General features: G+C 37.9%; 2 protein-coding genes, 1 non-coding gene and 1 pseudogene across 4 annotated transcripts; 3 read left to right on the top strand and 1 right to left on the bottom strand.

Moving 5' to 3' along the window:
• The first annotated feature begins 14,564 nt into the window (after nt 1-14,564).
• Nucleotides 14,565-20,009, top strand: LOC110902240 (putative disease resistance RPP13-like protein 1). Its single transcript, XM_035982477.1, has 4 exons — nt 14,565-17,830; nt 17,897-18,568; nt 18,999-19,077; nt 19,896-20,009. The coding sequence occupies exons 1-4, from the start codon at nt 14,565-14,567 to the stop codon at nt 20,007-20,009; spliced, it is 4,131 nt and encodes a 1,376-aa protein (XP_035838370.1).
• A 3,110-nt stretch (nt 20,010-23,119) lies between these two features.
• Nucleotides 23,120-23,965, bottom strand: LOC110903524 (annotated as a pseudogene).
• A 37,264-nt stretch (nt 23,966-61,229) lies between these two features.
• LOC118479243 (putative disease resistance RPP13-like protein 1) lies at nt 61,230-65,303 on the top strand. Its single transcript, XM_035982478.1, has one exon. It carries the CDS (start codon nt 61,230-61,232, stop codon nt 65,301-65,303), a length of 4,074 nt encoding a protein of 1,357 aa, XP_035838371.1.
• A 650-nt stretch (nt 65,304-65,953) lies between these two features.
• LOC110900175 lies at nt 65,954-67,414 on the top strand. 2 transcript variants are annotated; one of them, XR_004876623.1, is made up of 4 exons: nt 65,954-66,092; nt 66,594-66,832; nt 67,035-67,077; nt 67,183-67,414. It is a non-coding gene; the product is annotated as an uncharacterized LOC110900175 (transcript). The 2 variants fall into 2 exon arrangements; XR_004876622.1 differs by lacking the exon at nt 67,183-67,414 and having other exon boundaries at nt 67,035-67,147.
• The last annotated feature ends 4,675 nt before the right edge of the window (nt 67,415-72,089 follow it).

Genomic DNA, 72,089 nt, shown 5'->3' on the forward strand with positions numbered 1-72,089 from the left:
ATAAAGAAAAGATTGAAGCTCAGCGAAAAGACATCATCAAACTAAAGGATGATGTGAGTGTAAAAACAGCCCATTTCTTGGAGGCACAGGAGAAAGTATGCATCTTGACCAAAGAACTGGAAGATATCAGAGAAAGATACCAGATTAACGAACTTAACATTAAGAAATTTGATTCTTCCAGCAAACTGGTCAAGAACTTGTGTGATCAGCAACTTGCATACAAGGAAAATAAAGGGCGTGGTTTGGGTTTTAATCAAGTTCCTCCTCCTTACAATGACAATTACACATACTTACCCATGACTGAGGAGGAATTGATGAATGAGAACAAGATGGCTTACAGTCCTAAAACTGATAAGTCATCAATCAACAGCAGACCTGTTGATAAAGGAGCTACTCCTTCGGTAAATCTTGTTTCAAAGGATACTTTTGATCCTAATGCTTCGTCTTCCCCTGTAGATGAAGTTAAAGTTGAAGGTGTTGTTGGAGATGAACAAGCATCAAGTTCCCCAGAAGATTCGGTTAAACAGGAGTTTTCATATGACATTTTTGGCTCATTTTTTCACTCTATGATTAATTTCAGGTCTAATGATTTGGGCGAAAACGTTGATGCTTGCGTAATAGAGACTGAATCGGCAACCGAAACGGATGAGCCAGCTGAAGCATCAGATTCCAAATGCGAATCACCAGAAGCAGCTGATTCTGAGAAATTGGAATCAGTTAATTCTAGTGAATTCAGCTCAAGGGTGTCATGTGCAGAACCGTGTTGTGCTGATAATTTGTCTAATGATTCAGCTGAAGTTTATACTAAAGTTTCTGGTGTTTCATCTGATAAACCAGAATTCTCCGACTCTGTCAAAGCTGACGACATGAAGGAAGAAGTGAAGATTGACGTGACCAAGGCTCCAAATGCGCAAGCTGAACAGTCTAAACCTTCTGTAAGTGACGAAAAGGCTCAGATCAAGCAACAAGAGCTGAAGCAAGCAAGTAAAGGACGCGGAAAGAAGAAGCCTAAACATCAAAGACAAGCAGGCTCTCCACAGTCCTCAACGGGCAGCAATAGTCCTCAAAAGGCCCGTGATGTGAAAAATACCTTTGTTAAGCCAGTCAGTAATGGAAAATGTGATAAATATGCATTTGACTGTGCTAACAAAGCTTTCGGAAAGACTGGTGAGATTTCTGAACAAGACTTGCAGTCTAATCAAAGAAAGAAGAATCAAAAGAAATCTCCACCACAGAAGGCCCCGGCAAACGACAAGTATAGGCATCCAAATTCATCGTCGTCTGCAAGAAATGTGCAACAAAATCAAGCACAGAAAGGATCGATTCATCCTTCAGGGCCTGCAAGAACTACACGAGCTGATCAGAATGCCTTCTACGTAAAGAGACAAACATGCTTCAATTGCGGCATTGCTGGTCACATTGCTCGAAATTGCACACATCGTCCCTATGTACCCTACTATATGCAAAATCAGAGGGTTACATCAAAGGATAACTACCATTCTAAGCCGATGAAGGTATCTTCACCTAAGGCAATGAAGAATGTGAATCCCAAGGTTAAACCTTCTGATGGGGATTGGAACGCTGCCAAAAACAAACGCAAAGCTTTTCAGGAACAAAAATGTTTTTCTAAAACTAACAAGTCTGAAACAGCTAAAGTTGCTCAATCGAAGGCAACAAATGCGTTTGCTAAGCCGAAACAAATTTGGAAACCTAAATCCAAGGCAGTATTGTCTCCAATCCTTGAAATTAAAGGGGACTTATGTTTGAAGGAAGTGTCTTACTTTGATGCTTCAGGTAAACCCAGGACCACGATGGCCTGGGTACCCATGTCTTACTAACCTTCTTACTTTTCAGGAACAACCAAGGAGGAGCTGTTGACAATCTCTGGAATGTTGATAGCGGTTGTTCCAGAGATAAAACGGGTAACATTTCACTGTTGCAAAAAGTTCAATTTTTTTACAGATGATATGTTTTCTTTGGAGGAGGTAAAAGAAGTAAGAAATGATCAGCAAAAGGTACCGTTTAAATTCAGTACTTTGATTTGAATTTGATTAGTCTTCAATCTGATGACAGAACGGTTAAAAAAAATATTTTCTCTTTTTCTTAGTTTATAACTTTGTATATAAAGTGTCCTTCCTCTAGTAAATGGTAAATATGCGCAAAAATCCAAGATTTATGCACAAATTTAGGGGGAGAGAGAGACATATATAGTGTTTAGGGGGAGAAAATGAGAAAAATACAAAAACATTAGAAAAATGAAAAAGCCAAAAAGAAAAATTGCATGATATGGGAAGTGAAATAAATATTTGTGTTAAAGGGTTTGACTAACACATGTAAGGTGCCATAGCTGAAAAGACTAGGATCTACTGCGATATGTTGATAGGCTTGACGCTCAACATGATAAAAGATACTAAGTGATATAAACATAACGAACTATGTACCATGTGGGTAACATACCAACGGTGTATGATTTTATGGTCTTAAATCTTGCGTTGATAGATAGCCAACATCTGAGGTTTCGGGTCTTTATATTGTTGAATCATCCGGGGATATCTTGGTTGTATTTCTGCTCTGAACTAAAATTGTACATGACCACAGGAAAGAAAGTCACTTGGAATTAGCTCATTTCTATTTGAATGTTTGTATGTTGTCCCGATACACACAATTTTGATCTGATTCTGAAATCTTCTCTGAAAAAAGTCGTGTACCTCCTCTGCTGCATCCAGATATATGCTGACCTGGAGGTGCTAGGCAACGACAGCTTCTGCTGCATCCAGATACATGCTGACCTAGCTGTACGTTGTCGCGCTATAGATCTAATAAACCCGAAAGAGGCCCTCTAGTGCCCAAAAGAAACCCAAATAAACCTATATCAAATTGAGAAAAACTCATTTGATCTGTATATTATATCATCTCTGCAAAAGATCTATTATGTTCTCTTCTCAACCTATTCCCAGTTAAGATTTCAGAAATCTGGATTGGACTTGTGAAATATGTGGTAGGGAAGATACTTGCATGATAGAGTGTGCTGTCTATATTTTCGGGATTTGACTAGTATTTATTTGGGTGTTCATTGTTAAGAAATCAAAACATGATAAATCAGATTATATGCAGACTGCACAGTCAGGATATCTTAAAGGATGACATCAGTGTACTCACCTGCTACGATGAATCGTTGTGCTTACCTTGATCGTGGGGGTATGCCTTGGAATGGGACACACGGGTATAATAGTATAATATTACCTTAAGCATATCACGAAGTTGAAAATTGAAAGTTGAGTCGTTAAAGTTTAAGTGGACAAACATATTGGCAATCGCATAGACCAGTTTGACTAGGCTCGTACTGAAAAGTGTTCCTTAGTCTGCCTGAGAACGAATTTTGATCCATTTGCAATTGTAATTGTATATTGTGGTAGTTGTTTATATTTTGAGTTTTTTTTTTTTTTTTTTGTTCTTAAAATTAAAAATTAAAAAAAATAGAAAAATTTCAAAAATCCAAAAATAGTGTGTTTATTTGCTTCTCTTAAAAATTAAAAATGTAACCGTTCTTGAAGATTTGACTGATCATCAAAAGTTAAAAGAATTTAAATTGTGAAATTGGATGTACCTAGTGTTCATGTGGTACTCTCCCTGTTGCATAAGAAATGTTTGCTTATGAGTTTGTGAGCATGTGCAGAACTTGATTTCAATCAAGAACCGGGGTTGATGAAGACTGAGATGTTGTTAGTTGCTGAAGAAGCCTGAAGCAGCACAACAACAAGATGTACCTGAGTCAGAAGAACCGGATACGAAACGCCGTCTGACAGTGAAAGTACATTTGAAGAAGTACCATGAACTTGCTTGAAAGAGAAAGACTGAAGAAGAAAAGAGCTGTTGAGAATCCTCCTCTCACATTCTTTCTGACAGAGAACTTTCAAGCAAAGCTGATCAAGATCCTGATATGAAGCTAACCACAAAATCTGAAGAAAGAGACCCAGTGCTGAGAGTCCAGAAGTCAAGAACTTCCACAACATCTGCAGCATAGCGACGACCATAGATTTCGTTGAAGACATTGCTGAATTCAAGTATGAAGACAATTTGATGGCATCAGTCTAGGGGGAGATTGTTAGGCCCTAAAGTGTGAGACTGACGCATCAAATTAACACAACGGGTTATGGTTACGAACTGGGCTTTACCGGGTTAGTTAGTATTAGGTTTTGGACCTTTACAGGTCACTTGGGCCATGCTTTAGGCCATGTGGGCCAAGCAGGCCCAAGGGAAGCCCATGTAGGGACTTGGGCTTAAGTTAGTATATAAACAAGTTTACAACTTGTTTTAGGGTTGGAACCTCCTAGTTACAGAATTCCTAGAGAAACAGAGAGTGGGAGGCGATTGGTGGTGGTGTACTCATACCAGACGTTTTTGCTTGTTGAAGTAATCGAAACGTGTGTGAGTTAAAAGTTATTTCGGTGTTCTTGTTCGTTTTTGTTTTGATTCTTGAATCACCTATTGATTGGATTCCGCACAATCAATAGGTTGTTTGATATCATTGAAAGATCCGGTTTTCGGGACTTACAATATTGTATCTCAGATTTGGGATTTTACCAGCAGATATTTCATATTTCGTCATATAATCGAGGTTAGTTCCCAAAATTCGCCCGGTGATTATAAGAATAGATGATTCAATGAGTGTGTCACTACGACGGAATGTATGTGTGGTGATCAATCGAATCGAAACTCGAAACTCAAATCGAACTCAATCAAACTCAATCGAATTCGAATATGGAATGTAGATGCTTGTATGTAGATATAGTAGTTGGGACTAAAAGTAATTTGAATAGGAACTCAATCGTATTCGTATCGTCCTCAATCAAAATCAAAATATCAAAAATCGTCGCCCGAAACAACCAAAGCAGGCTGTTGATCGATCAGGCTACCAGCCGATCGAACAGCCCAACCGATCGGACAGACCGTCCGATCGAACAGGCTGTCCGATCGGGATGCCTGGCCGATCGGCCAGCTCTTTCCCCTTTTGGAAGCCTATAAATAGGCATGTCATTGTCATTCTTTTCACTTTTGGAAACCCTCTTACCGACCAGCTCGTGTTCTTCACCTTTTCTCAGAATTCTCTCAATCCCGGTAAGATTTCATCCTAAATCTTGTACGTTTTTTTATCTATGCACACTTCTACACCTTTCTATCTTTCAAATCTTGATTTCTAACCGAGAAATCATCAAGATCTAAGTATTCTACGTGCTGGTTATGCGTAAACTATTTCGAACATTACTCATCGGATCATGAGATACTATGCTTCAACGCATAACATTACTCGTTCGACGTAATGAAGTGCCACCCGATCGAACATGCCGTCCGATCAGGTGACATCCCACTGAGGACTCATTAACTGGTGTACCTAACCGATCGGTTAAGCCGGCCGATCGAACAGACCGTTCGATCGATCGACCTGAAAGGTAAGGACACTTTAGTGTTCTCAAATACTACAACGAAAACTTCAAAAGTACAAACCATCATACACAAACACATCCTACTCAGAGGAAGAAACAATCCACTCGAACAGTCCAACCGATCGAGCCTACCGGCCGATCGAACAGATTGTCCGAACGGACTTTCAACCGAACGAACAACCTGTTCGATAGAACCTACTGTTCGATCGACCAGGCTGTTTGACCCATTTACACTTGTTTCCATTTTACGCCTTACTCATTGGTATGCTATCAAACTATTTAGGCTAACCCTACTCTCAAGTGTTGTGTATGCTATCAAACCATTTTACGTGCTGGTTATGCGTAAACTATTTCGAACTCTATATGCTATATCAAACTTATATGCTCACCTTTACATTATATGTATTGACTTTATTTTAACGTATGTAACAGGTGTTTAAGATGCATTCTTGCTAGGGAAGCGAGGCTAGAATAAAGCGTCTAGAGCCCCCAACAAATAGTTGTCTGTAGCAGTCACGTTAGGGGTCTTTAGAAGCAAAAACAATATTTAAATTATCATGTTTAAATCTGAGTTGTCGGAACAGTGTATTTGACTAGTTGCTATCTGTAATAATTTGTTTATTACTTGGGATACGGTATGGGACGTATCATTTAAACTAAATAGTAATGATAGTTGTTGTGGATACTTCTGGACAATCTGTTTCGCTCAGTGCCATGCCCCGATGATTCTGCCATCGGTTGGGGTGTGACAGAATCGTTGACGGATTTGTAACATAGATATTGTCATATAAATCGAGACACCATTTGCAAGTTTATACAATTCGTTTATACTGTTATACAATAGATAATTTGTCGTTTGTACTTTTATATGATAGATAATTTGTAAATTCAAACTTCGTTTTGTATTGTGTGATATATAGTTATGCACATGTGCATATCTTGATATCATAGGTTTAATAGAATTGGATATTAAGGTTATTTTTGTGTGAAATGTAGTTATGCACAATGCACATGTGCATATTGTGCAATAACATGTGAATAAGGTAGTTAATGTTGATGCACATGCCATTGAATAAGGTATTTAGTTGTATTTTGGTGTGATGTATAGTTATGCACATGTGTATTTAACGTTAGATTATGTTAATAAGGTAGTGTTATGTGATATATATATATATATATATATTTATATAGAGGAAGGTTAACGTACATTACGGCTTAATGTACATCACGTACGACAGGTAATTACGCACGTTCATTTTAAAATCACGCACGTTCATTTTAAAATCACGCACGTTATAACTCAAAAATCCAAAATCACGCATGTTGAAACACAATAATCACACATATTGAAAACATTAATCACGCATGTTATATAACAAATCACGCATGTTGTTGTACGTGAAGTATGTTAAGCCGTAATGTACGATATACTTTTTCTATATATATGCACATGTGCATAGCTTTACAAAATATGTTAATATGCACATGTGCATAATTTGTCATAATAGGTTAGTAAGGTATTTAATGTTTATCCACATGTTCATTGTATATAATCAATGGAAAAAAATCGAAAAAAGTAACATTTGTATTAAAGTCAAGGGATGAAGGGTCATCAAGAATGTCTGGCGCAACAACCGGACGCAACACGGAAGACGAATATGCGAATGTTAAACAAAAAGGTTAGAAGCTGTTTATTTAGTTATAACAACTCTCGATAAAACCGACATCCTCATAATATTTCCGACACCCTAATATCTTTAAAAATATCAATATGTCTTTATATGCACCCCGTATGTGAAAACCAAGCCCAAAATACAATATAACATGTTAAATAAAATAAAAACAATAAATAATAAGTTGAGGCGGGCCGCATGGGACCTCACCTCAATTTAACGCGGGTCGTGTAAGGGTATAACCAGATTTCGCCAAAATCTTAAGTTCATGCGGGCCGCGTACAAGATTGCTTAAGTTAAAGCAGGCCGCGAGCGTCCCAAAATCTGGCACAGCCCGGTGTGGCCACGTGTCCGATGCGTGGCGAGTCTATGCGATGATCGGGCCAAGCTACGCATTGACCGCATGTTGACGCGGGCCGCGTAGAGCCTGGCCTTATTTGACGCGGGCCGCGAGGAAGTCCAATTTCACAACTATAAATAGATCGCATCGGTGTTCGTTTTCCGTCGCTCACATTCTCAATCTCAAATCACAATTTCTGTAGTGGCGTTATTGTACCCGGGCATTATACCCCTAAAATAGCGAGGTTCTGCTATGATGTAAGTATTATAACCCCTGGAGACGTATTAGATACGCTGCCCGATTGATCTAGGGTTCCGTAACGGCTGTCGTGGTTCTGCCCGACGTAGTCGTTGGAATGCCGTCTCGGGGAGGGTATTACTAATGTTAAAATGGGTTATTATACTAACACACATGCATTTGTGTAAATAATAGATATTCACCAGGAAACCCTAGAGAATAATCTAAGACAGCAATGTGAGTAATCTCCTTTTTACCAACTGTTTTTACAAAACCTTAAATGTTTTACAATGCAATTTAGCAGTGATTGAGTCTTTGTAATTCTACAATTACTGCCGGTATGTTGGGGTTTTGTATACAAAATGTGAGTAACGTTACCATTGGACGAAGAGTTAGCCAATGTGTAATATGACCCTCAGTCAGACTTGACACTACTGAATGAGTAATTGGGTAGATATAAACATTGTAATCGCCCTCAATACTGTTTAAAGTAAATTAATATTTCTTGATTAAACTGGGATTCACTCACCACTATTTCCCACTGACAAAACCTTTTTAAAACGCGTTTCAGGTAACAAAATGTGAAAGCCAAATAGAAGCCAGCTGGACAGCACTGAAGGCTTGGAAAAGTGGCTATAAAAGTTACCTAAATAAAAGAAAGCGTTTATTTCAATAAAGTGGGATTTATCCCTGTAAATCAGCTTGTAATAAAAACTTGGGTTTTACCCATTTGTTTAAGATTATAAAATATGGTGGTTTACTCTGATTTAATATTTCCTAACTACAGTCCTGATGAAAATTTCCGCTGCCAAATAAGTAATTAACGTGATACCACCGAAACTGGCTCACGGCCGCCCGTTCCCGGGAGAAAGGGATCGGGGGCTGTGACAGAAGGTGGTATCAGAGCTATGCCACTGATTCAGCCACAGAAGTGTTCTGCTGACATCAAAATTCAAAGTGTTAGGAAATAATTTATGGAAATACGTGTATAATTGTATTTCTTGCTATGTGTTATCTGACTATTTGTTAGTTTACAGTATGAGCGACCAAGGACCTTCTGACGCCTATCGTCAACTGTCTGGTTCGCCTAGGAGCGAAGGCACCTCCTCTTCTCAGCCTGCCCTCTCAGGGTATTCTGCTGACACAGAAGAAGGGATCTTTGTGTTTAAGGCTCAGTTTGAAGAGCCATTTCCTCAGAAAAAGAGGGGAAGGTTCAGTAGGGGAGCGCACGAGCGTAGGAAAAGAATGAAAAAGTTGCAGGAACAGCGAGTGTTAGCCGCAGCAAAAAGAGAAACTGATGCTTATAATCAGGATATGCTCAATAGGGGTATTGCTAATATCCATATTTTAGCAACCACTGCTGCTGACCCAAACCTGGAACAAATGCTAGCACCACAACCACAAAATCCTGACCAACCCATGGAAGTAGAAAACCAGATAGAAATGCCTGATTACAACCTGGAGGAGATACCTAGGGTACCTGCACCAGATCCTCTAGACCGAAACAATTACGACCCCTGGTGGGACGATGTTAGGGACTACGTGCAACAAAACCCAATACAGGAAAATGTGCCAATGCCCAACTTAGGAGCTTACCCAGGGTTAGATCCTCAAGATCCCTATAACATTAGTGATGCATATGTTAGGGAAATTTTAGAGAATCCATACCCGTACCAGGCCCCTATGCCTCCGTATCAGGAACTCGTACCTCAGTTTCCAAACCCAGTCCTAGAACCTGCACCCCCAATGAGTGCAGAAAATGTCCAAGAACTTAGGACTTTTGGGGAGGAAATTTTAGAAAGCAGTGATCGTATGCGACAGGTGGGAGAACGCCTCGTATGGAAATACGATGAGCGTAATATGGATTTTTGGATGAATCCATATTAGTGAAAGTGATAGCAGAAACGGTAGTAGTAATAATAATAATAAAATAAAATATATGTGTGTATGTGTTAAAAAAAAACTATGGAAGCCTACTATTAGTATTGTAGCTTTACATTTCAGTTAGTATTGTAATTTAAATTTCAGTGCTAGTGTGTAATGATGCATACTATATAAATAGAGTAAAAGTCGCAATGCTCGACGCTTTTGGTTAAAAGTACGTGACATGTGATTGGCTATATTCAAATATTAATTGTGATATTAATATTTGGTAAATTGTTTAAAATTCAGATGGCCGACGAGGAAAATCAGGATAATCTGAATAACGATAACCAGAGTAACATTAACGTGGTTAATGAGAATCCGGACAACAATAACAATGGAAACCAAATAGATAATAGTGCCGTTCAACATATAGTGGCACAAGGAATTATAGATGCAATGCCATTTATTATTCAAACGGTTCAAGAAGCGAATAATAAAAGTAAGCATAGCAGTAAACGACCAAGTGAACCGGAACACAGCGTGAACAATGGACCCGTACTTCAAGCGCCCATTCCCAAAAGAAGAAGAACCATGCCATATGGTTGTTCTTACAAAGAATTCTGGTCCTGTAAACCAATAGAATTCTCGGGCAATGAAGGACCCATTGCAGCCTTACGTTGGATCGAGAAAACTGAGGCTGTTCTAAACATAAGCAAATGTGCTGAAGAAGATAAGATAATGTTTGCTTCAAATCTGTTTAAAAACGCAGCCTTAGAATGGTGGAACACTGTCCTCCAGTCAAGAGGAAGTGATAAGATTTATAACATGGAATGGGAGGAATTTAAAAATATGATAGAAAGGAAATTCTGCCCTCCTAATGAAAAGGAACAGATAGCAAATAAGTTTCTAAATCTTAGAATGACCGGGGTGGACAGTAAGGGTTACACTACCACATTCTTTGAATATGCTAGGATAGTACCTACCCTTGCATCACCCGAACCGGTATTAATCTCCCGATATATCTGGGGATTAATTGGAGAAATTAGACATGTAGTCAACGCAGCTAGACCTCAAACTATAGAAGAAACTGTAGAACTAGCCAATACCTTGACAGATGAGTTAATCCGTACTAGGGAAGAAGATCAGAGGAGAAACTTAACCCAAAAGCTTACCCAAGAATTCCGTTCTGGGAATTCCAACCGTAGGAATGTAGGATCTACATCTGCACCTTATTGCAAGTATTGCAAAAGGAAGCATTCTGGAAAATGCTCCATTTATTGCAATTTTTGCAAAATATCAGGTCACAAAGAAGAAGACTGCATGAAGAAAGCCAATAGCAGGGTGTGCTTCAACTGTGGGGAACAAGGTCACATCAAGACCAACTGTCCGAAATTGACTCCAACTGCAAACAACAAGAATACTAAAAATGCTAGAGCATTCGTTCTAACTGCAGACGAAGCTAGGATGATTCCGGACGTCATTGCTGGTACGTTTTTAGTTAATGATATTTTTGCTAAAGTATTATTTGACTCTGGTGCCAACCAAAGTTTTATTAATACTTCATTTTGCAAACTCCTAAATCAATCATTAACTAAACTACCACAAGAATGTCTAGTAGAGACACCAAATGGAGAAACCATTAAGATTTCTGAAATCTTGCAGGGAGCAAGAATAGAAATTTTTAATCAAAAATTTATTGCAAACCTTTACCCAATGAATCTGGTAGGATTTGATGTCGTATTAGGAATGGATTGGTTAATAGTCAATAAAGCTAATATCTTATGTGATCAAAAGTCAATTCAGGTAAAATCACCAAGAGGTGAAAAGATCATAATTAAAGGAGATAAGTTATCTAGATCCACTAAATTCATCTCTGTGATGAAAACTGCAAGTTGTATAAGGAAAGGATCTATCGTGTATTTGATTTCTATAATCACTAACACTAAATGAAAAGAATTAAAAGATATTCCAGTAGTGTCCGAATTTTCAGATGTCTTTCCAGAAGAATTGCCAGGACTACCGCCAGACAGGGAAGTGGAATTCAGAATTCACCTGTTACCAGGGACAGCACCGATTGCCAAAGCACCTTACCGTTTAGCACCCGCTGAAATGCAAGAACTAAAGAAACAACTAGACGAATTGTTAGAGAAAGGATTCATACAGCCAAGCTCATCGCCATGGGGAGCGCCGATTTTATTTGTCAAGAAAAAGGACGGATCAATGCGTATGTGTATTGACTACCGTGAATTGAACAAAGTCACGATTAAGAGTCGGTACCCATTACCGAGGATCGATGATTTGTTTGATCAACTTCAAGGAGCTCGATTTTTCTCTAAAATCGATTTAAGATCAGGATATCATCAACTAAAGGTACAGGAAGAGGACATTCCTAAAACCGCATTCAGAACAAGGTATGGTCATTATGAATTTACTGTCATGCCATTTGGTTTAACCAATGCCCCAGTCGCATTTATGGACATGATGAACCGAATATGTAAGCCATATTTGGATAAATTCATAATTGTTTTCATAGATGATATTCTAATTTACTCTAAAAGTAAAGAAGAGCATGCAAAGCACTTGCATTTACTTTTAAGTTTATTGAGAAAAGAGAAGCTTTATGCTAAGTTTTCAAAGTGTGAGTTTTGGTTAGAACAAGTACAATTTCTCGGACATTTAGTTAACCATGAAGGAATTCATGTAGACCCAACAAAAATCGAGGCAATTACCAAATGGAAAACCCCAGAGTCACCAACTGAAGTTAGAAGTTTCTTAGGATTGGCCGGTTATTATAGAAGATTTATTCGAGATTTTTCTAGAATAGCCATTCCTTTAACTAAGTTAACCTGTAAATCTGTTAAGTTTGAATGGGGACCAAAACAAGAAGAAGCCTTTAGAATTCTTAAGCAAAGATTAACCCATACACCCATACTAGCATTACCAGAAGGAACTGGAGACTTTGTAGTCTATTGCGATGCTTCTAAATTAGGTTATGGATGCGTATTAATGCAACGTCAAAAGGTTATAGCTTATGCATCTAGACAGCTTAAGAGTCATGAAGAAAATTATTTGACCCATGATTTGGAATTAGGAGCCATAATTTTTGCCCTTAAGATTTGGAGACATTATCTATATGGTAGTAAGTTTACCATATTCACGGATCATAAGAGTTTAAGATATGTCTTCGGGCAAAAAGAGTTGAATATGAGACAGAGACGCTGGATGGAGTTACTTAGTGATTATGATTGTAATATCCAGTATCATGCAGGAAAAGCCAATGTGGTGGCTGATGCTTTAAGTCGAAAATATCATGAAAAGCCAAAAAGGGTACGTTCTCTTAAATTAAATCTACAAGTAGATTTAAACAATTAGATTAGAAAAGCACAAGAAACAGTAATCAAGGAGGATACTGAAAAATTAAAAGGAATGATTAAGGAATTAGAACAAGGAACAAATGGAATTTGGAAGTTCCATAAAAAGAGAATGTGGATACCTAAATTAGGAAATTTACGTCACCGTATATTAGAAGAAGCCCATAAGTCTAAATATACGATGCATCCAGTAAGTGATAAAATGTACTAGGATTTAAGGAAAAATTTCCGGTGGATAGGAATGAAAAATCACTATTTAACATGTGAGACTTGAGATATTTTTGAACTTGACTATAGTATTGTTGGCTGCCTAAAACACTAAACATCTTATGTATCACAAAGTGTAATTTTTGGGCTATTCTAGTTAATTCATATTGTTAGTCTTTGGGCACCAACTCTGAATTTGTAAAGACTAACAGTTGACGTATCGCAAGAATCATAGATGAAAAAGAATGGCTAGGAAACACAGATCAAGGAGCAGCTTTTGATTAGGTGACTAAGCTTTAGCAATAAGGCTTATCTAAATGTACCCCCTTCTTACTAGTGATTAACCCCCCCCCCCATTTGTGAGAGAAAAAAATAGTGAGCCCCACTCGTAAGTATGTGAGAAGAGGGGGTACATTTAGTAGCATCTTGTTTTATAAACTTCATAATGTGGACATAATGTGGGCGGATTTGGTCAGCAAGATGAAGAAATAATACTTCAAGTTCTATTACGTGAATAAGACATATTGTTCTTATTTTTGGCACAAATATTATTATTTTTTTGTTCCTAAAACAAAACAATTTAAGAAGGTTCAGTTATCTGAAATAAATTTCTGAACCTGCGGATTTATTGACATAATGACTTAAAATGATGAAGAACATGAAAATTAAAATTAACTGAGGCTACACAATGCATCCAACCTCTTAAATTATTCTATTTAAAGATTTGTTATATTAAACTTTTAAAAAGGGACAAAGAAGCGCATGCGAGTCAACCCAGTCTAGCGAGTCTGACCCATTACCCGACTCATCCACCCATCTACCTAATTCTCGTGTCTCAGACTACTCTACTTAACCAAGTATATAGCTGAGCAGAAGAAAATGAACAAGACTATAAAATTCATAATATACGTGCTTAGCGTTTTGAGATTTGTTGAAAGCACTAATTCAATTTAAGTTGCAGCATTGATATAACGTGTTGTGGTTATTTGTTTCTTCAGGCAAACCTGTGGATAACTCTACGGACTATATTACAATATTGTAACGATCAAGAGATATTGTGCATTTAGACTAAAGATCGAAGACTACTATGTAAATCCGCAGGGCCGGTCCAAAGGGTGTGCGGGATGGGCGACGGCTCAGGGCTCAAACCCATCGGGGCCCAAAATATTTTGTTTTTTGTGTTAGTTTTACACTGTAAAGTTAGAATATATATGTAATGAATCGGAAAAATACCATCTTGAATCACTTGGTTTGGTAGTTTGAAAGTCACTTTAATAATAAGAATACACGGGTTCTAATCCTGCCGTCTTCCGTTTTGTTTTTCTTTTTGTTTCTTATCTATTTATTAAATGCAAATGACATCAATTGCCTAATTTTGTCAAGTTACATAAATTGATTGGTGTTGATTCAAATGACATTAATTCAAATGACATTAATTCATTTTCATATATATATAAATGTCATTTTTCAGAAGCTAACTGATGAAGCCTTCAAGAAATATGCTCGTTCCCAGAATATTCATTCCGAGCTCAAGCAATTGGGGAGCACGTTGTCCCAGATCCAAGCTCTGCTTAACGATGCTTCACACAAGGAAATAACTGATGAATCTGTCAGACTATGGCTCAATAGTCTCCAACATTTGGCTTACGATATCGATGACGTGCTCGATGAGGTGGCTACTGAAGCTATGCATCGTGAGCTGACCCAGGAATCAGAAGCAAGCACCAGTATGGTAAGAAAGCTCATCCCAACTTGCTGCACAAACTTCTCACTAAGTCATAGGTTGACTCCCAAGTTAGATAGTATTACCACCCAGTTGCAACAACTGTATAAGGCAAAAGCTGGGCTAGGTTTGATTGTGAAAGGTGAAAAGCCAAAAAATAACGATAGAGGAAACGAAACCTCCTTGCTAGAATCTGATGTCATTGGACGAGAAAAGGAGAAAGAAAAATTGCTCAACAAGCTGTTGCAGGATGAGCCATGTAAGGAAAACTTCAGTGTCTTACCCATAGTCGGTATGGGTGGGGTTGGTAAGACCACTCTAGCTAGACTGTTGTATAATGATACAAAAGTGAAGGGTCGGTTTGAACTCCACGCATGGGTTTGTGTCTCTGATGATTTTGATATCTCTAAGATAACCAAAACCATCTTTCAAGCCGTGTCCAACGAAAACAAGGAATTTGAAGATCTAAATCAGCTTCAAGTGGCTCTTAAAGAGAAACTTAAGGACAAACGATTTCTACTAGTACTAGATGATGTGTGGAGTGAAAACTTTAACGATTGGGAAAACCTAGTGCTCCCATTTCATTCAGGGGCTCGTGGAAGTAAGGTAATCATGACATCTCGCAAGGAGCAATTGCTTAAGATGCTAGGTTTTGATAATCTAGACCATCTTAAGACTTTGTCATCTGAAGATGCTTTGTCTTTATTTGCTTTACATGCATTGGGCGTAGACAACTTTGATTCACACCCAACACTCAGACCAAAGGGTGAGCGTATTGTGGAAAAGTGTGGTCGTTTGCCTTTGGCTTTAAAGGCAATTGGAAGGCTGCTGAGGGCTAAAACAGATGAAGAAAAATGGGATGATGTGTTGAATAGTAAGATATGGGATTCAAATTGTGATGGTGACCTTTCTGCAGATTGGAAGGCAATTGTTCCCGCCCTTAGGCTAAGTTACCATGATCTTTCTGCAAATTTGAAGCGGTTGTTTGCATATTGCTCATTGTTCCCCAAGGATTATATGTTTGACAGGGAAGAGTTAGTCCTCTTGTGGCTGGGAGAAGGGTTTTTGAACAAATCAAATGCAGCCAAGTCACCAGAACGCATTGGTTATGAATATTTTGAAGAGTTGTTATCAAGGTCATTTTTTCAACAATCACCAAATGAGGAACCGTTATTTGTGATGCATGACCTGATGAATGATTTGGCCACATTTGTTGCCGGAGAGTTCTTTTCAAGGGATGACAATCGGATGGAAGATTTAGCAAGGTACCGCCACATGTCATTTATTCGTGATAAATATGTAGCTTACCACAAGTTTGAGGCCTTCAAGAGAGCTAAAGGTTTGAGAACATTGTTAGCGGTATATGTTGGGGTGGATCAATGGTGGGACAAGTTCTACTTATCCAGCAAGATTTTGGTTGACTTACTTCCTGAGTTACCGTTATTAAGGGTTCTTAGTTTGAGTCGTTTTAGTATAAGTGAGGTACCGAATTCCATTGGTAGTTTGAAGCACCTAAGGTATCTTAATCTATCTAAAACTGATATCAAAGAGTTGCCGGACAATGTTGGTAATCTTTATAATTTAGAAACATTGATAGTTTTTGGATGTGAGAGTTTGACCAAGTTGCCTAAAAGCTTTTTAAAGCTAAAAATGCTGAGGCATTTTGACATGAGAGATACTCCATGTCTGAAAAAGTTGCCCTTGGGGATTGGTGAGTTGAAAAGCCTACAAACTCTCACTAAAATTATCATTGAAGGAAACAATGGCTTTGCAATTACTGAGCTTAAGGGATTAAAGGATCTCCATGGGGAAATTTCCATAGAGGGGTTGAACAAAGTACAAAGCTCAATGCATGCACGAGAGGCGAACTTATCTTTAAAAGGGATTAATAAGTTAGAGTTGAAATGGGATGATGTTTCAGGAAGGGAAACACTTGAGAAGGAGATTCTCAATGAGTTAAAGCCCCATAGTGATAAGTTGAAAATGCTTGAGGTTAAGTATTATAAGGGAATAGAGTTTCCGAATTGGGTTGGGGATTCGTCTTTTCATCAATTGGTTCATGTGTCGCTACGGGGTTGTAGAAAATGTACATCTCTACCGCCGCTTGGGCAGTTACCTGCACTTAAGGAGTTGTTGATTCAAGGAATGGATGATGTTAAAATCATCAGTTTGGAGTTAAGTAGGACTACTGATGTTACCTTCCCTTCACTTGAAATTCTAAGGTTTGAAGATATGTCTAGTTGGAAGGTATGGTCAACCAATAGCGAGGTGATGTTTCCACGCCTTCGAGAGCTTCGAGTAAAAAATTGTCCAAAATTGATTGATGTCTCACTTGAAGCATTACCTTCGCTAAGAGTTTTGAGGATAGAGGGATGTGGTGAAAGTGTGCTGAGAAGTCTGGTTAAAGCAGCTTCATCAACCACTAAATTGGAAATTAGATCGATTTTAGGGCTTACGGATGAGGTGTGGAGAGGTGTCATAGTGAATTTTGGGGCGGTTGAAGAGCTATGCATACAAAATTGTGATGAGATAAGATACCTTTGGGAATCAGATGCAGAGGCAAGTAAAGTTCTTGTAAATTTAAAGGAATTGGAGGTATCTCCATGTAAAAATTTGGTGAGTTTAGGAGAGAAAGAGGAGGATGAGGATAACACTGGGTGCGACCTCTTATCATCTCTTAAGAAGTTGGCTATAGATTCATGTGACAGTATGGAGCGTTTGTGTTGTCCAACGAGCATTCAGAGTTTAGACATCAGATGGTGTAGTTCAGTTAGAGATGTCTCCCTCCCAAGAGCAACAACAACAGGTGGAGGAGGGCAGAATCTCAAGTCACTTACTATACATCGCTGTGGAAATCTGAAATCAATAAATCAATTGAGTAACTCCACTCACCTCACCTCTTTGACAATAAGTGGCTGTGAAAACATGGAGTTATTTTCTAATCTGCATCAGCTATCAAATCTCACCTCGTTGTTTATAGATGTTTGTAAAAGCATAGGGTCATTTTCTGACCTTGAGCTATCAAACCTCACCAGGTTGGGAATAGCTTGGTGTGAAAGCATAGAGTCATTTCCTAACCTCCATCTGCCAAATCTCACACATTTGTATATAGAAAGTTGCAAAAACATGAAGGCATTTGGTGACCTGCAGCTACCAAATCTAATCAGTTGGAGCATATGCGAGTGTAAAAATCTGGAGTCATTTCCTGACCTGCAGCTGCCAAAACTCACCATGTTAAAAGAGATGGAGATCAGGAGTTGTCCAATGATTGATGCTTCCTTTCCTCGTGGGCTTTGGCCTCCCAATTTGTGTTCCCTTCGAATAGGGGGGTTGAAAAAGCCCATCTCAGAATGGGGCTATCAGAATTTCCCAGCTTCTCTTGTTGAACTGAAGTTACATAATGAAACTGATGTGAGGAACTTTAGTCAATTGTCCCACCTTTTCCCTTCTTCTCTTACATCTCTGCACATATGGGAATTTGATAATTTGGAATCCATTTCAACGGGACTCCAACACCTCACATCCCTTCAACATCTTGAAATTTGGAAATGCCCAAAGGTGAAAGATCTACCAGAGACGCTGTTGCCTTCCCTTCTGAGTTTGAGTATATATGGTGATTGCCCAAAATTGAAAGAAAGGTGTGAAGGAAGAGGCTCCCACTACTGGCCACTCATCTCTCATATCCCTAAAATTGAAATAGAACACAGGTGCGTGTTTATATAATACCCTCTGATTTCCATATGATAAACTGGTATTCTCAGACATGTGCGTGTTTTTTTTTGTTGGAATAGGATTTGTTCCTCAAAACCTAAAATTGAATTTTAATGATCACATTAATTTATACGTTGGAACTGATTTCACAATGTGTACTAATTTTGACTTTCGTGAGTTAAACTTGCCAATGAATTATTATTATTGTTATTGTTTTGTTTGTGATTTATGTTGATCTTGCTTTTGTAGGTTGATAGGGTGCAATTTTAAGTTGTTAATCAGTTGATTTGTGTGATTGTACGATTAATTTTGTTTTTTTGGTTGCTAGTTTATCCAATGAATGTGAGTTGAGTTTAGTTAGGGTTTTGGTGTGGTTTGTGGAATTATTGAAGTGTTATAGTAATAGATAATGAAATTTGATTGAAGTTATTTCGAGTCTCTCGATTACAAAGTTGAATCTGATTCACAAGTTGAAGATACAAATTATGGTTTAGATCTGCATTTGGTTTGATTAATTTAGGGCATTTTGTTTAGTGTGGAGTTATGATAAAGAAAACATAGCTAATTTCAGTGGCGGAGCCAGAAATTTTTTCTTATGGTGTCATTTTTTATGGATACCCCGGTTTATAGTAACCCGGAGTCGAACTTTTTGGATCGGTTCGGATCTAGTCGGGTCAAATCACATAATAAAAGTAAATATCATAGTAAAAGTACAATGTCATTGAATAAAAACACATAATAAAATTACAAAATCATCTGAAATATATAGAAAAAAAACATTTAATAGTTGCTCTGTACGCATTTTCATGTTTTGAGAACGATTCATAATGTTTCAATGGCAATTTGCAAAAAAAAAAAAAAAAAACTCTTTTTCATTATAACAAACTAGTGCACACATCATTCAAATGATCATCAAATATCCTGCTAAGTTAAACAATTGAAACAAAACCAATTAGAAGGCTATAATACTTACTGGATTAGAAGACTAATTAAGCATGGACCTTTAATGATTTAAAGTATACTAATTAAATTCAAGTAACTGGGCTTAATTTTTGAAATATAAATTTGTTTAATATGTAATTCTTTTAGAAGAAAACAAAACAATGGTGTCGTTTGTAAAAAGACAATGGTGTCGCTCGTAAAAAAACAATGGTGTCGCTCGAATTTTTCCTATTATACGTTGTATTGCTACACAAAATTCAATGGTGTCGGACGACACCGTTGTTCAAAGTGTGGCTCCGCCACTGGCTAATTTGATTAATTGTATTAGTACTTGATATGAAGTCTGTGAATAACTTATATATTACAACTGAACTTTTGCAGGATCATATCCTAAAGGATCTTCTGGGTGATGGAACATTCAGAGTTGACCATGTCAAATTCAAGAACAGAGAAAAGTCTCAAGGTGTGAATTTTCAGGGAAAGTATCTTGAGTAGAGTGCAGTAAAACTTGCGCGTATAATTACTGAATCAGCTAATAACATTTGTCTACCCCATGATATAACAAACTGGTTTTGATTATTAGTATTTATGATATAACACATGATTTATTCATGAAAATCAGTTGGATTCAATATTCAAAGTGAAGGTCTTAAGAATTGTCAAATATCGGACCAGAGGCTAAGTTAAAGGAAAGGGTCAAAGTGCTTGATGATGGACAAGATCATTTCTGGTAAGCTTACACTTTTTTTTCCCATAAAAATTATGGGTGGGTTGGATAACGAGTCAAAACAGGTTCGGGTTAATAATACTGGTGACTTTTTAGTGGGGTTGAACTGAGGCGGGTTGGAGTGGTGGACTCTGGTACAAACAGTTTAATTTTCTTTTGACCTTGTGGCCAATTAATGTTTTAACTATGATTACAGAAAATATACTATTTAGAATAGTCATCTAAACTTTTTCTAAAGGAGTGTTTAAAAAGTAACATGTGTTTTGATTATGTTTTAATAACTTTAGAACCACTTGTATGGCTGTTCCTATTCTTTGTATGTTTTGGGGTAAAATGTAAATAAGGTTCCCCCTCCTAATATATATTTTTTGCCTAAAAGATCACAGAATTATATTACACACACATTATTTGGTTGAGCCCATCAAAATATCACAGAATTATATTACACACATATTATTTGGTGTTACACACATATTATTTGGTTGAGACCATAGCTTATTTGATGTATATAATTGAATTGAATATAAAATAAATAGAGGTTGGCTTCTGTACAAGACGAGTCTTGTACGAAGCATACATGAGTATTTAAGCCATTGATCTTTTAAGAATAATGGCTCAAAGTAATCCAGTGGCATTTTCGTAAATATGAGATTCAAACAATTGAAGAAACAAATAGCAAAAGGGTATTCTGGTCCTTTCCCACTTGAACTCCTTCCCCCTTGATTTTCAAACGACTATAATTTTTTCATAGGTTAATATTTTTTTTAATCATATTGAACGTGTAATCACGTAGTGGATTTATACTGAATGTGTAATCACGTAATAAGTATTCAAAATCACGTAGTCATGTGATGGGTATTCAAAATCACGTAATGAACTAACGGGCATTCAAAATCCTGTAATTTTTTTAAGGAAACTATAGCAACGGGGTGCTGGAATTAAAGAGAATGAAATGCTCGTTAAATACGGTGTAATTTAAAAAAAAAATATTAACGTATAAAAGAGTTATATCCGTTAATGGGTTAGGCCATTAATATCAAAGTGTAATGTTTGACCCTTGAAGTTTTTTAATTGCAGTTGAAGAAAGAAGATATTCTGCAAATCAACAACAGACATCTAAAATACTTCATAATTGGTGGAAAGGAGGCTACATCTATTTCCATTATTTGGTTCATTTACATGCTCTTGAAACATCCTGAGATTCAAGATATGGTTGAATAAGAAATCAAAGAAGCAACAAACATGAGAAACAAATTCAAGATAAGCTTCATGTAACTTGGAACAAAACTCTCGCGAGTCTATCCTGCATCTCAATGGTATGCAACTCAAATATTTAGCAATTTCTCATTCTTTAACTTAACCAAAACTTTGACTAATTAACATGGTTACTAGTAGTTGTTGGAGTCGTTCAAAATGGATCGGATTGGATCAATCCAAAGAACTTTTTGTCTAAATTTATATAAAAATAATTATTATTATTATTATTATTAAGTGATAGGGATACGGAGCTAATCCATGATCTAGCAGTCTGCAGACTCGTATTTGGTGCAACTAGACAATTTGAAGTTATACGAGGATAAGTAATGGACAAATGTCTCAACAAGCCACACGCGTGGACAAATGCTATAGGTGAGTTTTCCCAACTCTCAGGGACCCAATTTCGTCATCTAGAGCTCCGATTTTGAAGTCAATGTTTTCCGCAATTAAGCATTTTTAATTAATTTCGCTTGTTTGTAAAAAACGGCTGGTTTTTTTTAACTAGATATTTATTCGTTGTTTTTTAGGCTGTTAATTTCAAGGAACTTATAATTGATGAAGAACCAATGGAGATTACCTCTGACGGCAAGTTACCACTAATGAGGATTATGGAACTAGCCTATGATGTCAATTGTCAAGTTACCATCTGGATGAAGATTAAGGGAACTTACCACAGAAGCGAGTTACCTCTAGTGAAAATTGATGAAGTCTCGCTAATGAAGAAGAGATGCCACGTGTTAGCCTATCATTTGACGAAGACAATCTGTTGAGAGGATGTTATACATAATTGTCACTTGTGAAATCCGTACGTCTCAACAAGAATATAGATACACGAGTCTGCATTGATATTATTATCACTTGACCCCATAGTTTAATGTGTGCAAATTCAGAGAAAATTTGCATGTCACCCTCTTCATAGCTAGAGCGTTAGCTAGAAAACCATCTGTAAATTCAATTTTAATTTATAACTAGTTTTACATGATGTATTCAAACAATCAAATTTGCATGTCACCCTCTTCTTCTACTCTTTTTATTGTTTTGCGCATATTGTGAATCAGTTGACGATGAAACAGTAATACCTGACACATTGGTTAACTAATATCCCGTTGCAAACTAACTCACATTGAATGTAGGGTATTAGCTAAGTTTTAGCTTGATTGCGATGCACACAAATTTAATCTCCCGACAACATTGTATCCTTGAAAGATCTAATTCTCTTGGTAGTAACTCGGAAGGTATTCATGCAGTGGCAATATCTTATAAATAATGGATAAACAAAGTAGACATGACCTGGAAAGTTTACACAACTATTGCCCTAGGTTGTTAATAGATTTATGTAACAACTGGTGATTGCGATTTAGATGGCTACTATTACGACACGATTGTTTGATAACCCTATACTAGCAACTTCAGTTGACAAATTACAATAAAAAGAAAGATTAGTAAAGAGGTAACAAAACAAAGGAAATCATAAAAGTCAAAGCTTAATGTAAAAATGTATCATGAGATCACAAAAACCAAACTCATATCAAGAACTTTATAATAAAAAGAAAAGAAAAAAACACATACACACTGCAAGTCAACCTTCAATCAAGAAACTAAACAAGTAACATCACAACACTTAAACTAACAGCACAGGCGAAGTATTCCCTAAATTAAAAATCCTAAACTGAGCCACCCCTTTTTTTCTTCCCACCACTTCCTATACTCTTTTCAGTGGCGTCTAAAGCACCTAAACAACCCTTTACAACATCATCAATAAAAGTAAAATCACACGCAACAGTCCCATGATTACTAGACTCAAAAATGGGAATCGATTTTCGTTTCAAGATATCTTTACTAAAGAAAAAATAAGCCACATTGGGTCTACCCCATGGTCCATAAACCATAAAGAACCTCAAACCCATCAAAGACAACCCATAAATATGATTATACGTATGAGCGATTTCTTCACCCGCTTTCTTCGTTGCAGCGTATAGGATCAGTTCGATCTTTTTCCAAAAAGGGTACTTCTGTATTCAACCCATAAACAGAACTAGAAGATACCCAAACAATTGCAGGCTGTGGATTTGCATTTTTGCATACTTCAAGAACAATAATAAAACCAGCAATATTACTATGAGTATAAGATTTTGGGTTTCTTCATTGCATATCTAACACCAGCTTGAGCAGCTAAATAAATAACATGAGTAAAATGAACTATCTCAAAGAGTTCGTTCAGCAAACCGGTGTCCTTTATGTCCCATTCCAAAATGAAAATCCCACTTTTTTTCCACACATGTTGACGAGCCCTTTTGAGGGTAGGATCGTAATAACTGTTAAAATTGTCTAACCCTAAAACGTAGTCACCACGGCATCTCAAGGCGGCGCTGATGTGGATTCCGACGAAACCGGCTGCTACGGTGACCAAAACAGAGTACCCTGTTTTCAATCCGATGTTGACTGATGACTTGACCGTTACTCCCATCGGTATCTCTATACACACACACAACTATCAGTTTAACCTAATCGAACAGAGAGTGAGTGGTCATGTAAAAGATAGCAGTATTAGAAAGGTAACCTAGGACACAAAAATAATTAAGGTGTTGTATATTAATAAAACAAATAGCAAAAAAGTAATATAATCTAATAAAATGAAATATAGATATAAAAGAACCTATAGGGTTTGTATGAATAACAGCTAACAACTAACTGATGTAGAAAATAAAAAAAATCAGAACATACCTACTTTTTAAACTACTTTCAAAGTGAGCATTAGCAGCCTAAAAAAATCATCTTTAGATAACTGAAATTTTTTCTGAATTACAGTTGTTAAACAAACAAAAAGTGGCTATACACCGGTGGAGGCCAGAAACGGGTTGGTTAAAACGGGTCAAAGGGATAATGTTTTGAGCAAGAAATATTATAATTTATTCAGATATACATGTAAGCCTATTTGTTATCGAGTAATTGCTAATTTCTTTATATTGGTTCTCAAATAAGAAGCCAGCTCAACTAATTCATTTTACCAAGTGTTCAATTACATCTATGATTTAGATATGAATAGAACAAAATACCCAAAGCCGTCATCTGATGTTCTAAACAAATTAACAACCTGAGTTCCGCTCCAAAAGAGGCATCTTTCATTGAGGCATTAAACCAAACACCTGGTGTGCATGCAAACTCAATAGCTAAAATCCCTTCCAAAACAAGCAAAAACAAAACCAACAAACATACAAGAGCGCAACATACATTCCCAATTTCACATCTGCGTAAAAAACCCTACGGACCGAACACAAAAAACCCTCTAGTTCATAAATCAATCGCAAACAAAAAACACAAACAAGAAAACACTAGTCACAAATAGCAGAAATTTACAATAAAAAACAAACCCACAAAGGGGGCAACGATTGAAATCAAAACAGCAACTAAAACGGAGGCATAAATTACTTTTTGGGAGCGTGATTATGGGGAAAAGTGGTGGTTCGAACGCACGCACCTGATGTGAAGAACAATTGCAACCGGCCCACTGTGATTGTTTTCCAAAATATGTACTGCATTTGGGCTGCTGGTTTGAGCTCAACAACAACTATCTATCGGGTAAAGTTCTTGTACAAATAATCTTAACATACTAAACATACAAATTGAAGGAAAACTCAAAAAGACAAGATGACATTTTTGTAATTATCAATAACTATCAAAGTTACCCTACAAATATACCTAAAAAAAACTAACCACTCCCCCACCCCCAAAAAAAACCTAAACCCCCCACCCCCCAAAAACCTAAAAAAAACCTACCCCCCCCACCCCCAAAAACCTAAAAAAACCTAACCCCCCCCCCCCACCCCCCACCCCCAAAAACCTAAAAAAAACCTAACCCCCCCCCCCCACCCAAGCTAAAATGCTAAAATCTAAACCCCCCAAAAGACCTAAAAAAATAAAAAAAAACACACAAATTATTTTATTTTATTTTTTTAACATTTTTTATTAAAAAATCGCTACTTTTAGTAGCAGCCAAAAAAAAAAAAATTTTTTTTCTTTTTTTTTTTTTTTGCTAACGAAATGTAGCGATTTTTTAATAAAAAATGTTTAAAAAAATTTGTGTTTTTTTAGGTATTTTTGGTTGTAACTTTGATAGTTGGTGGTAATTACAAAAATGCCACCTTGTCTTTTTGGGTTTTCCTTCAATTTGTATGTTTAGTATGTTAAGATTATTTGTATTTGATCTTTTGCCACTATCTATCATAGGCAAATGGCCAGTTAATTTCCCGTTTTCAGCCCATGTAGGCCCAAATTGTATCAGGTATAGGAGGAGTATATACACGTTGATTATTGCTACAAGTAGGGCTGTAGACGAGCCGAGCCGAGGTCGATCCAGCTCGAGCTCAAATTTCAAATCGAGCTGAGATTTAAGCCTCGAACTCGACTCGATTAAAATTCGAGTTGGGTCGGCTCGATCTAGCTCGAACTAACAATGAACCACAAAATTTACTACTTAAAAAACCCAAAAAATGAATCTCTTCATAGACTTAGGGCCATAATTGCAATTTAACTAGATGGCTAAATATGCAAGTATAAATAGTTAACTCACTTTGTACATTGTCTTTACCTTCTTTTATAGGGGAGACACTCCCTTGATTTTTGTCTTCTAAGCGATGTGGGACAAAAAATGAAGGATGTAAACCTTATCGAGCCGGCTCACGAGCTCACGAGCCGAGCCAGGCCAAGCTCGAGCTCGGCTCGTTTACAAACCGAGCCGAGCCGAGCTGGCTCATTTACAACCGAGCCAATTTCGAGCCGAGCTTTTTTCTAACTTTTTTCGAGCGAGTTTCGAGCGAGCTGCGAGCCGCGAGTTTTGAGCGAGCTGCGAGCTGTGAGCCGCGAGTTTTTTGTACACCCTAGCTACAAGTTAACTAACAATGGACTTTTATATAGGATGTTTAAATAAAATTACAAAATTAACGATTTAAGCACTTTGATATATTAAGAATATTTTATATATTAATTAGTGTCATAAATGGAGATTTTAATACCATCATTACTCTCACTTATATTGAACCAAAGGTTGAGCCTATTTGAAATCATCATTTAATAGAGCAACGCTAGTAACCTTACCTTACCTGCCTATGTATATATCATTGTTAACTTATTGAGTCATCTCATGACGTCCAACCGGTCACCAATTTGAGAATATGTTGTCAAAACATGTAGTCAAACTTTCAGTTATCATATCTCACATTGTTAAAACATCAGTAAATCACACATTGTTCAAGCATTGCTGCTTTGTTTCCTAGTGGGTGTTGGCCTTTCTAATTGGTTACCTTTGTAATATGTATCAAGGGGGTGGTATAACTATACTATTGTGTCCGTTTACACTAAATTAAATAATGGTCAAGTTTTCTAGTCATACAAACTTCATATTAGTTTATTTTTCATTCAAGCTCAATAAACAATTTCTTTCATTAGACCATGGGTGTGACACAACAATAAAACGATTTCTTTCTGTGTTTTGTAGCATCTCCGTGTTAGTTTCTTGTTAACTATGGTTGGCTTCTTTGGTTCATTTTAATAAAAGTTGTCGTTCAAAAAAAAAAAAAAACACACGATTTCTTTAACCATTGACAACTTGACATTAATTATAATATAATTCATGAAATTTTATAAAAAAAAGTACAAACCAATTCATTGTTATGTAGCTAGCTGACAGCTATATATACCTACACTTTACCTACTCCCAAACAAAAGAATTGTTAATTTATGCTGACCAAGAGGACATACATATATGCATAACAACTAGGAACGAGAGAGAGGCAACCTGAATTAAAGACCCTATAGTATTAATGGATTTGCATCTATTGCTTTAACTTTTTTAACCTAGAAAAAAAAAATTGTTAAAGTGATTATCAGTGGATTTGGCATTAAGAAAAAAAAATTGTTCACATGGTTAATGATGTGGATGATCATTGACGATTGACCACGGACCAATTGGTTGACTATGTGGAATGCCACATTAATGAATAATTTGAATGTCACGTGCACAACAACAACCATACCCAGTAAATCCCACAAATAGCAAAGCTACTTATAGGGTCTGTGGAGGGTGGGATGTAGACAGACCTTGCCTCTATCCATAGGGATAGAGAGGCTGCTTCTAGAGAGACCCTCGACTCGAAAACCAATGGCAAACCAATACACCAAGTCAAAGAATATAGAAAGAATGTAGAAATAAGAAGTCGCCCATGCCAAGAAAGTGAACAGAGTGGCACAATATATTGTAAATCATGTAAAATTGTATACAACATCATTTGTGCATAAACATAAGAAGTCAATCATTGGAAAAGTCACTTAAAGAATAAGAAAAACCTACGACCCTGAAATACACCTAAGAGCTTACTGCCATATCCTCTAGAGGTCCTTAACCCTAATCCTACGCCTCCACGAAGTCCTATCTTGGACCATGTCCTCAGAAAGATGCAACTCTAGTAAATCATGCCTGATCTGCTCATCCCATGTCAGTTTTGGTCACGTGCACAAAATGACTAAATAACATGCTAAAACAAGCTTCTAATCTTAGCAATCCTGTAGAATGTTTTTCTGGATTGCATCCGTAGGAAATGCGGGGTTTTTTTATGTTACAGCGTGCCAGTTTTTAGAAAATTCAATTGCAAAATCTCATCTTTTTTTGTTACAGCGTGCCAGTTTTTAGAAAATTCAATTGCAAAATCTCATATTTGTTTTGTTCTTTTGCAAATTGTTATAATAAATCACTATTATTACCACAACTTCTTAATTATATGCTCATTAACATCGGTTTTTTCAATCCAAAAAAAAAAAAATTAAAATCAAGATAGAGAAAACAACATATTATAATCTTATAAAACTTATTATTATGTTTGTTAGTTATTGTGGTCATGTAAATGTCACATTATTCTATCACTTGAAACTAGGGCTGTGCAACGGTTCTGGACCGAACCGAACCGGAACCGTTTAATTCTAAACATAAGAACCGGAACCGAACCGTATTCTAACGGTTCCGGTTCAGTTCGGAACCGGGTTAAACGATTCTAGCATAAACGGTTCTTGCCGGAACCGGTTGTCAATTAAATCCTAAAACTAATAACAAAATAAAAACAACTAAAACAATAAACCGTTTAAAACATATAACTAAGAGTTAAACATCCACAATTCAAATTAATCAGAATAAAAGTAGCAACAATAAAATGTTTTAAACCGAAAGTATACAATTTAGAAAACCAAAAGTTAACTAAAAAATTTTTAGTTAACCATCACAAAAACTAATTCGTTCAAACATTTTGTCAAAACTATTTTAATATTCTTTAATACTCGATACATTTTTTTAAATATAATATTTTAAATTTAAATGAATTAATAGGGTTTTTAAATATATTATTTAAGTTTAAACCCAAACGGGTTCTAGTGCCGTCGGTTATAACCGGAACTGAACCGGGAACCATTTTCTCCCAAACTAAAGAACCAGGACCCGAAATACAACAATACGGTTCAGATCTAGCGGTTCCGGTTCGGTTCTCCGGTTCTGACGGCTGTAAATTGCTCATCCCTACTTGAAACTAAGCATTCAGGATTTGGATGAAAAAAAAAAAAAATAAAGCCATTCATTATGAAAATTTTAACTACAATCATAAACAGATTTTATGACATTTGTTTTTCTCCTTTTTATGTCAAATCATAAACACTAGTACGAAATGAAGATACGGGATCAAGAAATATGCCTCCACAATAAGAAGTTTATTTTTTTCAAAGAAAACATAGCAACCACCATATTCAAAGGGATCTGCAAATGTTGTTTAACGCGGAACCATGTAACAACCAGTATTGTTAATTGAAAATCGACAACTCTCTGGATATTAGAACCATATGACAACCACTATTGTCCAACAATTGGCAACCACTATTTAAAATACAAAGATCCGGACCACAAGTGGAAATGTTTTTAAAGTCAAGATCTATCCTCTAAGCAATGGCAGATATTATTTCTATAATGGTTGGTGTCAGTTGGTAGACAGTTTGAAAATACCTTCAGAATCATGGTTGATATTTCATTATGAAGAAGCATTAGAAAGTTTTAGAATATTGTATTTTTATCAAGACATTGCTCTTGCTCCTTGTGAAGAGTTTTACTACAAACCATCTGGTAACGAAGATTATGTGGTATGTAACTTCGAATATTATTCATCATTTAATTTTTTTGGAGATACAGTTTTTTAATTGTCGTTTTTTATCTGTTTACTTAATTTTCTGATATATTTTAACTAATGTACTATATAATATGTTTTATTCTAATTGTAGAGTATTAATCGTTCTTTTGTTCATCACAAGATGTTAAACACTATTCCTTCATATCCGGTTCTTATTAAAGGATCTGAAAACCAGAACTGGTCTGTAGGGGTGGAAGATATCAACAATGAACTTTACATAATTACCAGATGGAAGGAGATAAAGAATGAGTTGTCATTAACTGCTGATCATCTCATTGTCTTTGAGATGATAGATCTTCAGACTTTTCATATCACGGTTTTCAATTGTGCTACCTGTGATTTAGTGCTTCCACCGGAGGTTTGTGCTGTTGTTAAAGAAAAGGTGATAGAAGAGATTGTCTTGAGTTCAGATACTGAAGCTGTACAGGACATCGATAATGTCAATGAAGGTGGTATGTCTGTTGTGAATGAAGATAATGAGATCGTACCTATTTCTTTCCGTGTGGAAGGTCATTTTGTAAGTTTGTGATGATGAATTTACTAATATATAATACTTTAGTCAGATTTTAACGATGTGTTAATTCTTTGTTTATTGAATTATTCGTTGTTTGTTACAGCGCCTTTTTAAAAAACAGGCTGAAGATCTTGGACTGAATTGTAAGATGGGTTTGAAGATTGTGGACGTGGCAGGTGATGTTTGGAATATTCAAGCTGCTATAGGTTCATCTCGAGGTTAATCAAGATATTATCTGCAAGGAATAAGAAAGTTTGTGAGAGATAAAGGCATGGCTCCAGGTCAAGCATTTACACTTAACTTTGTGAAAGGTAAAAAGCTTTTTATGTTCGGATCAATGTTCATGGGTTGAAGAAGGCAAATGTAGAAGGATACATTGAACCAAGTTTTTGGGTTGTAGTTCTTTGCTTTTCGAAACTCATAGTAGACTTGTTTATTTAGTTTTGAAGTTGTGATTCTAAAATTATATATGTACATGTAAATTATTAGGTCCATGTCTAACGGAAACAATGCGGAGATGTAAGCTAAAGACAGTATACTCCGTTTGACTCTGTAGGTCCGGCTAGGGGAGGATAGTCGCCTAATCCTTGCGTACAAACACACCCGGTTGTGCGGAATCCAACCGGAGATGCCAGACCGAGTTAGAACACGACAAGAACACGAGAAGGAGACCGAGACTCAAAGATTAACACCAATGTATTAATACTTGAAACGGTTACAAATCAATGTTTACAAAATAATCCTTTGCAAACTCTCACTAGAACACTCGGGTATATGTTCTGCCTTGTGCATCCCTTCTCACTTTAAAACAACTGATTTCAGCAAATATATATATGCTTCATTTGTGCGATTGGTTCACTTGTGCGATTGGTTATGAGGTTCGGCCCAATGGTCAAGGTTTCGGCTCATGTTCATTTGGTGTTGCATGCAAGGTAGTTGATTGGCCCAAATAACAGTTCATGTAATCTTTACGTAAATTCCATGCCAACAATTGCAAAATGCATTTGGTCAAAGTATATGACATCATCATGACATCATCATGATGATGTCATGATGATGTAGCAGCGGGAACCGGCTCGCGGCACTCCGTGCTTTGCGTGTCGAACTCTGGGACGCACGACGGAGGAATGTCGTGACGTTGGGCTTGAGCCGAACCGACCCGAGTCGAACCGAACCGAGTCGTGTCCACATAATATGTATCAACAAACTCCCCCTTGGACGCTACTCGTGAGGTTCAACTTCCATATCTTCCATGTCGGAGGATCTTCAAAGTCTTCACGTATAGAAAGTAGAGAGTGTATCAACCAACTCCCCGTTTCATGTGGAGAGTGTGTTGACAAACTCCCCCTTAACATAAGCTCCCCCTTGAGTTATGCTCGTGATTGACTTGATCATTAATGCTTGAGATCCTTGTGGTGTTGATGACAGTCAGCGACAACTCGATCATCTTCATCACTTGAGTGCCTTCACGTCGTGTCTTCATTCCGAAGCTTGTCATCGACCATGTTCTCCTTGCCTTTAGAATCTGCACATGCAAGAAATCTAAACGCGTAATGAGAACAACTGCTTGGAATATAGTTAGTATAAACAAATGACACACGTATGACCATGTTTCAATCAAACACCGTCCGACAGTTTGAAAGTTTAGTAGATTTATCAATTTTAGTGTCCAACTTTCAAAACTTGCAAATTTCGACCGTTTATGAAGATTTAGTCAATTCGGTTTTCGTTCAGGTTTCAGGTAACGAAGGCTCGAGATCCAACATCGTACGATCGAAAATAAGATAGACATAAAATCTTTTTGGCTTTTATAAAGTTTATATTAAAACACACCTAAAATCTTTTTGGTATTTTTGAATATTTCAAATGTAAAGACTGAAAGCAGTAAATAAATATTTACAGACATTCTTTTTGCGAGTTTCGAGGGTAAGAGAATCATATCAGTGTACGGTCATGCCAAAACGCTCTTGTTGTTCAGTTAGTTAACATTTAGATAAGCATCCTATAACAATTATCGGTATTGTTGTCCACATAAGCTCAACTTATCAGATGTAATCATGTTTAGGGGATACGTTAAGGTATGATTAATACTTACCGACCAGTGTTCATCCACATCACGACACATTCCCGTATCAAGGTATGCACGAGGGTTCATCTTACCGGTGAGTATACCGATTATCATCTGTTTGACCGTATATGATGTGAGATTCTCACTTATTTTGAATGAAAACAAGCTCTATGTGATAGAATCACTTATTGATGAGGAACTTGATTTTCATATGCATGAGGGCACAGGAGCAAGTCCGTGAACAGGTCAGTACTTTCGTACAGCAGAGAGACGAACTTGACTCTCGGATAAATGTGATATTTTATCACTTATTTGTTTGGACATGTGATTGTTGATCACCTATTGAGGTCGTATGCAATATGTACACGTATGTATGGTATCATGGAAGATCTAGACTTGCGTTCCCGTTATTTTTCGGTAAAAGAAACAACCATGATACCCAGATGATAAGCAGCATAAAGACCGAATATCTCAGAACCTCGGCAATCTCTCAAACGAAATTTCGGTACTAAGACCATATGCCAATGAATGGTTCCCACCTGGTCTTCAGTCGATTTAAGATTTATATCACCCTGCACACTTTAAAATGATTGTGAGCCTACTGATACATCTTATATAGAGCTGCTTATCGATTTTCATTTAAGGTTTAAAGAGGTTTGGATAGACCACTGATGTACTATCACTTTCTCTTTTGCTCGCCAGGAAACTCATTTTTGTTTTTCTATTGTTTTTGTGTTTTTGAAATTTTTCGATGTTTTTGGATTTTCAAATTTTGGATTTACTCCCCCTAAAATCAACAAACTAAGATAAATTTAAAAGTCACAAAGATATTTACAAAAATGATTTTCCGATGTTGGTTTTACTCTTGCTTGACCTTAATGTCGTTTACCAATAATAAAAAGTCAAATCTTGATTTGTTAAATGCTTTGGTAAAAAGGTCGGCACGTTGGTCATCGATGTGGACCTTAACAACATCGATTAGCCTTTTCTCAAAGCAATCACGTATGAAGTGATATTTGATTTCGATGTGTTTGGTCTTTGAGTGCTGCACAGGATTTCTAGTGATCTGTAATGCAGCAGAATTATCAACGTAAATAGGAGTAGTTAGGAATTCAAAACCGTAGTCGCATAATTGTTGTTGAATCCAAAGAACTTGGGAGCAGCAACTTGAGGCAACAATGTATTCAGCATCGCATGTTGATGTAGCGACACAAGTCTGCTTCTTGCACTGCCATGTGACTAGGCGATTTTCCAAAAACTGACATCCAGCCGTTGTGGATTTGCCGTCGATTTTGCATCCGCCAAAATCGGAATCACTGAAAGCTATCAAGTCAAAGTTATTATCCCTAGGGTACCATAGACCGGTGTCAGGGCAACCCTTCAAATAACGAAAGATCCTTTTTACAGCTGCAAGATATGAGGCCTTCGGGTTAACTTGATATCTGGCAAGCAGGCACGTTGGGTACATTATATTTGGTCTTGATGCTGTGAGATACATAAGAGATCCGATCATTGCGCGGTAGTATGAGGGGCTAACAGCTTCACCCTTCAAGTCTGGAGTAATTCCGTGATTTTGCGGCAATAGGGTACCGATGGGCGTTGCATCAGACATCTGGAACCGGCTCAAGATGTCACCAACATATTTAGTCTGATGGATGAATATCCCAGACTCAGTTTGTTGCACTTGTAGGCCCAAGAAGAAAGTCATTTCCCCCATAGCACTCATCTCGAATTTATCCTGCATAATGCGCTCGAAATTCCTACACAAAACATCATTAGTAGAACCAAAAATAATATCATCAACATATACCTGTACCAGAAGAAGATCTCCATCTTGTTCTTTGATGAAAAGAGTACAGTCGATAAGCCCTCTCCGAAAACCATTCTCCAGCAGATAGTTAGATAAGGTTGCGTACCAAGCTCGCGGTGCTTGATGAAGACCATAAAGAGCTTTGTTGAGCAACCAAACCCGATCGGGATGGATAGGATCTTCAAAACCTGGAGGCTGTTCGACGTACACCTCTTCTTCAACCACACCATGTAAGAATGCACTTTTGACGTCCATCTGGTAAACCTTGAATCCTTTGAAAGATGCGTAGGCTAGAAAGATTCGAATGGCTTCAAGACGTGCAACTGGTGCATACACTTCATTGTAGTCGATCCCTTCAATCTGACGAAAACCTTGAGCGACTAATCTTGCTTTGTTTCGGATAACAACTCCACGGTCATCCTTTTTGCATTTGAACACCCAACGGGTACCAATCTTCTTGTAACCAGCAGGTTTCTCTACGAGCTTCCAGACACCTAGCTTCTGGAATTGTTGCAGTTCTTCCTGCATTGCTTCCACCCAAGAGTTATCTTTCATAGCTTCTTTCCAAGTTCTTGGTTCTTCCTATGAGACATAACACGCGAAAGACCAATCATTTTGTTGCCTGGATTCTCGAATCGCTGCATACAAGCCTGCATTGTTGTTGTTCCGCAACATGTTTCTCGTTTGAATGCCACTTTGCACATTTCCGATGATGTTTTGTTGAGGATGGGTATTATGAATCCTTGTTTCAGGATTATCTCGAACTGGAATATTTATACCCAGATTGTTGAAATTGAGATCAACAACTAAATCAATGCCCGGAATTGACGAGGAGGATGATGCAGTAGCTTCAGCTGTTCTAGGGGCATCCACTGGAAGAGTACCCTCTGAAGTACCATGAACTGCTGTTGTGGGGGCTTCTTGATCTGCATCTAGAAATTCATCATCCTCTGAAGATTCGTTCAATTCGGTTGCATCGTGAAAGTCCTCATTGTCGAGAGCATTGTTGTTCACTGAAGATGGTTCTTGATTGACAAGAATCGGACGAACCACCGGTGAAACTGTTGCATTGTCACTCTCGAAAAACATCCTTGCTGCAGCATTTTCTTCAACTGCTTCAACATTGATCGAATTGAAAAAGTCATCGTACTCAAACATCCAAGGCTGACAAGGACATTTGACTGGCAAAGTGTGCCTTTGTACTCTGACTTCAGACCATTCCTCGACCCTTTTTGTCTCTAGATTCCAGACTCTTAAGTTTGGGGTGGCATACCCAAGAAAGTATCCCTCAATTGCTTTTGCCCCAAACTTTCCATTGGGATCGATAATTGTGCATGGAGCTCCAAACGGTTCAAGATAAGACAAATCTGGTTTCCGTTTGTTAAGAAGCTCAAAGCAGGTCTTGTTGTGCCTTTTTACTGTAAGGACTCGGTTCAATGTGTAACATGCAGAGGCCACAGCTTCAGTCCAGAATGGAATGGGTAGCTGCGACTCTACCAACATAGTCCTAGCAGTCTCGATCAATGTGCGGTTCTTACATTCAGCGACACCATTCTGTTGAGGAGTATAAGCTGCACTAAACTCATGAAGAATACCTTTCGAAGTGCAAAACTCCGCCATGGCATGATTTTTAAATTCAGTACCATTGTCGCTACGTATCCGCCTAACCTTCAGCTTATACAAATTCTCAATCTGAATGATTAAGTTTTTAATAATACCAAAGGTTTCACTCTTGTGTGCCATGAACGCCACCCAAGAAAATCTTGAATAATCATCAGTTATCACGAGGCAATATTGATCATTCCGAATGCTTTTGTGCTTGACAGGACCGAACAAATCCATGTGCTAACGTTCTAACGGAACGGCCACCGTGTTGATTTTCTTAGACGGGTGTTGCTTCTTCGTTTGTTTTCCTTTCTGGCACGAAACACAGACGTCTTGAAGATGGAAGTTTTTAAGAGGAACACCATTCACCTCATTTGACACCAAATGATTCATTTTGCGTAAGTGAATGTGACCCATTCGTCTGTGCCAAGAGATTGAGTCTTTTTCTGTGGCTTTAGAAACGAAACAAGTTGCTTGAGCAGACGTAGTAATAGCTTGGCTCATATCAAGGACATACAGATCATTTATCCTTGGAGCAGACAAGAGAATCCATTCTTTTGGAATTTTGAAGCCGGGCTTCAGCACATAACATCCATTAGCATCAAAGTGAACTGAAAACTGCTTGTCACAGATTTAAGAAACGCTAAGAAGATTGTGATCAAGCTGTTGCACAAAGTTGATCTTGTCAAAGCTGACAATCCTGTTGGATATTATTCCTCCACCCGTAATATATCCGCCCTTATCTCCAGCAAAAGCAACATAACCTCCTCTAATAGATTTTACGTCGTAGAGAAGCTTCATGTCGCCTGTCATGTGCCTGGATGCCCCACTATCAACAATCCAATGACTACTGATAGTTCTTCCTGGAACACCCTGCACATGAACTCACTTGATTAGTTGGAGATGGGGACCCAAGCCATTGTGGTCTTGGGTCTTCCATTTTCATCTACAATGATAACTTCCACCTTTTGATGATTCGGAAATTGTGATGGTCCCCCTGATTCAGTAACCGTTTTTGGTTTCCAGGTCTGTTTTGTTTTACCAGTGTTATTCTTTAAGATTTTAACTTCATGGTTGTCTGAAGTTTTTGAATTGTCTGGTTTTACAGAAACAGATGTTTGGTTAACCACATCGGTTTTAATGGCTTTTTCAATTTTCTTGACCTGTTGGCGTTTCTGTTTCTTTTCCCTTTCTTTTACAAGGCGGGAATCTTGTTTTACAGAGACAGATCGCTTACGGTCAGTTTGGTCACGGGGAGCATCAACCTTTGCTTTCAACTTATGAAGATATGGACAATTTCGAATTATGTGTCCAATTGTACCGCATTCAAAACATGATCTTCGTTCAACAAACCCCGAAGTATCATGTGGTCGTCTTGCCGATGATGATGAACTTTTTGATCCCGAGGTACTAGGTTTTGAACTGCTTGGTTCATTTCTTTTCTGAACAGTTGCTTTCTTAACAAAATCTAAGTTAGATTGGTTTTCAAATGTTTCGATTTTGTCCGTTCCCTTAGATTTCACAAAGTTCACATTTTTGTTCTTCTTTTGATTCGGCTTCTTTTGACCTTGAGCCGGTAATTTTCCTTTTGGCTTGGTGTGACTTTGCTGTTTTTGCACTGTTGGTAATTTCTTATTGCCAAATTGTTTTCGAACTTCGGCCTTTGGAATAGGAGGGCATTGTGTTACTGTAACACGTGGTCCTGTCTTTCCCAAAAATTTACTTGTCGAATTTTCAAAGACTCTACTGATTAAGGATTGATTAACATTCTTAATAGGAAAATCTTTGTCTGAATAAATTTTGTCATCACCAACAAGAGTGTATAGCAAATTCACACTCTCCGACCCTTCTGCAGATGAGGACTTGATTGCAACAGTCTTAGCGGGTTTTGCAGGAGGATCACATAGAATATGATTCTCAAGAGGTATGTCCTCTTCTTTGATTTCCGCATCAGACTTTGCTGGTATAGTATCATCGGATTCATCATCAGAAGAATCAGCATCCTCAATAATAACTGGAGGATCTTGATTCAGTTCAGCAGAAGACACACATGTATCTACTGACACGTCTGAATCTAATGATACTTCTTTCTTGTATCCAAGTCCTGTTGCAAATTCCTTAACGTCTAGAGGGACAGATGGTTCAAAGAAAGTTATATACTCCTCGTCAGGCGTTGCATCATAATTGTGTCTCACAGGTGGTGGACATTTCTTGTAACCTATGCATGTGACATCTCGTTTTTCTTTCTGAACGTCAATGATGTGATCCAACACATAGCTAGAGCTCAAATATCTGTCTAGCTTAAGTTGGATTGCCTCACTTTCAGTTTTCACACAAGCCATTTCTTTCTGCATAATCTCAAGGCGAGTTATATACAAATTAATGTCAGTTTGTTTTCTGGAAACCATTTTTGTTATCTCGGTTTTATCTTTCTTTAATTTTTCAATTACCGACTTAAACTCCTTTTCATGGTTTTCATAAAACATGTTGGCTTCAGTGCACTTCGAAAGATCCACGGTCAACTTCTGATTGTGGATAAACGTCACATCATATTTCTCTTGCAAAGCCTCGTGTTTGCTTTGCAATTCACACCACTTGGCATTCAATAAAACATGTTTGTCTTGCAAGTCAAACAAACTAGCTTGTAAAGCATCATGTTTGCCTTGCAACTCAGACATGCTTGCTTCTAAATCAGCACAATTAACACTCATCCTAACACAATTATCACAAATAACAGCAGTGGGTTCATCGACACATACCTGACTTGATGAACTGTCGACATTAGCCATAAAGGCTGAATGGAGAGAAGACGAAGAATAAGCAGTTTGATCCACCAAAATAGATCTTCTTTGAGTTCCTGCTGCAGCTTCTTCCAAAAGCTCATTAATATCTGCATCAACTGACGCACTTGATGTGTCATACACCTGATCATCGCCTGAACTCGAGGATTCTTCATCTGAACTTCTACTGTAACCAGAAGAGTCGTCATCCTCAGAAGATTCACCACCATTGGCGGAAGATTCTCCACCACTGGCGTGATTTAACGCCTTCACAATTTCAGCAAAACAGGCTGTTCCATCCGGAGCATCACTACTCAACTGGATTGACCAATCACAACCTTCATCTACTTGAACCACAAGTGCCTGGTTGGCATTTGATGATCCAGCTTGGCTTTGGTTGTTGACAGGTATCAACGTACACTCATTGTTCCTGTTCTGGTTCTGCTGGTTGCCTTGGTTCCTGAAAGGATTCTGGTTCCCATGCTGTGCCGGCTTTGTGCATTCCCTTTTAAAGTGACCCCGTTCACCACAGTTGAAGCACTTCTGTGACAACCCGAACTTTCAAGGTCGGTGACGTTCTATTTTGCGACCTTTACTTCCTTACTTCTCGTTATCTTACTCTATATGTTAAAACGTTCTGTTTGTATAACTGCGATAAACTTATTCGAACGATAACGTATTAGTTAATGTTTTGGCTTTTGGGCCGCACATCTTCTGGGCCGCATCTTCACATTTTAAAACCCGACAATGTATCGGCCCACAGCATGGATCGCCCAAGCCCATTGCACACTTCGCACAATCCTCACTCTTGTATAATTAGATCTCGGCCCACCCAGTTATCGTAGCCCAAAACACCTCTTGACCGGCCCATTTGTTATTGTTTTTGGTAAAATAATGTGAGGTTGCGTAACCCTCTTTGCATTTATCATATTATCTCAATACCAAGTTGCAACAAGAAACCCTACCCTCTCAACATATTGTGACGGCAGAACCCACCCCCCCTCTTCGAGATAGTATTTTGATCATTCAGGTTTCTGGTTAGTGGTTCTTACTTGTTGACTTTTATACTTGTGAGATAATTATTCATGTATGACGTAAACGATGATTATGTGCCGAATATGTGAATTTCCATTGTGATAAATATCCCATAACATTACATGTGAGATATCTTGAAAGTGCAGCCAATTTAGTCAAGGATTAATTAATGTTGTCGGTAATGGTCTTCATAATTTGCATGTGAATTGTCAGTGATATATGATTGTTTATATGAGTACAACTTGTAAATGTTATGCATGTGCTTTAAGACAATATTTGATTAACTGATCTTATTCAAAGTAATCTGTTTAATATTGATTATCAATATTGTATGCATGTGACCGGTATCATAAATTAATATCGTGACATCCTCGGCCGAAGATATACCTGTTGATGAGTATGATTTTTGATAAAATAATAATTATGATTCTATGTTGGCAACAATCGGCATGGTTACGAATATATGGGTGCTGGTTATGAACTAGGACCTTAGGTGATGTTTGTGTAATCCGAAATAGATGTTTCTTACGGATAGTTACTTGATAACTTGTTGCGATGTTGAATCACTAGATCCACGGTTAGCGTGAGTTAGGATGTATGGTTCATGGTTAGGGTTGGGTGGTGATAAGGATGTGACAAAATAATCATGGGTCAGGTCTAACTGATTTTCGGTCATGTTAATAATTCGCATTAATAATTGGAATTAGGTAGGGGATTGATAATCGATGAATTGATTGTGTATAATTGGTAGTGAAACCAATCCAGTGAACAAAAGACCAACTGTTTGGGTCACTCACACCCATTCTAATGCATGTTGGGCCACGCTGATTAAAACATTTTTGGATGGGCTTGGAATCGAGTGGGCCGCACATTAGGTGTTAATGGCAAAAGGCAGTTGGGCTGGGCTTAGACGTAGGCAGCCCAAATGGCACCCTTTGTTTGGGCCGCATGGTTGAGTTGCTGTTGGGTCGAGTTGTTATGGACCGAGGTATGGGGGACTGGTATAACTCAAACTGCAAAAATTAGTAGTAAGGGTAACTGAATTTGCGCAGGGATGGGTCACTCGTACACACACGGGCACTTGTAGATGAAATATGTTGTGGACTACAAACTAAGGTTTAGGCCGAATGATTCATTGGGCTGCACACCCGTACGTTGTAATTGAAATTGGAACCCGGATATGCAAAGTAAACTTGTGTGTGGAACCATAGACTTTGCTAACATGAACGGTGTGTAACGTGGTTAACTACTGTGACTTGCATGAAAGATGTGAATATTTTATGAATGTAACATGTATGAAGTGTGATAACATGCGTGGTGCAAGGTGAACATGCTTACGGCTAAAAACTTAGTACGGCTTGTGTGGCATTACATGCTGTGTTAGTTATTACTTGTGCAATGTGTACTTAAGGGTAGTAACATGTGTAACTATGAAACTGACTGTCACTGGTAACCCTAATAGGATTGGCTGACCAACTGTAAACAGGAAGTCAATCTTACCGAGCAAACCAAAGGTGAGTTCACTGCACTTTTCTAAGCATGCGTCCTGGTGGTTTGGGACATCTGGTAAACGTTTCTGAAAGGAATACTGGGTAAACTGTTTAATCGGGATGTTGGTTATTGAACACAGTATAAATCATGTAAGACCCCGTACATCTACCGTGTTGCTGAAGAAGCAACGAGGTATTTAGTTGATAGCGCTATTAGGTTTGGCACCCTCACACCGGGCCAAAAGGACGGGCGTGAACTAATTACCTGGACTTCATGACCAATGCCTAGTTAGGGGCATTGGGGTTGGGCATTCACATCGTGTACATATAAGACCCCTTACATCTATTCAAGGTTGTTTGATACCTTGACATCATGACCAATGCCTAAATGGAGGCATTGGGGTTGGGCATTCACATCTAGCCGCCATATACGGTAATCGAGTAATAACAACATCAAATCAAATTATTGAACTGTTGAATCGGTGAACTGTTTTATACACATACCTGGTAACTAAACGCATTAACAAAACTTTGAACTCACCAGCGTTGTCTGACACACTTGTCTGCATGCTTGCAGGTTGTAGGTTTATATCATTGGGTCTTGCTGTCTGAGATGCTGGAGTGGTCATGGGTCGTGATACATGGAATCTCAAAACAAGCTTAATGGTTTATGTACACATGGTTTACGCAACACTTAACAAATGAGTTATGCTTCCGCTGTATACAATGAGTGATACGTAACGTTTGTAACCCTTTATGTTAATGAGTGAGTTTTATTTAATTATATTCATGAGTTCAATGTGATTGGTGGCTTGGATCCTGGTATGTCACACGCCTCGCGGGGATTTCCGCATGTGGTGTTTTGGGGGTGTGACTGTTTGGTATCAGAGCCACTGGTTATAGTGAACTTGGTTTTAAAACGTTTTCATAAAACCAGACTATAACCGAAATCGACCATGACACACAGCTCCAGACCGCAAGGTTCGTTCCTCGTTTACTATTGCATAGTACATCTAGTGTTTGCTTATGAATAACATCACACGTGAATGCACACTTAGCACTGCAGTATGAACTTCTATGTTACCAACCCATGTTACGTGTTTTAAGAGTGCTACTCTTCTTGAACTTTCATGACCTATGTTGTGGCGTCATCTGTCTTATTGCTCGAATTCGGGGAACCTTTTAGCGCGAGTTAAGGGGCACTGAGATAAGCATGCAAATTGCCTTATTATTATGGGTGCACACATAATAATAATGTGGGGTACGTGTGAGTCCCAGTGAGGCTTAACGAGTGTGTGAGGGGTCCCGCTCTGTTAATTGATGTTATGTTAGAACTCAGCAGTCTATAGGAGTCATAGCAGTGATTGTCTCCAACTCGAACATGATCTTTTCACCCCTTTTTGAATCCTTACGAGTCTCGATGCTATCGAATATCACCTGATCACACATCTTAACGCCTAGCAAACTGTGTAGAATGTTAGGTGCTAGTATGAACATCCCTGAGTTGGATGGCTCGGCGTCAAATGATTGGACAATACTTTCCTCACTTATCTTTGTTTGCTGGAACTTAGCGTGTTGACGTCTTAGATCCCGAAGTGCGACCACTTCTGCAACACTCTCGCGACATACCGTGTATTACTCAGTCAACTTGCAAGAACGATGGACAAGAGGGTAAACGTAGTACCTTACCGACTTCAACATTTGAACGACCCTAGTTACCGGCAACGAATAACAGCGATTTGACTCCAATCGAATCCTTAACCCCAGCCAGCGACCCATGGGAGTCGACTCTTACGAACCAATCGGGACAAAATCGATGACGATTGACTGTAGGGCGGACTGTGTAACCGCCTGCACCATGAGTAGTGCCTTAGGACGTGGCATGGAATGTGAAAAGATGGACCTTGTTGGTGAAAGGATGCAGGACACCGTTACAGGAAACAATATTAGAGGCAACAGTCGCGGCAACATCAAGGTACTCGTGATCGTAGCTTACAATATGGAAACAAAGGTGACGACAACGAAGAGAACGACGGCAGTACTGGAAAATATCGTGACAAAAACAACATTGGAAATGAAGCTCGTGGAAGGACATTTAGCATGGCATAGAATATACCAGGCGTAATAGCAACACGATAGCTTAGATGGGTAGCTATTCGCTTCGTCTCTGTTCTGTTTAACCCTGATGCTTCTTAAAACCGAACCTGTTGTGGAGTCGGCTGATGCAAGTCAATTGAAGCCTTATATGTTCGCTAGGATGCAAACTCGGCCTTGGGGGACAGGTGTTCGACATCGACCTTCCTTCTACTACCCCTGATGGTTACAATCCAGTAGTTAGTGCGGTTTGGTTATTCAGAAATCGCGCAGACATACCTTGTGAGGAGAAAATTTTGCGTGGAGAATCGTTATTTGTTCTAAAGCAACAGAGTGGTACAAAGGTTAGCGCCATTTCAACTGTGAAGGCCAGAAGTGTTTACGGAGGGATTACTCTGCTATACTAGCAACCATTATTGATGTTAGGGCTAAGGAACAGAGGATCGAGGATCCACCAATCATTCGTGATTCCTTTCGATGTGCTACCCAAGGAACTTTCGGGTTTACTTCCACAACTGTTAGGCGAAATCTCAGTCTGATCTCGCGCCGGAGGCGGCCCTGACTGCACGCACTTTTACCTTCTTGCACCAGGAGTGTCGCAAGAGCTGCCTACTCAACTTCAGGAACTATTGGACAGGAGTTCTATCAAACCTAGTTTTCGCTTTGAGGAGCCCCATTTGTATCCATGAAGATAAGCCGTTTCGTATGCATACTGACTATCGAGGACACAACAAAGTAGCAGGCATGAACTGTTTGCCTCGACCACGTATTGACAACCCATCGACCGGTTGTGAAGGACAAGCTTCCATTCTAGGATTGTCTAGCGAACAAGGTATCCTCAGGTGAAAGTCCAAGGGGAGAATGCTCTTAGAACGACATATCGAACGCAATACGGCCATTGCGACTTGGCGCACCATGAACATGGAGTTAATCAACACACCATCGGTTATATGGATCACATGAATCGGCAATGTTTATTGTGGGCATGTTGAATTATTTCCAAGAGAAAGGAAGATCATGGTGCGGTTACGTTGGGCTGTTACAGATGACTTACGTTTGTATCTTATTTGAGAGCTCCCGAGGGAGGAGCCACACCGCGCGAAGTCTTGATAAATGTAACTCCTGAATTCGAGAGGTACCTTTCGGTTATATAATCAGTGGAGTGGGAATACACGTGGACCCTGCTAAGACCCGTTTCGGGTAGAAACTGATTGACATCAAGGATTGTTGCGAGGATACAGCAATTTCTTGGTTTCGCTAGATACTACCACAGATTCATCACAAGATTTTCGAAGATCGCGCAGCTTAAATCTCCTTAGCACAGTAGGGTGCTGTGTTCGGGAAGGACAAAACAGGAGGACGTCTTTTCAGCTTCCGAATCCCAACTCTATAATGTTTACACGCCGACGCAACACGAGAAAGTGATGACTTACGTAATGGACTTACAGGAAGAACTGCGGGAGTCACGACCTGCGGTGGAAGCCCTGGTCTTTGGATTTAAGTTAAAGGCATTAATTGGACGGTACCAAATGCACTACCTAGACCGATCACAAGGGCCTCCCGTGTGAGCGAAACATGTGATGGCACCGCTGGATGGAACTTTTGAATGGATACGACTGTGAAACCTGGAAATGAACGAGCTTTGCAGCTTGCTATCGACCCTAACATACCTGATCAGACTCGCCTTGTTCAAACTGAAGAACTGAAGGAAGAGAGTTCCCAAGATTGACCCATGCGGGGCATGGGGAAGCAACCTTTGGCAGGTCGGACGATATTTGCTACTTCATGGAATGAATATGGACCTCACTATACAGCAACCTTAGGGAACAGGTGCAGGCGGAGCACACGGGTCTCGATATCATATTCATTTGAGTTTTGATAGGATGTATTAAAACCTGATGACCATGTACGAGTGACCGGGCCTGAAGGCCCACATAGCGGCGCATGAGAACGATGTTTGACTTGTGGGAAAGTCAAGGTGGAATATTAGCAACCAGAAACGCATATATGGGAACTGACTACCATAGATTTTATCACTGGTCTACTTAAAACTCGAAGCGGAAACATTATCACCTGGATGATCGTTGAGGGGCACACGTTACCAGCACACTTTCTTGCAATTAAGAAAACTGACGAGTCTTCACAGTTGTGAATGTTGCTCTGAGAGAGGCGGCTTTTAGGCACGAGGTGCCAACTCCTGTTACCTCTGAATTTGATCGATGCATGGTTTATGTCAGGCAATACACAACACCCTTGGCTCACGTCAGGACCAGAGCATTGCTTATCGTCGTGGGGCAATCGATCAGAGAAAACGAACTCTCCTGGCACTTGAAGACATGCTGCGTGCATGTGTGATTGATTTCGGGGAAAGGATGGGAGAAACACCTGCCGTTGATCGAGTTTTAGTACAACAACAGTTACTACACTAGCATTCAGGCAGCTCCGTTTGAAGCATTGTACGGTCGGAAATACCGTTCTCCTCTTTGTTGGACTGAGGTGGGTGACAGCCAGATTACAGGTCCTGAGCTTGTACTAGAAACTTCGGGAAAGATTGTTCAGATCAGAAACCGTATGGCGGCTGCGCATGATCGTTAGAAAAGCTACACTGTCAAGCATAGAAAACCTTTGGAATTCGAAGTTAATGACCGTGTCATGTTGAAAGTCTCACCCTGGAAGGGTGTGGTGCGTTTTGGGAAACGCGGCAAGCTTAATTCACTTTACGCTGTGCCATTCAAAATCCGGGAGCTGATCGGTAAGGTGGCTTACAAACTCGAGTTACCTGCTAAGTGGGTAATGTTCACGATGTCTTTCATGTCTCGCAGTTGAGGAAGTGTTTGTCTGGTGAAACACGTGCGATACCTTTACTGGAGGAATTTATCGAACACATGGACCAGGGAGTCAAGGTGCGTAAACATAGTTGTATCCCGATTGTTAGTGTTCGTTGGAACTCAAGACGTGGATCGAAGTTCTCGTGGGAACGTGAAGATCAAATGAAGCTTAAGTATCCTTAACTCTTTCCTAATGATCAATCTAAATCTGGTACTGCCGGTAAATTTCGGGACGAAATTTCTTTCAAGTTGGGGATGATGTGGCACCCAACTGACCACGCAATCTTGTTTTTTTTACAATTTGGTTTACGTGGTGTCTGTGCAGTTATCTGGATGCTTAGTGATTGCGTGTAATGCTTGATTATTATTTGTGATTATTATTTTTGTAGTATTACATATAGTTTAATTAGAGTTTCCACCGCTTCATTCTTCTGTGCTTACTTGTCAAATTTCGGGACGAAATTTCTTTCAAGTTGGGGATGATGTGACAACCCGAACTTTCAAGGTCGGTGACGTTCTATTTTGCGACCTTTACTTCCTTACTTCTCGTTATCTTACTCTATATGTTAAAACGTTCTGTTTGTATAACTGCGATAAACTTATTCGAACGATAACGTATTAGTTAATGTTTTGGCTTTTGGGCCGCACATCTTCTGGGCCGCATCTTCACATTTTAAAACCCGACAATGTATCGGCCCACAGCATGGATCGCCCAAGCCCATTGCACACTTCGCACAATCCTCACTCTTGTATAATTAGATCTCGGCCCACCCAGTTATCGTAGCCCAAAACACCTCTTGACCGGCCCATTTGTTATTGTTTTTGGTAAAATAATGTGAGGTTGCGTAACCCTCTTTGCAATTATCATATTATCTCAATACCAAGTTGCAACAAGAAACCCTACCCTCTCAACATATTGTGACGGCAGAACCCACCCCCCTCTTCGAGATAGTATTTTGATCATTCAGGTTTCTGGTTAGTGGTTCTTACTTGTTGACTTTTATACTTGTGAGATAATTATTCATGTATGATGTAAACGATGATTATGTGCCGAATATGTGAATTTCCATTGTGATAAATATCCCATAACATTACATGTGAGATATCTTGAAAGTGCAGCCAATTTAGTCAAGGATTAATTAATGTTGTCGGTAATGGTCTTCATAATTTGCATGTGAATTGTCAGTGATATATGATTGTTTATATGAGTACAACTTGTAAATCTTATGCATGTGCTTTAAGACAATATTTGATTAACTGATCTTATTCAAAGTAATCTGTTTAATATTGATTATCAATATTGTATGCATGTGACCGGTATCATAAATTAATATCGTGACATCCTCGGCCGAAGATATACCTGTTGATGAGTATGATTTTTGATAAAATAATAATTATGATTCTATGTTGGCAACAATCGGCATGGTTACGAATATATGGGTGCTGGTTATGAACTAGGACCTTAGGTGATGTTTGTGTAATCCGAAATAGATGTTTCTTACGGATAGTTACTTGATAACTTGTTGCGATGTTGAATCACTAGATCCACGGTTAGCGTGAGTTAGGATGTATGGTTCATGGTTAGGGTTGGGTGGTGATAAGGATGTGACAAAATAATCATGGGTCAGGTCTAACTGATTTTCGGTCATGTTAATAATTCGCATTAATAATTGGAATTAGGTAGGGGATTGATAATCGATGAATTGATTGTGTATAATTGGTAGTGAAACCAATCCAGTGAACAAAAGACCAACTGTTTGGGTCACTCACACCCATTCTAATGCATGTTGGGCCACGCTGATTAAAACATTTTTGGATGGGCTTGGAATCGAGTGGGCCGCACATTAGGTGTTAATGGCAAAAGGCAGTTGGGCTGGGCTTAGACGTAGGCAGCCCAAATGGCACCCTTTGTTTGGGCCGCATGGTTGAGTTGCTGTTGGGCCGAGTTGTTATGGACCGAGGTATGGGGGACTGGTATAACTCAAACTGCAAAAATTAGTAGTAAGGGTAACTGAATTTGCGCAGGGATGGGTCACTCGTACACACACGGGCACTTGTAGATGAAATATGTTGTGGACTACAAACTAAGGTTTAGGCCGAATGATTCATTGGGCTGCACACCCGTACGTTGTAATTGAAATTGGAACCCGGATATGCAAAGTAAACTTGTGTGTGGAACCATAGACTTTGCTAACATGAACGGTGTGTAACGTGGTTAACTACTGTGACTTGCATGAAAGATGTGAATATTTTATGAATGTAACATGTATGAAGTGTGATAACATGCGTGGTGCAAGGTGAACATGCTTACGGCTAAAAACTTAGTACGGCTTATGTGGCATTACATGCTGTGTTAGTTATTACTTGTGCAATGTGTACTTAAGGGTAGTAACATGTGTAACTATGAAACTGACTGTCACTGGTAACCCTAATAGGATTGGCTGACCAACTGTAAACAGGAAGTCAATCTTACCGAGCAAACCAAAGGTGAGTTCACTGCACTTTTCTAAGCATGCGTCCTGGTGGTTTGGGATATCTGGTAAACGTTTCTGAAAGGAATACTGGGTAAACTGTTTAATCGGGATGTTGGTTATTGAACACAGTATAAATCATGTAAGACCCTGTACATCTACCGTGTTGCTGAAGAAGCAACGAGGTATTTAGTTGATAGCGCTATTAGGTTTGGCACCCTCACACCGGGCCGAAAGGACGGGCGTGAACTAATTACCTGGACTTCATGACCAATGCCTAGTTAGGGGCATTGGGGTTGGGCATTCACATCGTGTACATATAAGACCCCTTACATCTATTCAAGGTTGTTTGATACCTTGACATCATGACCAATGCCTAAATGGAGGCATTGGGGTTGGGCATTCACATCTAGCCGCCATATACGGTAATCGAGTAATAACAACATCAAATCAAATTATTGAACTGTTGAATCGGTGAACTGTTTTATACACATACCTGGTAACTAAACGCATTAACAAAACTTTGAACTCACCAGCGTTGTCTGACACACTTGTCTGCATGCTTGCAGGTTGTAGGTTTATATCATTGGGTCTTGCTGTCTGGGATGCTGGAGTGGTCATGGGTCGTGATACATGGAATCTCAAAACAAGCTTAATGGTTTATGTACACATGGTTTACGAAACACTTAACAAATGAGTTATGCTTCCGCTGTATACAATGAGTGATACGTAACGTTTGTAACCCTTTATGTTAATGAGTGAGTTTTATTTAATTATATTCATGAGTTCAATGTGACTGGTGGCTTGGATCCTGGTATGTCACACGCCTCGCGGGGATTTCCGCATGTGGTATTTTGGGGGTGTGACAACTTCACTGCCTGTTTATCGAACCCATACTTGGTGTCTTTCTTGCTCTCCAAGCTGGTTCTGCCTGTTCTCTCCATGAAATCCTTTGCCCTCCTCACAGCACTAGCAAAGGCCCACTTGATGTCCATCAAATCCATCTCTTCCTTGTCAATCTGCTGATAGTCTTCTTGTGTCAGATTAATGTTGCCAATCTGACCATCCACTAACCCACAGTATGCGCCCACCAAAGTGTTAAGCAGCTCCATGTGTTCCTTTGCTACTTCCACACAGACCTTTGAAAAGCTTGAAGTGTCGAGCCGTACTGTATTTGGCTTAGATTGCTGACCTGCAGATGACGTGCTTCCATAACAAGCTTGTTGTTGAGCAGGAAGTGGATTCCCATAGAGATCAGTTGCTACGGTAGATGAGCGATAGGCTTGCTGTTGAGGAACTGGCTGTAGAGGATTTCCATACAAGTCTGTTGTTGGAGCTGGCTTGACAGGAACCTGTATCGGGTTGCCATATAAGTCTCTGCTCGTGACAAATGCCGTCTGAAGAGGAGCATGATTCACTGGTCTTGCAGAAGAGGTGCTGGAGGTTCCATAATACATCTCTGGATTCTGTGGAACTGGAACCTTCTTTGCCTTTAAAGTTTCTTCCTGATCCTTGTTCTCCAAAAGCTGCACGAAGTCGTTGATGTTTGTTGTAGCCAAAACCCCGTTGTATTTCAGAATTTCCAAGAAACTATTCCACTGGGGTGGCAATGCATCAGCAAACTTCTTTACTACCTCCACTGGAGTCGTCACAACCCCAAAATTACCCAACTCTGTAAGCAAGTGATAGAACCGACTTGTCATGTCTCCCAACGATTCCTTATCCATACACGTGAAGCCATCGAATTCTTTCTTGAGTAGGTCGTGTCGCAGTTGACGTGTTGCTTCATTACCTACCCCTCTGGTCTTCAACGCATCCCACAACTTCTTCGTTGTTTTGAAACTAACAAACTGATGGTAGATATCTTTGCTTAACGCCTGCGTAAGAATGGCGTATGCTTTCTTTTCCAGATCATACATCTTCTTTTGATCTTCAGGAAGATCGGCAAACGTAGCAGCAGATGAAGCGGCAACCTCTATCGTTTGATCAAAATATGTGGTGAAACGTAGCCATAATTCTGTATTTTGCCCTAGCACGTAAGTGTAGAACCTATCAACCCATCCCGGATATTCGTTTAGGTGCATCAACTTTGGAGGTCGATTCAAGCTTCCGGTTTCGCTCTCGCTTAATAAAATGCTTTGAATACTGGGCGTCTGATTTGATACAAAAGCCCATTGACCGGTAGGTATAGCATTTGCTTGCGAAGAAGTAGATACGGGAGATTCGGCCCACGAGGGAGATGAACTAGTATTCCTGTACTTTCCCTCATCTGGAGACGGAGTTCCCCACCAACTTGGATTCATTTTAACTGCTTGATGATGAATACCTAATCAACACACTTGAAACAGGCGGTTACAACACTTATGTAAAATTTTTAACAATATTGACAATGTATAACAAAATCCAAAGATGATCGTTGAATCAGATGCCCAAAGGTGGTGAAGCCCAATGGGTTAAATGCTGACCCCACTTCTTTAATGACAAAACAGCCTTGTGCAAGCCCAACTTCTATATGAAGCCCAAATCTTGTGCGAGTAGACAAGTCTTGTGCGACCGATACAAATCTTGTGCGACTAATAAAAAGGCCCAAATATAATTTAAATGATGCCCAAATAGAAGCCCACTTAAAGGTCCGACATAATCAAAAGTCTAAATGGAAACCCGGTTCTTGTGTAAGCCCACTATCTTGTGCGGTTACATATATTGTACAAATAATTGATCTTGTGCGATTCAATTCTTGTGCAAATAATCAATCAATCTTGTGCGACTGGAGCCCAAACAAAAGTCCAACAGAAGCCCACTTTAAGGTGTGATATAATCAGAAGCCCAAATTGAAACCCAATTCTTGTGCGATTCCAATATCTTGTGCGGCTAACTGGATGTTGTGCGACTGAGTATTTTAAGCAATTGGAGATCTTGACTTTCTATCCTCCTGACACAAAGTACACTCATAGAGCATGCTATCTCACCAACTCACCATACCTTGAAAACATAATTTTCAAACTGACACCCATCATACTTTCGTGCACAAGCTTCAAACAACAATATTATAATAATAACAACATTACAACACAACAATTCACCAACCAAAGGATCAAACTCAGATGTACATCAAGACAACTCAAGAACACTTTGAAGATACACAAGAACTCCGGTGAAATATGAGTTTTCCGGTCGCCGGAAAAATCATCGAACACGAATTTTGCACAAAAGTTTCAATAACAACCAAATCTAAACATGTATAAATGTATTCCAACAAGGTTTTTGTCAAAACTTATAGCAAAATACCAAGATATTCACTGATTTTTTAACAATTTTCAGACAAAAAAATATAACTTTTTCAAGAACAAAATCTGAAAATCAAGAAAAACGACTCGGTCTTAACAAGGAAGAGAGCCAAGGCTCTGATACCACTTGTAGGTCCGGCTAGGGGAGGATCTAGTCGCCTAATCCTTGCGTACAAACACACCCGGTTGTGCGGAATCCAACCGGAGATGCAGACCGAGTTAGAACACGACAAGAACCAATGTATTAATACTTGAAACGGTTACAAATCAATGTTTACAAAATAATCCTTTGCAAACTCTGACTAGAACACTCGGGTATATGTTCTGTCTTGTGCATCATTTCTCACTTTAAAACAATTGATTTCAGCAAATATATATATGCTTCATTTGTGCGATTCGTTCACTTGTGCGATTGGTTCACTTGTGCGATTGGTTATGAGGTTCGGCCCAATGGTCAAGGTTTCGGCCCATGTTCATTTGGTGTTGCATGCAAGGTAGTTGATTGGCCCAAATAACAGTTCATGTAATCTTTACGTAAATTCCATGCCAACAATTGCAAAATGCATTTGGTCAAAGTATATGACATCATCATGATGATGTCATGATGATGTGGCAGCGGGAACCGGCTCGCGGCGCTCCGTGCTTGTGACAATCCGAACTTTCAAGCGTAGCATTACTCGATTCCATGACCCTTAGCTTGTATTGTTACGTTTCATCAATCATTTTTCGATGTGATCATGTGTACATTACCTTGCATTTGATTATATTTGAGGATTATGTGCTTGATTATATTTGGGGATTATTGAATTTCCCGAGCCATACACTCCCTACGTGCCAAACCATTCTTTCGTACCACTTAAGAGTTCTCGGCCCGATCCCCATGAGCCCAAGGAGGGCCCGACTCACCTAAGTTAGCGCACACATACACATATTTATGCATTATAATCTTGCAAAAACACACATAGAAGCAAAACCCTAGTTTCTCTTCTTCTCCTTGTGGTCGACGGTGGTTTTCTTCTTCACATCTTTCGGATCTAACGCTTTGGTACACACCCAAATCCTTGGCTAGTATGTTTATTCTGTTTTGTGGTTAACCTCGGCTATGTGTGCAACTATTAAACGATTCATGTGCATGATAATTAGGGTTTGATATTTATATCATGCATGTGCAATATGTATGTGAATATGTGCATGATATGTATTCGTGAGTATTTGTGTGTAGGTTGTGGATAAGTGATGATGGTGATGATCTTGTTATGCGTGCATACTGTGATAAAATAACTCTTGTACAATCTTGTTAATATGTGCATGATCTGAAGTCCACGTGACCTTCTGATGATAACATGATTAGGGGTTTTGACCCATTACATTAATGCTACCTTCATTATGATGATGTGATTTATTAACCAAAACCAAACGTTATGTCTGCTAAAGCCAGCCGCCACTGTACATGTATTGGCCCAAAAGGGCGGCCCATGTGATGTTCCGTTGATGATAACTCATTGCTGTGATTACCATTATTAAAATAATGAACCATCATCATGCATATGTTGGTGAAATTAAATGATAGGTAGGACAAATCTATGGCGGTTGATGATAAATCGGTCATGGGGTAGGTTGTGAGTTTGATAAGTCAAAGGTGAATAGCTGTTGAATTGAATGGATATGCACGTGTAGTGTAGGGCACCGCCCTATTCTTTTAATAACACCACATCACCACCGCAAAGAATGTCACTAATTTTGGCGGTGGACTCCAAGGCCGGTGATAGGACCTAGTGCTTGGCTGGGTCACACAAACAGAACCCACTTACACATAGTCTGGGCCTCCCACTCGAGCTGGACTGATAGGGGAGTACGGGCTGCATATACAAGTCTGTGTTGGGCCGATACCTTGTATTAAGGGTCCGATACTTGATACTAGTAAAGTCAGTAACGTCTATGTTCAATAATGATATTTTAAATAACATTGTAACAAGTGAAGTTGATATTGTAAGATGAAAGGGTGGGTTAATTCGTGGACTTGTATGATTGCTAAATTGTTATTTGGATGGTATGATTTTAATACAAAACTTCCTGTGATCTAGATGGGTATTGCATGACACGAATTAATGCCATAAGTTGTGATATTGGGTAGTTGTTAATTGGGCTACGTGCTTCGGTTTGGCCTTGTCCATTATGTGGATAAGTTAGGGGATGTACACTAAAAGGTGCTATTGAATTATGGGTCGTGAAACATGTATATCAGTGTATGGATGATTGGAATACGTGAATGGCTATGTGTTTTATGTGTACATTAATTGTGTAATGTGAACGGAGTTTGTGTGATCAATATGTTCCAAAACTGATTGTTAGTGATAAATCCATTAGGATCTGGTTGACTAAGTTGGACGGATAACATAGCATAACATACCGAGCAAACCAAAGGTGAGTTCATCTTTCTTGAGCATGCGTCCCGGTGGTTGGGACAGTCAGTGGGTATTCCTGGGAGGGACAAGTCTTTTGGGTTAAAACGGGAATGTTGGATAATATACTCTTCCTATCACCTTTCAAGTCCCTCCGTGTTGTTTGGTTACCTGGAAGGTAACATGGTATTAGTTAGTAGCGCTACTTAGGTTTGGCAACCTCACCCCGTATCTGGGAGAACGGGTGTTGAACTAATGACCTAGTCATGACCAATGCTTTGATAGGAGCATTGGAGAAAGGGCAAAATAATCAGAAGCCGTCTTGTATTCGGGTTATTATCAGCATTGTTTTCATCATTACTTTCGGAAATAACTTTAATGGATTAACTAAACATTTGGTAATCAACGTTTTCGTAAAACTATGAACTCACCAGCGTTGTCTGATACACTTGTTGCATGCTCGCAGGTCGTTAGGTATCTTGGATTTGGGGAACTTGCTGTTTGGAGTAGCTGGAGTGGTCATGGGTCGACAGGAAGGATTTATGTGACGGATTTCTTGATACTATACTTTGGTTTTGAAATAGTTTAATTTCGTTTACTAATTGCTTCCGCTGAACTTATGGATTTTCGTTTAAAACTTGTTGAAGATGTTTTTATTAATAACGGGGATTTTATTTATAATTTGTATAGGTTCAATGTAATTGGTGGCTCGTTATTGGTATGTCACACGCCTAACAGGGACACTCCCTATGTGGTAATTTGGGGGTGTGACAGTGCTTCGCGTGTCGAACTCTGGGACGCACGACGGAGGAATGTCGTGACGTTGGGCTTGAGCCGAACCGACCCGAGTCGAACCGAACCGAGTCGTGTCCACATAATATGTATCAACAGACTCTTGGTCAACATCTGATTGACTTTTGGTCAATATCTCATTTAGTATTCAACAGACGTTTGAATAACTCAAACAGTGGTTTTAACATCTTTTTGACTTTAGGTCAACAATTCATGGAAACCCATGTTAGGTTGAACAGTGTTTTGAAGAGGAAAATAGTCCTAAAATATAAGAAGACAATGGATCTGGTTGAACATTTGTTTCACTTTTGGTCAACAACTGTTTGACTTTTGGTCAACATCTGTTTGCTCAATCAGATTGGGTGTTAAAGTATAGTTCTTGAAGTCATTATTTTGTTTTCTTGAATTCTATGTAATTTTTTTGAGAAGTACAAGAACAAACATTTTTACAAAATCCCAAATCACCCGATCATGTAAGTGCATTGAAGTAAAATTGGAAATGATGTTATTCATGTGGTCCTGTTGTGCTTTTGTTTGACCTCTAATATGGGTTTATGATCTAATCTGGTGATGTGAAGACATTGTTGTTGAATCCAATGAGATGCTTGATGTAATGAGGTCGTATTAATAACAAATAATAATTGATATAACTAAGTTTCCCGAGCCCAGGAAGCAATCCCGGGTAATAACCTAGTGTTCAAATATATATAAGATCAAAGTTCAAATCTAAGTTTTGATTACGTACCTTATCAGATTCTACAACGTTCACTCGCATGACTCCTATCCAAACAGATTCTATGGAACATTTTCAGTTGATTTCGAAGAAGTTAGGGCACCGGTGATGGTTCGAGATCCGGAATGCGAGATGGTTTGAGATCTGGTATTTGTTTTAGGTTTTGGGGTATTCAGATCTTGGAATGTATATGAGATGGGTTTTTAATTGTAAAAAGGGTTTTAACGCGTCGCTTAAGTTGTTTTAGGTTTAGATCTGGAATGTATAATTTCACTTTTTTTTAACAAATAAACAATTTGTATTTTTTTTTACGGTGTTTTGGTTTTGGGTGCAAAAAGAACGAGCATATGCATTAATGCATTATTATTATATATACAATAGATCAATATTAACATATATGATATATGGGGTAATATCAAATAAAAAGTTAATTTTGCCTAAGTAGGATGAAAAGAAATCTTAACCATTCATTTTTCAAATCAATGGTTAAGATGAAAGTGTAGGAGAAATGAGGAGTGCAAGGGTATCTTGGGAGAATCCTATTTATGGACTTTCTCTTTCCACATGCAAGACACATGCATATTCCACCCCCCGTTTTTTAAACATTCATAACTTTTTCATATGATTATTTTTTCATAAAAATTTCACCGTAAAATCGAGCGTCTTTTTATCTTTAATTTGAGTACCATATTGCTATATAAAATACGAAGTCTAAAAAAGCCACTAAAATGTGTTGTATTTCTATATTGTATAACATTTTTTGTGCTGAATTTTTTTACTATATTTTTGTGCTGAATTTTTTTGTCTTAAATTTTTTTTCTCAATTTTTTGTGCTAGATTTTTTTGTACTACATTTTTTGCTTAATTTTTTTGTGCTATATTTTTTTGTACTAGATTTTTTTTGCTATATTTTTTTGTACTACATTTTTGTGCTATATTTTTTTGTACTAGATTTTTTGTGCTAAATTTTTGTATACTAGACTTTTTTGTTGTATTTTTAAAAAACTAAAGGGGTGCCACATGTTATTTTTACTCATATTTATAAGGACCAAAATGTCCTTCATTCATACTTATTAGAAGTGTCACATGTCATCATCATCACAATCCTTCTTAGGCTACTTATGCAAAATCCACTTTTTAGTGGATCATTCCTCATATAATTCATTACCCATTACCCATTACTATAATTTTCAACATGTTTAAGCATAAAAATTTTGTAACTTATGCTTTGTGAGTTTTTCAAAAAAAATTGAACTTTTTTTACTTTTAACGCAAAACTATTTGATTCTTTACTTTTAACTAAAAACTATTTGATTTTTGCGTGATTCTATTTACGCCCAACTTTTTACTATTTACACCAAGTGATGTAACATTAATAAATTTAAATTTGTGTTTTTTTATAAATCCTGATATAATATGTTTTATTAAAAAACAAATACGGTTTTGTGATACGCTTATTTTTATTTTCGTTTTGATATAAATTTTATAAAAAAACGGAATATAAAATTTTATAACTACTTATAAACGTTATATTTGATACCGCTCCGTTTTTTATAAAATTTATATCAAAACGTAGACAAAAATAAGCACATCGTAAAACCATATTTGGTTTTTTATAAAACATTATATATTGGAAGTTAGAAAAGAAAAATACAAATTTGAATTTATTAATGTCAAATCACTTATTGAAAATATAAAAATTGGGTGTAAATAGTAGGACCTTTTGATTTTTTTCCTTTTGACTTCAAAACTTTTCATCTTTACTTTTAATCTAAGACTATTTGATTTTTTTTACTTTAACCCCAAAATTTTGCATCCTTTGCAGTTTAACCTCACAATTTTTTTTACTTTCAACTTTAGTTCTCTATACTTTTGATTTTTTGCAAAACTTTGGTTTTACGATCCGTTCTAAATTTTGCGAGTTTACACGGCGCAACATGCGTGTGTGGTTAAACGTTTTTACGTGGTTTATTTTTTTCCCGTTTAACAGGTCCATCGTAACGTGCAGGTCCTAGATCGACTTAGTTATTCTTTGATATGTTTTACGTTTCTGTTTAGTTTCTTCGCATTAACACGCAGCAACTTCAGTATTGGTTGTCATGTGGCATTGATGTTCGCCCCTGCTGCAACGTGAGGGTGGTTAATACTAGTTCAAAGATAAAACATAACACAAGTTAACCTATCTCAACTACTTTTGTTCAAATATGACGTACTCTCTCGCTGATGTTTTAATGGGGTGCTCTCAAGTTCAAATCCAAAATCCAACCACATGACTATCATGCGGTCTATCTATTTTTTTATTTCTTTTAAATGCTTAAACTTTTGTGTAGCCTCATATTTTTAAATGGATTACTATAATATGATTTTTTGGATGAGACCGGATTCATTGTGAAATCCTCTATAGATGACTAACTGATCCGTTTTTCCAAATAACCTGTTTTGACAGTTACAGGACCCACATGTTTTGCCACCATTGGTGAAAAGTTGATATATCCATTTTGTCCAATAAATAAATGAGGTTTAGACTTTATATTTTCCTTTTGACCCCAAAACTTTTCATCTTTACTTTTAATCTAAGACTATTTGATTTTTTTTTTACTTTTAACCTCAAAATTTTTCATCTTTTGCAGTTTAACCTCACAATTTTTTTTTTACTTTCAACTTTAGTTCTCTATACTTTTCATTTTTCGCAAAACTTTGGTTTTACGATCCGTTCTAAATTTTGCGAGTTTACACGGCGCAACATGCGTGTGTGGTTAAACGTTTTTACGTGGTTTATTTTTTTCCCGTTTAACAGGTCCATCGTAATGTGCAGGTCCTAGATCGACTTAGTTATTCTTTGATATGTTTTACGTTTCTGTTTAGTTTCTTCGCATTAACACGCAGCAACTTCAGTATTGGTTGTCATGTGGCATTGATGTTCGCCCCTGCTGCAATGTGAGGGTGCTTAATACTAGTTCAAAGATAAAACATAACACAAGTTAACCTATCTCAACTACTTTTGTTCAAATATGACGTACTCTCTCGCTGATGTTTTAATGGGGTGCTCTCAAGTTCAAATCCAAAATCCAACCACATGACTATCATGCGGTCTATCTATTTTTTTATTTCTTTTAAATGCTTAAACTTTTGTGTAGCCTCATATTTTTAAATGGATTACTATAATATGATTTTTTGGATGAGACCGGATTCATTGTGAAATCCTCTATAGATGACTAACTGATCCGTTTTTCCAAATAACCTGTTTTGACAGTTACAGGACCCACATGTTTTGCCACCATTGGTGAAAAGTTGATATATCCATTTTGTCCAATAAATAAATGAGGTTTAGACTTTATATTTTCCTTTTGACCCCAAAACTTTTCATCTTTACTTTTAATCTAAGACTATTTGATTTTTTTTTTTACTTTTAACCTCAAAATTTTTCATCTTTTGCAGTTTAACCTCACAATTTTTTTTTACTTTCAACTTTAGTTCTCTATACTTTTCATTTTTCGCAAAACTTTGGTTTTACGATCCGTTCTAAATTTTGCGAGTTTACACGGCGCAACATGCGTGTGTGGTTAAACGTTTTTACGTGGTTTATTTTTTTCCCGTTTAACAGGTCCATCGTAATGTGCAGGTCCTAGATCGACTTAGTTATTCTTTGATATGTTTTACGTTTCTGTTTAGTTTCTTCGCATTAACACGCAGCAACTTCAGTATTGGTTGTCATGTGGCATTGATGTTCGCCCCTGCTGCAATGTGAGGGTGCTTAATACTAGTTCAAAGATAAAACATAACACAAGTTAACCTATCTCAACTACTTTTGTTCAAATATGACGTACTCTCTCGCTGATGTTTTAATGGGGTGCTCTCAAGTTCAAATCCAAAATCCAACCACATGACTATCATGCGGTCTATCTATTTTTTTTTTCTTTTAAATGCTTAAACTTTTGTGTAGCCTCATATTTTTAAATGGATTACTATAATATGATTTTTTTGGATGAGACCGGATTCATTGTGAAATCCTCTATAGATGACTAACTGATCCGTTTTTCCAAATAACCTATTTTGACAGTTACAGGACCCACACGTTTTGCCACCATTGGTGAAAAGTTGATATATCCATTTTGTCCAATAAATAAATGAGGTTTAAACTTTATATCAGGGGCGGACCTACTTACTTATGTAGGTGGGCGGCCGCACCCTTTGAAAAAAAGGTTTTAGGGTTAAATTTCATGCAAAATCTCAATCGCATCCTTTGAAAATTTTCAACCGCATCTTTTGGAAATTTTCAACCGCCCCCTTTAAAAAAACTTTTGAATTAAAAAAAAATGTAAACATCGTTTTTATTAAAATATAATCTAGTGTATATAATTATACTTTAACCACTTTACTTAACAATTTAACCCAATAACTTTCACTTAACAATTTAGCCATTAGGCCACTAAACATTCCATTGTAACCCAAGCCCAATTAACCCAACCCAATTAAATTTGAAGTTAAATAAAATAACCCAACCCAACCACCCCTTCCAATTCTTTCTCCGACTCTGCCTCTTCTGATCGCGCAGCAGCCGACGCACGAAAGCAGTCAACATACACGACGACAGCGACTGCATTCTCACAGGAAAAGCTTGATTCCGGCCACCCCACCACCTGGAATACAAAATTTAACGAGGTACCTTCATTTTTTATTTTAAATTTTTGATGTATTATGTGGTTTTTAGGAGAGATAGAGTTATAGAGATATTAAAAGTGTTTGAAACTTTATGTGTTTTGATGAATTTTTTTTTGTTGTTCTACACTTTAGTAGCACAATTTTGTTGTTTTGATGTTTTTTTTGTTGTTCTAGACTTTACTAGAGCTTGAAAATTAAAATTGAAAATTATGGATCGATTTATATGTGATAGAAACCATGATTAGGGAAGTTTTGGCGAGATGTCTTATGAGGAACTGTTAGAAAAGTAACTCTAAATGATGTTTAGCATAGATTTCAAAAAATGAAAACTTGTAGGGCACAATTTAAACTTGTTTATAATTACGTTTGACATGTTTTTGATGGTTATATAAATTTTAGTTAGATGTTATTTTGTTTTACATGACCCGACCCGATATGAACCGATTTTTTTATATATATCCAAGGGCCTAAAATCTTTAAAAATATTCCGCACCCCCATAAAAAAATTTATGGGTCCGCCACTGTTTATATATACTACTCAAGTGTTAATAGTAGATGTTGTAAAGTGGGTGGGTTGGGTAACGTGAATAGCAACAAGTTAATATTTTAAAAGTAAAACTAAGGAACTATTTATTTAATTTAGGAACAACCCAAAACTAGATGCCCTACAATTACATCCACATGATTATCTTTGACAGAAAAGCAAATTCTTTGCTTATTTTTGACGATAAAGTCTGCCAGCCAGAACATGCACAAGAATATTTAAGAAAAAAAGTTTGCCATAATAATCACACGAATAGAATAACTTGCTACTATCCAACAAGTTATTCTCTAAGGATACGGTTTATTTTTGTACTATAAACATGTGTTACAACTGTTATTTCAATGCACTCCTCATTGATCATTTACATCCATAGTTCCAGTTTTTGTAATTGCAATAAACAATGGCTGAAACTATTGCTACTGAACTCGTCAAAGTCCTTTTCCAGAAGCTGTCTGATGAAGCCTTCAAGCGAATTGCTCGCGCTCAGGGATTTCACAACGAGCTGAAGGAGTTGAAGAGCACACTGTCCAGGATCCAAGATCTGCTTAATGATGCTTCCCAGAAGGAGGTGACTCATAAATCTGTCAAATCATGGTTGAATGCTCTCCAACATCTGGCTTACGATATCAATGACGTACTCGACGATTTGGCTACCGAAGACATGCATCGTGAGCTGACCCTGGAATCAAGAGCAAACATCTGCAGCAAGGTAAGAAAGCTCATCCCATCATGCTGCACAAATTTCTCACTAACTCATAGGCTGTCTCCCAGGTTAGATAGTATTAACAGAGAGTTAGAAAAGCTAGAAAAACGAAAAACGGATCTAGGTTTGCTTAAGATAGATGAAAAGCCAAGAAATACTAGTAGAAGAAGCGAAACCTCTTTGCCAGAACGCGATGTTGTCGGAAGAGAAGTTGAGAAAGAGCAATTGCTTAAAAAGTTGTTGGGGGATGATGATGGGTCATCTCAGGATAACTTTAGCGTCTTACCTATAGTTGGTATGGGTGGGGTTGGAAAAACCACTCTCGCTAGACTTTTGTACAATGATACAAAGGTGCAGGATCACTTTGAACCCAAGGCATGGGTTTGTGTTTCAGATGATTTTGATATTTTTAAGATAAGCAATACCATCTTTCAGTCTGTGACTACTACCAAAAACGAGAAATTTGAAGATTTAGATAAGCTTCAAATAGCTATTGCAGAGCAATTTAAGGGCAAACGATTTCTACTAGTAGTTGATGATGTGTGGAGTGAAAACTATGGGGATTGGGAAAACCTAGTGCGCCCATTTCTATCATGTGCTCCTGGAAGTAGGATAATCATGACAACTCGTAAGGAGCAATTGCTCAAACAAATAGGTTTTCATAATGTAGACCGTCTCAAGAGTTTGTCGAGTGAAGATGCATTGCGTTTATTTGCAGTACATGCATTGGGGGTAGATAACTTCGACTCACACACGACACTTAAACCGCAAGGTGAAGGTATTGTGAAAAAGTGTGGTTGTTTGCCTTTGGCTTTAAAGGCAATTGGAAGGCTTTTAAGGACGAAAACAGATAGAGAAGACTGGGATGAGGTGTTGAATAGCGAGATATGGGATGTAGAAATTGGTAATGCCACTGAAAGTGGTAAAGATGTGGAAAATAGTGATAAGATTGTTCCGGCACTTAGGATAAGCTACCATGAACTTTCTGCAGATTTGAAGCAGTTGTTTGCATACTGTTCCTTGTTCCCCAAAGACTTTTTGTTTGACAAGGAGGAGTTGGTATCGTTGTGGATGGCAGAAGGGTTTTTGAACCCATCCAAGTCACCAGAACGCTTGGGCCGTGAATATTTTGAAATTTTATTATCAAGGTCATTTTTCCAACATGCACCGAATGATGAATCATTGTTTATCATGCATGATCTGATGAATGACTTGGCCACTTTTGTTGCCGGGGAATTTTTTCTAAGGTTTGACAATCATATGGAGACAAATCCAGAAGCTTTGGTAAAGTATCGCCATATGTCATTTACTCGCGAGGAGTATGTAGGTTACCAAAAGTTTGAGGCATTCAAAGGAGCCAAAAGCTTGAGAACATTTTTAGCAGTATCTCCCGGTGTGGATAAAGGTTGGGGCTATTGTTACTTATCTTCTAAGATTTTGGATGACTTACTTCCAGAGTTAACATTGTTAAGGGTCCTTTCTTTGAGTCGTTTTCAGATAAGTGAGGTACCGGAGTTCATTGGTACTTTGAAACACTTGCGGTATCTTAACTTATCTCGAACAAATATAGAAGAGTTACCAGAGAATGTTGGAAACCTTTATAATCTACAGACATTGATCGTTTCTGAGTGTTGGGGGTTAACAAACCTGCCTAAAAGCTTCTTAAATCTTAAAAGGTTACGACATTTGGACATAAGACATACTCCGTTGGAGAAGCTGCCATTGGGGATTGGTGAGTTGGAAAGCCTACAGACTCTCTCCAAGATCATCATTGAAGGAGATGATGGCTTTGCAATAAATGAGCTCAAGGGATTAACAAATCTCCATGGGAAAGTTTCCATTGAGGGATTGCACAAAGTGCAAAGCGCAAAGCATGCACGGGAGGCGAACTTATCTCTGAAAAAGATTACTGGATTAGAGCTGCAATGGGTTGATGTGTTTGATGGCTCACGAACGGATACACTTGAAGAGGAAGTTCTCAATGAGCTGAAACCTAATAGTGATACGTTGAAAACGCTTTCAATGGTGTCATACGGGGGAACACAAATTTCAAATTGGGTTGGTGATCGCTCCTTTCATGAGTTGGTTAATGTGTCAATACGTGGTTGTAAAAAATGCACATCTCTACCCCCATTTGGGTTGCTCCCATCACTTAAGAGGTTGCATATTCAAGGCATGGATGAGGTTAAACTCATAGGTCTGGAGTTAACCGGAAATGATGTTAACGCCTTCCGTTCACTTGAAGTGCTAACATTTGAAGATATGTCTGGATGGGAGGGGTGGTCAACTAAAAATGAGGGTTCAGCAGCAGTGTTTCCATGCCTTAAAGAGCTTTATGTAAAGAATTGTCCACAATTGATTAATGTCTCACTACAAGCACTGCCTTCACTCAAGGTTCTTGAAATTAAGAGATGTGGTGATGATGTGTTGAGAAGTCTGGTTCAGGTAGCTTCCTCAGTCACCGAGTTGAGAATAACTGATATCTTAGGGCTTACATATAAGGTGTGGAGAGGAGTTATAGGGTATCTTAGGGAAGTTGAAGATTTAAGTATTGAAGAATGTAATGAAATAGAATACTTGTGGGAATCAGAAACAGAGGCAAGTAAGCTTCTTGTGAGATTAAAGGAATTGAGTTTACGGGGATGTTCAGGTTTGGTAAGTTTAGAAGAGAAAGAGGAGGATGACAATTTTGGGAGCAGCACCGGCCTGTTATCTCTTAGAACTTTGTATGTAAATTCTTGTAGTAGCATAAAGCGTTTATGCTGTCCAAATAGCATTGAGAGTTTGGATATTCGTTATTGTTCAGTTATTACAGATGTCTACCTCCCAAAAGAAGGAGGGAATAAGCTCAAATCAGTTAGAATATGGGGTTGTTATAAACTTGAGGGAAAAATCAACAAAACAAGCATGCCAATGCTTGAAACCCTAACTATTATTGCTTGGGAAAATCTAAGATCAATCAGTGAATTGAGTAACTCCACTCACCTCACCAGCGTGGATATAATGCGATGCCCACATATCGTGTCACTTCCAGAGCTTCAGCTATCAAACCTCACCCGTTTGTCAATTTCTGAATGTGAAAGTCTGGTGTCATTACCTGAGCTATCGAATCTCACCAGTTTGTCAGTTAGTGATTGTAAAAGTCTGGAGTCATTACCTGAGCTATCAAACCTCACCCATTTTGAAATTTCTGAATGTGAAAGTCTGGTGTCATTACCTGAGCTATCAAACCTCACCTTTTTGTCAATTAGTAATTGCGAACGTCTAGTGTCATTACCTGAGCTAAAGAATCTCGCCTTGTTAAAAGATCTGAAAATCAGAAGGTGTCCAGGTATTGATGTTTCCATTCATGGTGGGCGTTGGCCTCCCAAATTGTGCTCACTTACACTAGAAGGGTTGAAGAAGAAGCCCATATCAGAGTGGGGGGATCTGAATTTTCCAACTTCCCTTGTTGACCTGACGTTAGAGGATGAACCCAATGTGAGGAACTTTAGTCAATTGCTCCACCTTTTCCCTTCTTCTCTTACATCTCTGGACATAACTGGATTTGAAAAACTGGAATCACTATCAACGGGACTCCAACACCTCACATCTCTTCAACATCTGTACATTGGGTATTGCCCAAAGGTGAACGATCTACCAGAGACGCTGTTACCTTCACTTTTGAGTTTGAGTATATATGGTGATTGCCCAAAATTGAAAGAGAGGTGTGAAGGAAGAGGCTCCCACTACTGGCCCCGAATCTCTCATATCCCCTACATCCACATATAAGAGACTGATAGAGGTAGTTGTTAATTAAATACCCTCTGATTTCCATAAGATAAACTGGTATTCTCAGTCTTGTGCGTGTTTGTTTTTTGTTTTGGACTAGGAATTTGTTGCTCAGTACCTAAAATTAAATTTTAATGATAACAATAATTTATACGTTGAAATCACTGTTCATGTGTTTAAATTAATATCTTAACATGTTTAATATCTCTCAAAGGGTTAAGTGGATGTTTACACAACTGAATATCTATTTTTTTTTTACAACATTTTGATTGAAATCATGTCTTACTCTGATGTTTTCTTTTCTTAATTCAAATTTATTTCAATTAGACATGCAGTTATTATTTATATCACCTTGACTTACGGTTTGATATATTCAAGAATCTGTTCAATCAGAGGGGGCTGAATGGATATGTGCTTCTTTTTTTCCTTAGCCTGTTTCATTATCCTTTTTGCAATTGCTTGAATTGAGTTTGTTCAATGATTCACTTTTAGTAATTCCATTAAAAACATGCCCTTTCAATTTCAATCCATTTGATTTTTTAAAACACATAGATCAAGCATCTTTCTCATTATCTTAGATCACAAGTTTCAATTTAGTGGAATAATCGAATAAAATATCTTATATAATACAACTATATTTTGCAGGATCCTCTAGCCATGACATAATTGTAAAGGATATTCTGGGTGAATGAGAGATTTTGGCAGTGTAATCTTGAGGAAAATGGTGTAAATCTCGGGCATATAATGACTGGATCAGCAAATAATAATCAAACTGTCAATGGCATAGGCGTAAGTTCCTTTCAGTCTACAACATAACAACCTGGTTTTGATTATTCGTATTCATGATATAACAGAGGATTAATTAATGATAGCAGGTTGGATTCACTATTCAAACATGCTTTTGGAATTTATTTTGACAGCATGTGTATACTTTATAAGTATACAAATAACACATTTTAAGTATACTTTTTCAAAATACTATTTGATCCATTTGAGACAACCACATGAACCCTTGCATTATATATAAATGAGTTAAAATTGTCGCATCCACAAAATATGAACTGCAGTTTGACTCTTGATGTCAAATAAATTATATCGATTTACAAATTGGTTACAATTCTTCATTGAAAATGGATTTATAACTGGGATATAAATGCAACAGGTTCCACATCATCTTTAATGGAAAAAAGTTGTTTTTTAACATCCTTGTTATATTTAATTTGAAAAGCAACGGGCTTGGCCACGAACGTCAAAGAGTGTTGTTTGACCCTTGAATATTTAAAATTGCAGTTATAGAAAGAAGAAAATCTATCAAGGTTTCTTCAAATCAACAAAACAGATCCAAGATACATCATATGCTCTTGTTTAGGTGGAAACAATACCATCAGATGCTGATTTATATGCTTTGATGTTGTCTGTTGGTTATGAGGTGAAGTAAGGGTAAAGTTTGATGCATTCGAACCGGAAAGATGGTTTCATCACATTGTTGCTTTCATCCACAAAGCATCTTTAAGTTTACAGCTTTGCAGGTTAGTAAAAATACAACCCATATTGATCATTCCTTTTTCGTTCAGATCATGTAACTGAACCATTGATTTATAAAATTTTATGTGGTCTTGTTTAACAGTCAACCTTCAAGTTATGTCGTATGACCAAAGCAAAAGTATCTAGATCATCATAAGATGTATATCGTATGTTTACGGTTTTGACATGATTACCGTTTTGATGCAGAAACACAAGCGGGACAAAGAATTTATTTGGCTCAAGAATCTGCGTATGTGCAGATGATATTTTCTTCTATTTAGTTAAATTGTTTCATTTTCAAGGTGAATGAAAACAAAAGTGCAAAGTACAGATTGATGCTTAATCTTCACGACAGAGTTGATCCATGATCTAGCACACTCGTATTTGGTGCGACTAGACACACGGAAGTGGACTGGAAAATGGTTCAAGCTAAAAAGGGCATAACTTTCATTACGTTTGAACTTACACGGGGATAAGTAATGGACACAAATGCCTCAACGAGCCACATGAATGGACAAATGCTATAGGCGGGTTTTCTGACTCTCGGCACCCAATTTCGACATCTAGAACTCCAATTTTGAACTCAAGGTTTTCTCCAATTTTAGCATTTTTAACTAATTTCGACTGTTTGTAAAAAAAGGGCTTGATTTTTTAACTAGATATTTATTCGTTGTTTTTTAGGCACTTCTCATTCAGGAACCCTTGGAGCGGTTACAAGTTGCGTCTGATGGCACTTCTCATTCATGATCTAAGTTACATGCCTTTTATTGGAACTTATAACCGATGAAGAATTAATGGAATTTTGCCTCTAATGGCGAGTTACCACTAATGAGGATTATGGAACTAGCCTATGATGTCAAGTTACCATCTGATGAAGATTAAAGGAACTTACCACTGAAAGAAGTTACCTCTAGTGAAGATCGATGAAGTCTCGCTAATGAAGAAGAGATATCACGTGTTAGCCTATCATTTGACGAAGACAATCGGTTGAGAGGATGTTATACGTAACTGTCACTTGTCAATTTCGTACATCTCAACAAGATAACTAAAACATGAGTCCGCATTGAATTTATTATCACTCGACCCCATAGCTTATTGTGTCAAGTAGTTGAGAGTGAATTCGGTGCATGAACTTATGTGTGCAAACTTCAGAGGAAATTTGCAAGTCGTAGAACCTTGCATAGCTAGGATATCGTCTTGAATTTCAATTGTGATTTGTGACTAGCTTTACATTATGTATTGAAACATTCGATTTAGTAATGTTATGACCCCGAGATCTATGGATGTAGTTTTTAAAAGACTTAGTTTTTGTATTCAAAAAGGGATAGTCGTGTAGCTTGTTGCCCGTTTACCTTCTATCTTGATATAATTTTTTATTGACAAGTAAAATTTCAAAATAAATGGAAATTAGAAGCTGAAAACGAAAAACATTTTTTAATTAATACCTCTTTCTTAGAAACCATACAAGTCCAACCACATAAACTTTCTTTGTTAGTCAACAATCCTACAATAATAATGCTACATAAAAATTACATTTGCACGAGTTTGAGATCCCTCTTTCCTCCTAATTTGATGCAACATCATATACCAACAGTTGAAAACAATATAAGTTGTTTTCAAAAAGTACAAAATTAACAAAAGAATCATGTTGAGTATATCGAAACGAATAAGAACTCAAGAACAAGTTTACCACTTTTTGCCTCAATGATCACCTTTATTCCCCGAACCATAATACTTCTCATACCATCTAACAAACTTCTTCAACCCCATTTGAAGATCCGTCGTTGGTTTATACCCAAACTCCCTTTCCGCCAAACTAATATTCGCACAAGTAAACGGGACATCACCATTTCGCTTTCACTTTCAACAACTTCTCCAAAATACTTGCAAGATCCGAAACATGCACAGGCATAGTATTCCCTAAATAAAAAATTCTAAACTGTGCAGCCCCTTTTTTCTTCCCACCACTTCCTGTACTCTTTTCAGCAGTGTGTAACGCACCTTAACAACCCTTTACAATATCATCAATATACGTAAAATCACGCGCAACGATCCCATGATTACTGGACTCAAAAATGGGAATTGGTTTTCCTTTCAAGATATCTTTAGTGAAGAAAAAGTAAGCCATGTCCGGTCTACCCCACGGACCATGTAAAGAACCTTAAACCCGTTAGCGACAACCTGTAAATATGATTATACGGATGACCAAAACAGAGTACCCTGTTTTTGATCGGATGTTGACTGATGACTTAACCGTTTTTTCCATCTGCATCCGTATACACACAAACAGCTCCTGGTTTAACCTAATCAAACAGAGAGTGAGTGGTCATGTAAAAAATAGCGATATTAGAAATGTAACCTAGGACAAACAAATTATTAAGGCGTTGTATAATAATACACTAGAAGGAACCCGCACGATGCAAATGGTTCAAAAGGTTTCGACTGGATTGAGTCAGAATGAAACTAAAATCAAATATATGATCAAGTGCAATCATTTCACAAAACCTTATTTATTCCCAAAATGTTAAATGTGAGTTATGGTCATTTTACCTATTAATTTCATAAATAAACAGCGCTTGCCTAACATTTAGTATCTAAATTTTACAACTTCTAACATAAGCATGTCGAAATGCATCCAAAAAGAGGTGCATAGTTTCAATATTTTCAGATCGAGGTGTGAATTCTTCTTGTAGTGTAACATTACCAAAAGAAAAGTAATCTTCATAGTTCACCATCAAAAATCAGCATGCAATACAATAACCATCTATAAAACCATATGTGACAACAACTCAGCAATTGAAACTCAGTTATAGGCAGAGGTGGCAAATTCGACCCGATTACTAGTAAATGAATGATTAGTGGTGTATTTAATTTATACGTTGGAACTGATTTCACAATGTGTACTAATTTTGATTTTCGTGAGTTAAACATGCCAATTAATTATTATTATTATTATTATTATTATTATTATTATTATTATTATTATTATTATTATTATTATTATTATTATTATTATTGTTATTGTTTTGTTTGTGAGTTTTGTTGATCTTGCTTTTGTAGGTTGATAGGGTGCGCTTTTAAGCTGTTAATCAGTTGATTTGTGTGATTGTACGGTTAATTTTGTTTTTTTGGTTGCCAGTTTATCCAATGGATGTGAGTTGACTTTAGTTAGGGTTTTGGTGTGGTTTGTGGAATTATTGAAGTGTTATAGGAATAGATAATGAAATTTGATTGAAGTTACTTCGAGTCTCCATTACAAAGTTGAATCTGATTCACAAGTTGAAGATACAAATCAGAGTTTAGATCTGCATTTTGTCTACTGCGGAGTTATGATAAAAAAACATAGCTAATTTGATATGAAGTCTGTGAAGAACTTATATATTACAACTAAACTTTTGCAGTCACATATCCTAAAGGATCTTCTGGGTGATGGAACATTCACAGTTGACCAGGTCAAATTCAAGAACAGAGAAAAGTCTCAAGGTGTGAATTTTCAGGGAAAGTATCTCGAGTAAACGCCATAAAACTCGCGCATATAATTACGGAATCAGCTAATAACAGACAAAGTGTCGATGACATAAGTGTAAGTTCCTTTTAAGTCAACAACATTTGACTACCCCATAATATAACAAACTGGTTTTGATTATTAGTATTCATGATATAACACAGGATTTATTCATGAAAATCAATTGGATTCAATATTCAATGTGAAGGTGTTAAGAAATTGTCAAATATCAGACCAGAGGCTAAGTTAAAGGAAAGGGTCAAAGTGCTTGATGATGGACAAGATCATTTCTGGTAAGCTTGTACTTTTTTTCCTCTAAAAATTATGGGTGGGTTGGATAACGAGTCAAGACAGGTTCAGGTTAATAATATTGTTGACTTTTTAGTAGGGTTGAACTGAGGCGGGTTGGAGTGTTGGACTATGGTACAAACATTTTGATTTTCTTTTGACCTTATGGCCAATTCATGTTTTAACTATGATTACAGAAAATATACTATTTAGAATAGTCGTCTAAACTTTTCCTAAAGGAGTGTTTAAAAAGTAACATGTGTTTTGATTATGTTTTAATAACTTTAGAACCACTTGTATGGTTGTTTCTATTCTTTTGCAAGTTTTGGGGTAAAATGTAAATAAGGTTCCCCCCACCTAATATATATTTTTTGCCTAAAAGATCACAGAATTATATTACACATATATTATTTATATTACACACACATTTTTTGGTTGAGCCCATCAAAATATCACAGAATTATATTACACACATGTTGGTGCACTTGTGTCTGTACTTTGTCTGTATTCGGTCTGTATGTAACGATGTCCTGATTTGTGTTGTAAGTTGACCAAGTCAACCATCCTCCGGTTTGACTTGGACAACAGATTGTATGTTGAAAGATGTTCTGATCGAAGGATAGCTCCTCGAAGGATGGTGTTAATCCTTCGAGGTGAACGAAAGATATGGTTCGACTGATTAGACCTCGAAGGATGATCCTTCGAGGTCAATACTCATCGTTCGAACATGTTGTGATCGATAGATGATCCTTCGGACCATCTATCGAATCCTTCGAGCAGACCTGCTGAGCTGGGTATATATACCCATGCATGTGTTGAGTGTGAGTTAGTTCTGCCATTTGCACACCCGAGAGATAGAGAGATTTGAGAGCTTTCTGTCCAGAACTCACACACACACTTTAGAGAGTTTATAGAACATTTCTGTAAACATTGAGCTTGTAACCGAACCCTCATTGCATTAATACAAGTTGTGTTAATCGGTGAACTTGTGTGTTTGTTTCTCTACTTGATACTAACTCGGTTTGCTTGCTAGCTTGGATTCCGCACTCGCTAGTAGGTTTGTATAACAAGGTTTAGGTTCGGTATCCTCCGCGAAACAGGGACCTACAAGTGGTATCAGAGCCTCGCTCTTTACCTTGTTTAAAACCGGGTTTTTACAAGTTTTGGTGTGTTGAAACACTTGGTTTTTGCACCTGTTTTTACTTGTCTTCTTGCATTTTCTTTGAGTAAAAACGTGTTTAAACTAATCGGGAGTGTTAGGGGTCGGTTTGGGTAACATAAAAATCGTGTTTGTGAAACTTTGATTTTTCCGGCCATATTCCGGTTATCATTCCGGTGAACTGGACTTGAGGATATGGTTTGCCTATTTTGGTAAAATTTTTGAAAGTCAAAAAGTTTAGTGAAAAGTTGTTGCAGAACCATCCATTCTGCCGAAAGTTGGTACACCAACCCATCACCTTTTCACCAAC

Source organism: Helianthus annuus, chromosome 13, assembly GCF_002127325.2.
Source record: "Helianthus annuus cultivar XRQ/B chromosome 13, HanXRQr2.0-SUNRISE, whole genome shotgun sequence".
NCBI classification, from domain to species: domain Eukaryota; kingdom Viridiplantae; phylum Streptophyta; class Magnoliopsida; order Asterales; family Asteraceae; genus Helianthus; species Helianthus annuus.

Bases quoted from the DNA above. Each gene is read 5' to 3' on its own strand.
- LOC110902240 (XM_035982477.1), top strand. From the start codon at position 14,565: ATGACATTAATTCATTTTCATATATATATAAATGTCATTTTTCAGAAG. The intron at 17,831-17,896 runs GTTGTTTATAGA...AAACCTCACCAG, and splicing joins CAGCTATCAAATCTCACCTC to GTTGGGAATAGCTTGGTGTG. The intron at 18,569-18,998 runs GTGCGTGTTTAT...ATTTGATTGAAG, and splicing joins AAAATTGAAATAGAACACAG to TTATTTCGAGTCTCTCGATT.
- LOC118479243 (XM_035982478.1), top strand. From the start codon at position 61,230: ATGGCTGAAACTATTGCTACTGAACTCGTCAAAGTCCTTTTCCAGAAG.